Genomic DNA, 72,089 nt, shown 5'->3' with positions numbered 1-72,089 from the left:
TACCCGAAGGAGATCCGGGTGGCTCCTCCGTCGCGACGTTACCTGAACGCCCATCTGCGGCCTGCTAACCGTTAGCTGTCTTACCGGCTGCTATCTGAATAGACAATCGGACAATTTATTTATTTTTATTATTATTATGTTTTCTTCTTGGGCCTCTATAACTATATCTATTGTTTTTATTTTTGTTGTTGTTGTGTGATTTGGATTAATCCCCTCTACCACACGGAACCCCACTAATCTACTGACGGAACGCAAGAGGTGGCTAACAACAGACCTCCATCCTATGCTAGCTTGCTACCGATGGCCTGGCTAGCTGTCTAAATTGCCGTGACACCCAACCAACCTCTCCACTCACTGGACCCTTTTGATCACTCGACTAAGCATGCCTCTCCTTAATGTCAATATGTCTTGTCCATTGCTGTTCTGGTTAGTGTTTATTGGCTTATTTCACTGTAGAGCCTCTAGTCCTGCTCACTATACCTTATCCAACCTATTAGTTCCACCACCCACACATGCAATGACATCTCCTGGTTTCAATGATGTTTCTAGAGACAATATCTCTCTCTTCATCACTCAATACCTAGGTTTACCTCCACTGTATTCACATACTACCATACCTTTGTCTGTACATTATACCTTGATGCTATTTTACCGCCCCCAGAAACCTCCTTTTACTCTATGTTCCAGACGTTCTAGACCAATTCTCATAGCTTTTAGCCGTACCCTTATTCTACTCCTCCTATGTTCCTCTGGCGATGTAGAGGTGAATCCAGGCCCTGCAGTGCCTAGCTCCACTCCTATTCCCCAGGCGCTCTCTTTTGACGACTTCTGTAACCGTAATAGCCTTGGTTTCATGCATGTTAACATTAGAAGCCTCCTCCCTAAGTTTGTTCTATTCAGTGCTTTAGCACACTCTGCCAACCCGGATGTTCTAGCTGTGTCTGAATCCTGGCTTAGGAAGACCACCAAAATTCAGAAATTTTAATTCCAAACTACAACATTTTCAGACAAGATAGAACTGCCAAAGGGGGCGGTGTTGCAATCTACTGCAAATATAGCCTGCAGAGTTCTGTCCTACTATCCAGGTCTGTACCCAAACAATTTGAACTTCTACTTGCCCCCCATCTATCTTCAGAGTTTGTGCTGCTAGGCGACCTAAACTGGAACATGCTTAACACCCCAGCCATCCTACAATCTAAACTTGATGCCCTCAATCTCACACAAATTATCAATGAACCTACCAGGTACCTCCCCAAAGCCTTAAACACGGGCACTCTCATAGATATCATCCTAACCAACTTCCCCTCTAAATACACCTCTGCTGTCTTCAACCAAGATCTCAGCGATCACTGCCTCATTGCCTGCATCTGTAATGGGTCAGCGGTCAAACGACCTCCACTCATCACTGTAAAACGCTCCCTGAAACACTTCTGCGAGCAGGCCTTTCTAATCGACCTGGCCGGGGTATCCTGGAAGGATATTGATCTCATCCCGTCAGTAGAGGATGCCTGGATATTTTTTTTTTTAAATGCCTTCCTAACCATCTTAAATAAACATACCCCATTCAAGAAATTTAGAACCAGGAACAGATATAGCCCTTGGTTCTCCCCAGACCTGACTGCCCTTAACCAACACAAAAACATCCTATGGCGTTCTGCATTAGCATCGAACAGCTCCCGTGATATGCAGCTGTTCAGGGAAGCTAGAAACCATTATACACAGGCAGTCAGAAAAGCCAAGGCTAGCTTTTTCAAGCAGAAATTTGCTTCCTGCAACACTAACTCAAAAAGTTCAAGGACACTGTAAAGTCCATGGACAATAAGAACACCTCCTCCCAGCTGCCCACTGCACTGAAGATAGGAAACACTGTCACCACTGATAAATCCACCATAATTGAGAATTTCAATAAGCATTTTTCTACGGCTGGCCATGCTTTCCACCTGGCTACTCCTACCCCGGTCAACAGCACTGCACCCCCAACAGCAACTCGCCCAAGCCTTCCCCATTTCTCCTTCTCCCAAATCCATTCAGCTGATGTTCTGAAAGAGCTGCAAAATCTGGACCCCTACAAATCAGCCGGGCTAGACAATCTAGACCCTTTCTTTCTAAAATTATCTGCGGAAATTGTTGCCACCCCTATTACTAGCCTGTTCAACCTCTCTTTCGTGTCGTCTGAGATTCCCAAAGATTGGAAAGCAGCTGCGGTCATCCCCCTCTTCAAAGGGGGGGACACTCTTGACCCAAACTGCTACAGACCTATATCTATCCTACCGTGCCTTTCTACGGTCTTCGAAAGCCAAGTCAACAAACAGATTACCGACCATTTCGAATCTCACCATACCTTCTCTGCTATGCAATCTGGTTTCAGAGCTGGTCATGGGTGCACCTCAGCCACGCTCAAGGTCCTAAACGATATCTTAACCGCCATCGATAAGAAACATTACTGTGCAGCCGTATTCATTGATCTGGCCAAGGCTTTCGACTCTGTCAATCACCACATCCTCATCGGCAGACTCGACAGCCTTGGTTTCTCAAATGATTGCCTCGCCTGGTTCACCAACTACTTCTCTGATAGAGTTCAGTGTGTCAAATCGGAGGGTCTGCTGTCCGGACCTCTGGCAGTCTCTATGGGGGTGCCACAGGGTTCAATTCTTGGATCGACTCTCTTCTCTGTATACATCAATGAGGTCGCCCTTGCTGCTGGTGAGTCTCTGATCCACCTCTACGCAGACGACACCATTCTGTATACTTCTGGCCCTTCTTTGGACACTGTGTTAACAACCCTCCAGGCAAGCTTCAATGCCATACAACTCTCCTTCCGTGGCCTCCAATTGCTCTTAAATACAAGTAAAACTAAATGCATGCTCTTCAACCGATCGCTAGCTGCACCTACCCGCCTGTCCAACAGCAACTCGCCCAAGCCTTCCCCATTTCTCCTTCTCCCAAATCCATTCAGCTGATGTTCTGAAAGAGCTGCAAAATCTGGACCCCTACAAATCAGCCGGGCTAGACAATCTAGACCCTTTCTTTCTAAAATTATCTGCGGAAATTGTTGCCACCCCTATTACTAGCCTGTTCAACCTCTCTTTCGTGTCGTCTGAGATTCCCAAAGATTGGAAAGCAGCTGCGGTCATCCCCCTCTTCAAAGGGGGACACTCTTGACCCAAACTGCTACAGAACTATATCTATCCTACCGTGCCTTTCTACGGTCTTCGAAAGCCAAGTCAACAAACAGATTACCGACCATTTCGAATCTCACCATACCTTCTCTGCTATGCAATCTGGTTTCAGAGCTGGTCATGGGTGCACCTCAGCCACGCTCAAGGTCCTAAACGATATCTTAACCGCCATCGATAAGAAACATTACTGTGCAGCCGTATTCATTGATCTGGCCAAGGCTTTCGACTCTGTCAATCACCACATCCTCATCGGCAGACTCGACAGCCTTGGTTTCTCAAATGATTGCCTCGCCTGGTTCACCAACTACTTCTCTGATAGAGTTCAGTGTGTCAAATCGGAGGGTCTGCTGTCCGGACCTCTGGCAGTCTCTATGGGGGTGCCACAGGGTTCAATTCTTGGATCGACTCTCTTCTCTGTATACATCAATGAGGTCGCCCTTGCTGCTGGTGAGTCTCTGATCCACCTCTACGCAGACGACACCATTCTGTATACTTCTGGCCCTTCTTTGGACACTGTGTTAACAACCCTCCAGGCAAGCTTCAATGCCATACAACTCTCCTTCCGTGGCCTCCAATTGCTCTTAAATACAAGTAAAACTAAATGCATGCTCTTCAACCGATCGCTAGCTGCACCTACCCGCCTGTCCAACATCACTACTCTGGACGGCTCTGACTTAGAATACGTGGACAACTACAAATACTTAGGTGTCTGGTTAGACTGTAAACTCTCCTTCCTGACCCATATCAAACATCTCCAATCCAAAGTTAAATCTAGAATTGGCTTCCTATTTCGCAACAAAGCATCCTTCACTCATGCTGCCAAACATACCCTTGTAAAACTGACCATCCTACCAATCCTCGACTTTGGCGATGTCATTTACAAAATAGCCTCCAATACCCTACTCAACAAATTGGATGCAGTCTATCACAGTGCAATCCGTTTTGTCACCAAAGCCCCATATCCTACCCACCATTGCGACCTGTACGCTCTCGTTGGCTGGCCCTCGCTTCATACTCGTCGCCAAACCCGCTGGCTCCATGTCATCTACAAGACCCTGCTAGGTAAAGTCCCCCCTTATCTCAGCTCGCTGGTCACCATAGCATCCCCCACTTGTAGCACACGCTCCAGCAGGTATATCTCTCTAGTCACCCCCAAAACCAATTCTTTCTTTGGCCGCCTCTCCTTCCAGTTCTCTGCTGCCAATGACTGGAACGAACTACAAAAATCTCTGAAACTGGAAACACTTATCTCCCTCACTAGCTTTAAGCACCAAATGTCAGAGCATTACTGCACCTGTACATAGCCCACCTATAATTTAGCCCAAACAACTACCTCTTTCCCAACTGTATTTAATTTTTATTTATTTATTTATTTTGCTCCTTTGCACCCCATTATTTTTATTTCTACTTTGCACATTCTTCCATTGCAAAACTACCATTCCAGTGTTTTAGTTGCTATATTGTATTTACTTTGCCACCATGGCCTTTTTTTGCCTTTACCTCCCTTCTCACCTCATTTGCTCACATTGTATATAGACTTGTTTATACTGTATTATTGACTGTATGTTTGTTTTACTCCATGTGTAACTCTGTGTCGTTGTATCTGTCGAACTGCTTTGCTTTATCTTGGCCAGGTCGCAATTGTAAATGAGAACTTGTTCTCAACTTGCCTACCTGGTTAAATAAAGGTAATTTTTTTTTTTTTTAAACAACAACAAAAAACATGTAGGATTTGCAATTTCACATGTGAAAATAATACTTTCACATGCAAAATTGCTTTTTTAACATGAGAAATGGCTGTTTTCACATGTTAAGCTGAAATTTCATATTTGAAACCATATTTTCACATGTATTACATTTTGAGTTAACATCTTAACACCACCTTTTCACATGTGAGGAGAATAACATGTTTCCAACTCACATGTGAATTGCAGTTTCACATGTGAAATTTGCGGTTTCACATGTTAAAAAAGGTTCACATGTGAGAATCGTATCGAGTTCACATGTTAAGGGCTCTATTCAATGAGATCCGCGTTAGCCGACATCTACATAGCAGTTGTTTTGACGGTGTCGGAGGTGGAACTGCGTTATAGCTGTCAAATCCACGAGTGGCTCCTGGCATTATACCTGAAGCGGACATTGTCATTAACAGAAATTCTATGCAGCCTTGTTTACAAGTTCGAACCCTGGAATGTGAGACCTCGATTAGGATTATTATTTTGTTGAATGATTTTTCAATTTGAGCATAACTATTTCTACACAGCCCACACTTTCTCGTTCTGAACTTCTAACGCGAGTGCGGTGGATGTGGCTTCATGACATCGATTGCAAGAGAAGCTGCTCACTGATATGAAGGCTCCAACACAATTCCACATCCAACACCTGCAAAACATCTGCTATGCTGCTTGATGCTATCGCCAGTTAACGCCTCATCTGATTGAATCTAGGCCTAAAACTAAATCACACCAGATTGTTTTTCACTGCAAATCTAATTGGCCGTTTCGCATGATAGAAAACTCCACATTTACTCCAATGTTTGTAGGCAAACTAAATGTAAACAAACACTGTAATGTCTAAACACAGGGTTAAAACTATAAATGTGATATCATGGATGGTCAGTCCATGATGCATTATATGGATTCCAGCAGCAAGTATGGGCACACTCAATCCAGAAACACAGCACCCTGCATCCCACTACTGGTTTGCCTCTGAAGCTAAGTAGGGTTGGTCCCTGGATGGCAGACCAGAAGCAGCTGGAAATTGTGAAAAATGTCACGTGAAAAAAGTGTCATGTGGGGATTTTATTTTATATGTGAAACTTCACACATGTTTCCAAAAACCACGTCTGACTCGTGTGAAAATATCATTATGTGGAATATCTAGATTATTTTTTTTAAATCACATTGTTCAACAATTTTTTGGTTGTAAGGGTTGGTATTCTGATGACGGTCCAGGTACCGTCGAGTAAGACAGCTGAGGTGAAACACATATCTCTCTGTGTGCTGTTCGAAATCCTGCTGCTAATACCAGTGTTTGGGATAACAGCACATTTTGTTCTCTTATTCATTGTGAGCATGTTTGAATGTTATGTGTTTGTGAGGCAGGAGAGATTCTCTCTCTGTGTGTGCGCGCATGTATGGGTGTGTGTTTGGTTTCACTATCCTTGTGGGGTTCTGAAGTCCTCACGAGGATTGTAAAATAAGGACCATTTGGACAAGTGGGGACATTTTGCCAGTCCCCACAAGGAAAAAAGGCAATTTTATGCTTAAGGGTTATGTTTAGGGCAGTGGAGGCTCCTCAGAGCAGGAAGGTAGGACTATCCTCCTCAGTGAATTTCAAGCTTTAAAAATCTACTTTCTCTCCACCTCTGGGTACATTGTCTTGAAAACCAAACCTAGGAGGCTTGTGGCTCTCATCCGCTTCCATAGACTTACACAGTAATTATGACAACTTGAATGGGAATAGTTTGGTCCCCACAAGGATAGTGTGTGTTTGGTTTTACTATCATTGTTGGGACCAAACAATTCCATTTCAAGTTGTCAAGGAAAATGTCACTGTTCCCACAAGGAAAAACACAATTTTAGGCTTAGGGGTTAGGTTTAGGGTTAGGGAGACAATTAGGGTTAGGTTAGAATTAAGGTTAAGGTTAAGGGTTAGGGGTTAGGGTTAGGAGGTAGGGTTAGGTTCAGGTTTAGTTTTGGGGTTAGGTTAAGGGTTAGAGTTAGGCTTAGGGTTAAAGGTTACGGAAAATAGGATTTTGAATGGGAATCAATTGTTTGGTCCCAACAAGGATAGTAAAATAGTGGGATAGGATAGTGGATAGGATAGTGCGCGTGCATGTGTGCATATGTGTGTGTGAGGCAGGAAGGATTGTGAGTGTGTGTGAGGCAGGAAGGATTGTGTGCGTGAGTGTGTGTGAGGCAGGAAGGATTGTGTGCGTGAGTGTGTGTGAGGCAGGAAGGATTGTGAGTGTGTGTGAGGCAGGAAGGATTGTGTGCGTGAGTGTGTGTGAGGCAGGAAGGATTGTGTGCGTGAGTGTGTGTGAGGCAGGAAGGATTGTGTGCGTGAGTGTGAGTCATGTCATCTCTGTTCTATCCCTGGTGTTGTTTTCCTTTTCCTTAACACATCCCCAGTCAGCCACACGTCCGTGTTGTTACGGAAAATGAGTGAAGAGGTGTGGAGTCAGGCGCAGAGAGCAAAAGATGTGGGAAAAACACACTTTAATGTCCAGGAAAAATAACATGAACAAAAGTAGGAAAACAAATGATCAGAAATAATAACGGACAGCGCGAAACCCGGAAATGCAAACAAAATACACTCAAACACAGAACAGACGAAACAAGCCCGCACCAAACAGAGGCAGGCTGAACAAACTTATATAACCCCACCCTAACAACCAAACAAGAAACAGGTGATACCAATCAGACAAAACCAAAGGAACACAGAACAACGGATCGGTGATAGCTAGTAGACCGGCGACGACGACCGCCGAGCGCCACCCGAACAAGAAGGGGAGTCACCTTCGGTAATATTCGTGACAGTACCCCCCCGACGCCGGCCTCGGGGACGACCCGGGGGCCGAGGCGCCGGGCGATCCGGACGGAGGCGATGGAACTCTCTCAACATAGATGGATCTAGAATATCCCTCACCGGAACCCAGCACCTCTCCTCCGGACCGTACCCCTCCCAGTCAACGAGGTACTGCAAGCCCCTCACCCGGCGTCTCGAGTCCAGAATAGCTCGTATCGTGTACGCCGGGGACCCCTCGATGTCCAGAGGGGGCGGAGGAACCTCCGGAACCCCACCTTCCTGCATGGGACCAGCTACCACCGGCCTGAGAAGAGACACATGAAACGAGGGGTTAATACGATAATACGAAGGAAGTAATAATCGATAACAAACCTTGTTTATTCTCCTCAGGACTTTAAATGGCCCTATACACTGCGGACCCAGCTTCCAGCAGGGCAAGCGGAGGGGCAGGTTTCGGGTCGAGAGCCAGACCCTGTCCCCAGGTGCAAACACGGGGGCCTCACTGCGGTGACAGTCAGCGCTCTTCTTCTGCCTTACACTCGCTTGGCGTAATGACTCTTGGACAGCCCTCCAGGTCTCCTTAGAGCGCTGCACCCACTCCTCCACCGCAGGAGCCTCAGTCTGGCTCTGATGCCACGGTGCCAGGACTGGCTGGTACCCCAACACGCACTCAAATGGTGACATGTTGGTAGAGGAGTGGCTTAGTGAGTTCTGGGCCATTTCTGCCCAGGGAATATATCTCGCCCACTCCCCTGGCCGGTCCTGGCAATACGACCGCAGAAACCTACCCACCTCCTGGTTCACTCTCTCCACCTGCCCATTACTCTCCGGGTGATACCCTGAGGTCAGGCTGACCGAGACCCCCAGACGTTCCATAAATGCCCTCCATACACGGGAGATAAACTGGGGGCCCCGATCAGAAACTATATCCTCGGGCACCCCGTAGTGCCAGAAGACGTGGGTGAAAAGAGCTTCCGCGGTCTGCAGGGCCGTAGGGAGACCGGGCAATGGGATAAGACGGCAGGACTTAGAGAACCGATCCACAACGACCAGGATCGTTGTGTTACCCTGAGAGGGGGGAAGGTCAGTAAGAAAATCCACCGATAGATGGGTCCACGGCCGTTGTGGAACGGGAAGAGGTTGTAATTTACCTCGTGGCAGGTGTCTAGGAGCCTTACTCTGGGCACACACCGAGCAGGAGGAGACATAGAATCGCACATCCCTCCCCAAAGTGGGCCACCAGTACTTCCTATGAAGACCTCGCACTGTCCTAAAAATACCTGGGTGACCCGACGAGGGTAGACAATGAGCCCATCGAATCAATTGATCACGAACAGCGAGCGGCACGTACCTACGACCCTCCGGACACTGTGGAGGCGCAGGATCCCCCCTTAGCGCCCGCTCGATGTCCGCGTCCACATCCCATACTACTGGTGCCACCAGCTTAGCTGTCGGAATGATGGGAGTAGGATCGATGGACCTGTCCTCAGTGTCATAGAGTCTTGACAGCGCGTCGGCCTTAGTGTTGAGGGAACCTGGTCTATACGAGATAGTAAAACGAAATCTGGTGAAATACATGGCCCACCTTGCCTGACGAGGATTCAGTCTCCTAGCTGATCGGATATACTCCAGGTTACGGTGGTCAGTCCAGATAAGGAAAGGGTGCTTAGCCCCCTCAAGCCAGTGTCTCCACACCTTCAGGGCCCTAACCATAGCCAACAACTCCCTATCCCCCACATCATAATTCCGCTCCGCTGGCCCGAGTTTTGCTGAAAAAAAGGCACAGGGGCGGAGCTTCGGTGGCGCACCCGAACGCTGTGAGAGCACCGCTCCAACCCCAGGCTCGGATGCGTCCACCTCTACTATAAACGCCAAAGAAGGGTCCGGATGCGCCAACACCGGCGCCTCAGTGAACATCGCCTTCAACCTACGAAAAGCTCTGTCCGCCTCTGCTGACCACTGCAAACGCACCGGCCCCCCCTTCAGCAGTGAGGTAATAGGGGCAGCTACCTGACCAAAACCCCGGATAAACCTCCGGTAGTAATTGGCAAACCCTAAGAACCGCTGCACCTCCTTTACCGTGGTCGGAGTCGGCCAATTACGCACGGCCTTTACGCAGTCACCTTCCATTACCAACCCAGAGCTGGAAATGCGATAACCCAGGAAGGAAACTGATCGTTTAGAAAACTCACATTTCTCAGCCTTCACATACAGGTCATGCTCCAGCAGTCGTCTAAGAACCTTGCGCACCAGAGACACATGCGCAATGCGTGTAGCGGAGTAGATCAAAATATCGTCAATATACACCACTACACCCTGTCCGTGCAGGTCTCTGAGAATCTCATCCACGAAGGATTGAAATATAGCTGGAGCATTCTTTAAACCGTATGGCATGACGAGGTACTCATAATGGCCAGAAGTAGTGCTAAATGCAGTTTTCCACTCATCTCCATCCCGAATACGCACCAGATTATAAGCACTCCTGAGATCCAGTTTAGTGAAGAACTGCGCTCCGTGAAATGATTCCACTGCCGTAGCAATGAGAGGTAGTGGGTAACTAAAACCCACCGTGATGGAATTTAGACCTCTATAATCAATACACGGACGCAAACCACCATCCTTTTTCTTCGAAGAGACAGGTGACATGGAGGGCCGAATGTACCCCTGTCCCAGAGCCTCGGTGATATATGTTTCCATAGCCACCGTCTCCTCCTGGGACAAAGGATACACATGACTCCTGGGGAGTGCAGCGTTACCCTGGAGGTTTATCACGCAATCCCCCTGCCTATGGGGTGGTAATTGGGTCGCCTTCTTTTTACTGAAAGCGATAGCCAAATCGTCATACTCAGCTGGAATGCGCACGGTGGAAACCTGGTCTGGACTCTCCACCGTTGTCGCACCGATGGAAACCCCTACACACCAGCCTGAACACTCATCAGACCACCCCTGGAGAGTTCCCTGTTTCCACGAAATCGTAGGATTATGAATAGCTAGCCAGGGAATCCCCAGCACCACTGGAAACGCAGGTGAATCGATAAGGAACAAACTAATTCGCTCCTTGTGATTCCCCTGCGTAATCATCTCCAACGAAATTGTGGCTTTCCTCAACAGCCCTGACCCTAATGGTCGACTATCTAAAGTAGAACTGACAGGACCCTTTCAGAACGTCTGCGAGCAGCTAGCAGATGGTCCAACCGGATCGACAGGTCTATCAGTCCATCCAGGCTAAGTGTAGTGTCCCGACAGGCCAGCTCCCTGCGGACGTCCTCTCTCAGGCTACACCTGTAATGGTCTATCAGGGCCCTGTCGTTCCACCCTGCTCCAGCGGCCAAGGTCCGGAACTCCAGCGCGAAGTCCTGCGCACTCCTCGTCCCCTGTCTGAGATGGAACAATCTCTCACCCGCCGCTCGACCCTCTGGAGGGTGTTCGAACACGGCCCTGAAACGGCGGGTGAACTCCGGGTAATTGTCCTTCGCTGAGTCGGGCCCGTTCCAGACCGCATTAGCCCATTCCAGGGCTCTACCCGTAAGGCATGTGATGAGGACACACACTCTCCTCGTCCGAGGGAGCCGGCCAAACGGTGGCCAGGTAGAGGTCTAGCTGAAGCAGGAATCCCTGGCACCCCGTCGCTGCTCCATCGTACTCCCTCGGAGGCGTAATGCGCAGAGCACTGGAACCGGATCCAGATGGGGAAGATGGTAGAGTTGCTGGTGGGAGGGTCGGTGGGGTAGTAGGTAGACCATTCCTCTCCCAATGCTCCATCGTCTCCATCATTTGATCCATCGCTGATCCTAGGCGATGGAGGATGGACGTGTGATGAAGGACTCTCCTCCATCGTGGGAAGAGGAGTGGTCGCTGCTCCTGCTGACTCCATATCGTGGTGCGGGCTTCTGTTACAGAAAATGAGTGAAGAGGTGTGGAGTCAGGCGCAGAGAGCAAAAGATGTGGGAAAAACACGCTTTAATGTCCAGGAAAAATAACATGAACAAAAGTAGGAAAACAAATGATCAGAAATAATAACAGACAGCGCGAAACCCGGAAATGCAAACAAAATACACTCAAACACAGAACAGACGAAACAAGCCCACACGAAACAGAAGCGGGCTGAACAAACTTATATAACCCCACCCTAACAACCACACAAGAAACAGGTGATACCAATCAGACAAAACCAAAGGAACACAGAACAACGGATCGGTGATAGCTAGTAGACCGGCGACGATGACCGCCGAGCGCCACCCGAACAAGAAGGGGAGTCACCTTCGGTAATATTCGTGACACGTGTGGAAATTTCAAGTGGGGCTACCTGCAGGCTTGTTGAATTTCCTGTAATTTCATTGGCCACAGAGTCCGTCCACAGCATTGGTCGAGGATGCTCTGCAGGATGTTATGTAACTCAGAAAAATAAATGAATATGCCCAGAGATCTCTCCAATAGATAACAGGTATAAGGCTGCTGTGATTTGAGATAGCAGTTTTATTGGTCTGTAGGATTTTGAGACTAATTTGTACCGTATTGGGACTAGAGTTCAATTTGTCAAAAGTCAAATGTAACATTTGTCTTGCTGGGAGTCTGTTGTGATGTGTTTATGTGTTGTGTTTATCTGTGTGTCTGTGTGTGTGTGGTTGTGTGTGTGTGCATGCGTGTGCATGTGCATGTGCGTGTGCGTGTGCTTATGCATGTGTAATAATCAAAGACAGTGTGCCCTGCAATCGATGTGAGGTGATCTGAGGCCATGGTCAACTCTACCTGACTCACATAAAAATTCTGCCAGAATCACATACACCCCTACCCTTCTCCGGTGGTGTTTCGTGCCGGTCAGGGTTTGAGGTGCGTCAGTAAGACAGGTATTGATTGGCCAGTTCGATCTGTGGTCTGGTTACACTGAGTGGATCTGTACATCCCCGGAGACCTGTGTGATATACACAGATTGCATCCCAAATGGCACCCTATTCCCTATATAGTGCACTACTTTTGACCAGATATATCAGTCTGGACTCAGGAGTAAATCCGGGACACTCACGTTAGTGATATATATCATGTTTGGTATGGTATGTATTGTATTGTATAATTTGTGAATGTCCATCATCCATTTCGTATGATATGTTACGAATTACAATTCACATGTTATTTTACAAATTGTAATAAGTACAATTTTGTTACGATTTTGCAATATGAATTATATGTTACGGACTACGATCTGTTGCGGCTAACGTTGGCTAAGTGGCAAACACTAACGTTAGCTAAGTGGCTAGCATTAGCTAGGCTAGGGGTTAAGGTTAGGGTTAAGGTTAGGGTTAGGAGTTAGGTTAAAGGGTTAAAGTTAGGGTTAGGGGAAGGGATAGCTAACATGCTAAGTAGTTGCAAAGTAGCTAAAAGTAATAAGTAGAACAGTTGCTAATTGCTAAAATCCCAAAGTTGTTCGTGGTAAGACTCAAACACGCAACCTTTGAGTTTCTAGACGTTAGCGTTTCTAGACGTTAGCGTTAAACAGCTACCCATTCACCTCGATCAACCTCCCTCCTTTCATTTTTGCCTTAAGTAACCTTCTGTCTTATGTAACCATACCAAACGTAACATATCAAACTAATTAGAGTCTCCCAGATTTTCATTGACTATGTTACGTCTAATCAATGAGACCAGTAATGCAGTACTACTTTGTCTGTAAGAGTAGATTTGCATTGATCTGCTTTATATGTTTTTTTTTTACTGATCATTTCTTGGCCGTTTCCATTGGGTTTGTTTTAGCTTTAGGTTCTTCATCCTGCACTAATCAGAGATGTATGGAAGGTTCAGTCAAGTTCAAGCTCCAATTTAGAGGAGCAAGGGAAAGAAAGTGTATCTTTACAACCATTCAGTCAATATGTTTGACCATGACAGTTTGCAATCGAAGGTAATACCAAGTAATTTAGTCACCTCAACTTGTTCAACAGCCACACATTCATTACCGGATTCAGCTGAGGTCTAGAACTTAAGGAATTATTTGTACCAAATATGATGCTCTTAGTTTTAGAGATGTTCAGGGCCAGTTTATTACTGGCAACCCACTCTAAAACTGACTGCAAAATTAGGGATAAGCCTCCATCACAGATTGCCTTGGTGACTGTCGTGTTGTTGGAGGGAAGCTGTCGTTTCGTTTGTGTCCGCTTGAGGAATGTTGCAGCTAGAATTGTTGTGGTGAAGGTTGACATAATTGGCCCTATGTGTGCCTGTGTGTGTGCCTGTTTGTGTGTGTGTGAGAGAGAGAGAGAGAGAGAGAGAGCTCTCTTCCTTCCTCCCCCCATATGGTGTGTGTGAAGTACTGGAGGTCGGTGCCATTTATGTGGGAGGATGATACATCTTATTTCTATTACAGCGTGTTGGATGACTGCCATTCATATTCCATTGACCCAGCTCAATGTAACGTTGATAGGTTTAGGCTACTACATGATACTCACATTTTTGTGTATCCATCATGAGGTTACTACAACCTAGCCTATGAATGAGACTGACACATTCAATACCGCCTTGCACAGTCTTGCCTGCATCTAGCTGATCTAGTGTGTAATCATTAGTCCAATAGTTGCAAATGTGAGTTTCTATTGGACAAATTCAGGTATCTTTATCCCTGTTCCTTTACGTTTGCTTCAGTTTAAGAAACGTTTTTAACAGAATCGGAGGAATTAATACACCCCTCATAAAACACAAACACGGTTCTCTTTCAAAGCAGCCACATAAAAACAGCAGGATCACTTTCATCATTGTATATATAGTTCCTTCTTGCAACTATCTACCCGCTCTCCTCCCCTCACATTTTCCCTTCGCTGGTGGACTTCAGTGCACAACACATCAGCTGTCTGTGACCAAACCTTCATATCATGACCACTAACCGCTACACACAGCCTATATCGTTGTCATGCCAACATAGCTAGTAGAGCTAATGCGTTAGTAAACCCACTACAATCATGTAGTACAGTGTACAATCAGCAAGCAGTTTAGCAGTTGGCCCAGGTGGCAATAAATGAATAAAGCCTTGACATGGAAGAGTCCCAGTGTTGGATAGCCAAAGCCAGCTAACTAACATTGCATCCCTCTCAGTTTGAGCCGAGTGTTTGAGTAGGCGAAACTAGCGAGCTACATTCATTAGCTAAGTGAAAATGTAAAGTTGAATCAAATTACAACCAACTATAGCTATCTCTCTCCTTCTTCTCCTTCATTTTGGATTGAATGAATTTGTTTAAAAAAGGTTTCAACTATTGTCTTTGTCTCTCTTTGAGTCAACTACTCGCCACATGTTATGCACTGCAGTGGTAGAGAGCTGTAGCTTATGCTTTCAGTACTAGATTCATTCTCTGAATGGGTGAACTCTGATCATTTGGAGTATGTCCTCTGGAAGTCTATGGAAGGGGGAGAACCATTTTTGTATTGAAGTCAATGTACCCAGAAGAAGACAGAAGCTAGCTGTACTCTGGCTACACTATGGTGCTACCCAACCGAGTGCAAGCTGAGGCTACTGCAGACCTTCATAGCAAAACAGTGTGTTTTTAATCAATGATTTGGTGACATTAATATATTTAGTATAGTTGTATCTTAGTATAGTTTTATCAGAACTTTACACCGAGGAGGATGGTCCTCCCCTTCTTTCTCTGAGGAGCCTCCACTAGTGTGAAGTGCATGTTTATGAGTGACATCTCTCCCTTCCTCCCACTTCTTTACACTCGTGATTCATTCAGACTCACACTGACAGGCTGTACACTTCAGCAAGCAATTGTTTAAAAAGGAACTAAACCGGAAAACCAAAAACCTGGATGAAAACAGCCTTTGTGGCATTGGTAGAAGTCAATTCTATTCTAGTCCCAAAATTGACTGAAGTGAAAATAGGATAACTTTGGTCATAAAGTCAGTATTTTACAATACGAGAATGTCTGAGATTTAGGGGATCGATGATGTCTCTGCTTTCCATGGCATATTTGAGGGTTGGGTTTGATTTCAAGTAATTCCCACTAACACGTGGGTGTTAGTTCATAAATTCTCTCTCGGAACGCACACTGACCGTGGTAAAGGTAGTTCGATGTTGGATATCTCTATGTGGCTAATTAGTGACCATCAATAAATTATACAATGTACATACAGTACCAGTCAGAAGTTTGGACACACCTATTCATTCATTTTACTATTTCCTACATTCTAGAATAATAGTGAAGACATCAAAACTATGAAATAACACATGTGTTATAATAATGCAGTAACCAAAAAGTGTTGAACAAAATATTCTATATTTGAGATTCTTGCATCCACCAAGTATTAACTCTGGGGTGTGAAGATATTCGCATCCAATACGTCATCATTTTATATTTCTTAGTATTTTGGAACATTTTCTAGAATTTCTCTTTCCCTGAAAATGTGGAGTAGGTTGTGGAAATCAGTAGGAAATAAATCAAATGTCATCTCTTTTTAGAATACATTTTAAGGCAGCAAAATGTGAAGACTGTTCAAGGGGTGTGTAGACTTTCACTAGGCACTGTATTCTCTCCATGATCAAAGCCAAGGACTGAAGCTGTGGGAGGAAGACGGTGATATCGACAGTGAGCCAGACAAACAGACTCGGGGCAGAACAGAACAGACAATCTAAAGGGAGACTGTTCTTTAATCTCACTGTGCTGTACTTCACCATGCCAAATAAGTGTCCCAAATGGCACCCTATACTACTTTTGACCAGGGCCCATAGGGAATAGGGTGCCATTTGGTACGCAAACCAATTATTCATGCTCCTGGTATTTTTACCCAGTGGAGATGTTATCTCTGAGATAGATCTTTACCTAAATAACCTCTGACACTCCTGAATAAGACATCAAAATATGGAGCAGGTGTCACGCCCTGGTCAAAGTATTTTGTGTTTATCTTTATGTATTTGGTCAGGCCAGGGTGTGGCATGGGGTTTTTGTAATTGTGGTGTGTTTGTCTTGGGGTATTGGTATTGGTATTGGGATTGTAGCTTAGTGGGTTGTCTAGCAAGGTCTATGGCTGTCTGCAGTGGTTCTCAATCAGAGGCAGGTGCTTATCGTTGTCTCTGATTGGGAACCATATTTAGGCAGCCATATTCTTTGAGTTTGTCGTGGGTGATTGTCCTTAGTGTCCTATGTGTACTCTCGGTTAGTTTGCACTAGATAGGCTGTTTCGGTTTCGATTACGTTTATTGTTTTGTGTAGTGTTCGTGTTTCTTTATTTGATTAAACATGAATCTCAATCGACACGCTGCAGTTTGGTCCGACTCTCCTTCATCACCACTAGAAAACCGTTACAGAATCACCCACCACCAACGGACCAAGCGGCGTGTAAACAGGCAGGAGAAGCCGAAAAAGGAGATGCTAAATAAGGATTTCTGGACATGGGAGGAAATCCTCGATGGGAGACGACCCTGGGCTAAACCAGGGGAGTGTAGCCGCCCAAAGGTGCAACAGGAGAATAGGCAACAGAGGCAGCAGCAGCAGGAGCAGCAGCAGCTACAGTGGGAGAGGTTGCACCACCTGGAGAAATGGACATGGGAGGAGGAATTGGACGGTAAAGGACCCTGGAATCAGCCTGGAGATTATTGTTGCCCCAAAGCCGAGCTGGAGGCAGCAAAAGCAGAGAGGCGGCATTATGAGGAGCTAGCACGGCAGAGCGGATGGAAGCCCGAGAGTCAGCCCCAAACATTTCTTGGGGAGGGCTTACAGGGAGTATGGCTATGCCAGGTAGGAGACCTGCGCAAACTCCCTGTGCTTACCGGGGGCTGGAGAGACCGGGCAGGCACCGTGTTATGCTGTGGAGCGCACGGTGTCTCCAGTGCGGGTGCACAGCCCGGTTCGGTATATTCCAGCTCCGCGTATCGGCCGGGCTAGATTGAGCGTCGAGCCAAATGCCATGAAGCCGGCTCTACGCATCTGGTCCCCAGTGCGTCTCCTTGGGCCGGCTTACATGGCACCAGCCTTGCGCTCGGTGTCTCCGGTTCGTCTGCATAGCCCAGTGCGGGCTATTCCACCTCGCCGCACTGGCAGGGCAACCGAGAGCATTCAACCAGGTAAGGTTGGGCAGGCTCGGTGCTCAAGAGCTCCAGTGCGCCTGCACGGTCCGGTCTATCCAGTACCACCTCCACAACCCAGCCCTCCGGTAGCAGCTCCCCGCACCAGGCTTCCTGTGCGTGTCCTCGGTCCAGTACCACCAGTACCAGCACCACGCATCAGGCCTACAGTGCGCCTCGCCTCTCTAGCGCTGTTAGAGCTTTCCTCATCTCCAGCGCTGCCGGAGTCTCCCGCCTGTTCAGCGCAGCCAGAGCCTTCCTCCGACACAGCGCTGCAGGAGTCTCCCGCCTGTTCAGCGCAGCCAGAGCTGCCAGTCTGCATGAAGCAGCCAGAGCTGTCAGTCTGCATGAAGCAGCCAGTCTACATGAAGCAGCCCGAGCTGCCAGTCTGCATGAAGCAGCCAGTCTACATGGAGCAGCCAGAGCTGTCAGTCTGCATGAAGCAGCCAGAGATGTCAGTCTGCATAGAGCAGCCAGTCTGCATGGAGCTGCCAGTCTGCATGGAGCTGCCAGTCTGCATGGAGCTGCCAGTCTGCATGGAGCTGCCAGTCTGCAAGGAGCTGCCAGTCTGCAAGGAGCTGTCAGTCTGCACGGAGCTGTCAGTCTGCACGGAGCTGTCAGTCTGCAAGGAGCTGTCAGTCTGTAAGGAGCTGCCAGTCTGCAAGGAGCTGACAGTCAGCACGGAGCCGCCAGAGCGGTCAGTCTGTAAGAAGCCGCCAGAGCTGTCAGCCTATATGGAGCAGCTAGTGCCGCCAGTCTGCCCAGCGCCGCCAGTGCCCCCAGTCTGCCCAGCGTCGCCAGTCTGCCCAGCGCCGTCAGTCTGCCCAGCGCCGTCAGTCTGCCCAGCATCGCCAGTCTGCCCAGCACCGCCAGTCTGCCCAGCACCACCAGTCTGCCCAGCGTCGTCAGTCTGCCCAGCGTCGTCAGTCTGCCCAGCGTCGTCAGTCTGCCCAGCGTCGTCAGTCTGCCCAGCGTCGCCAGTCTGCCCAGCGCCGCCAGTCTGCCCAGCGCCGCCAGTCTGCCCAGCGCCGCCAGTCTGCCCAGCGCCGCCAGATCTGCCAGTCAGCCAGACTCTTCCAGATCTGCCAGTCAACCAGACTCTTCCAGATCTGCCAGTCAACCAGACTCTTCCAGATCTGCCAGTCAACCAGACTCTTCCAGATCTGCCAGTCAACCAGACTCGTCCAGATCTGCCAGTCAACCAGACTCGTCCAGATCTGCCAGTCAACCAGACTCGTCCAGATCTGCCAGTCAACCAGACTCGTCCAGATCTGCCAGTCAACCAGGATCTGCCAGTCAGCCAGGATCTGCCAGTCAGCCAGGATCTGCCAGTCAGCCAGGATCTGCTGAAACCACCAGCCAGCCAGGAGCTGGTAGATCTATCTACCTGCCTGAGCTTCCTCTCACTCCTGAGCTTCCTCTCACTCCTGAGCTTCCTCTCACTCCTGAGCTTTCTCTCACTCCCGAGCTTCCCCTCAGTCCCGAGCTGTCCTTCAGTCCCGATCTGCTCCTCAGTCCAGTGGGGTTCTGGGTGAGGACTACTAGGCCATGGTCGGCGGCGAGGGTGGACTATCCAGGGACGAAGGGAGAGGGGACTAAGACATTAAATGAGTGGGGTCCACGTCCCGCGCCGGAGCCGCCACCATGGACAGACGCCCACCCGGACCCTCCCTATTGTTTTGAGGTGCGTCGGGAGTCCGCACCTTAGGGGGGTTCTGTCACGCCCTGGTCAAAGTATTTTGTGTTTATCTTTATGTATTTGGTCAGGCCAGGGTGTGGCATGGGGTTTTTGTAATTGTGGTGTGTTTGTCTTGGGGTATTGGTATTGGTATTGGGATTGTAGCTTAGTGGGTTGTCTAGCAAGGTCTATGGCTGTCTGCAGTGGTTCTCAATCAGAGGCAGGTGCTTATCGTTGTCTCTGATTGGGAACCATATTTAGGCAGCCATATTCTTTGAGTTTGTCGTGGGTGATTGTCCTTAGTGTCCTATGTGTACTCTCGGTTAGTTTGCACTAGATAGGCTGTTTCGGTTTCGATTACGTTTATTGTTTTGTGTAGTGTTCGTGTTTCTTTATTTGATTAAACATGAATCTCAATCGACACGCTGCAGTTTGGTCCGACTCTCCTTCATCACCACTAGAAAACCGTTACAGCAGGAAATGATGGAGCACAGGAAAGGTCTTCAATATCCTTATTTTTAGCATGTAGCGAGTTCCCGACGGACCTTTAAATCGGTATTTTGAGAACTGATAAGAAGGAGTAATGTCCATAGGTTCAGCGTATCTTCTAGCCTGATTTCCAGTCTGCTCACGCTATCACTGCCAACTCATTGTCATGCCAACCATGTATCTTCAGCCAGAGCGTTTACATCAGTCTCTAATAGTGACATTGACTAAGTGATGTACAGATGAAGGATCTTAATTTGAGCCAGTTGTCTACATCAACAGGAAATGTGAATCACAGTATTATGTGGATTATAATTAATCAACATTTTTGTCGGGGTTGATCATTTTTTTCATAATGGAAAATTAAGTCTGAAACTTCAAAGTGAGAATTATTTCAGAATCCTTTTAAATCTCAAATACACTACAAGTTAAATGTTTTCTTCATTGCAGGAAAGTTCTCCTGCAACAAATGAAGAGACTGCATCTGTATATGACAGTAATATGCTCTTATGTGGTGCATCTATTCGTTCACACAGTATGACATCTTTGTTAAGAGCATACGGTCTGTGACCATGATATTAGTGTATTGTAATCATCTTCTGAAGAGGTGCAGATTGAGCTCAGTCCCGGTCAGTCACTCGTCCCTTTCCTCTTATTGTAATGAGGCTATTTATATTCATTGTTGTAGTGTGATTGGGTGGCTTATCCTCTGCTGAGCCAGTGGAAGGAGTGTAGTGTGTAATACACACACACACGCACACACACACACACTTACGGACTCTTTATGCTGCTAAATGAAAAGGTTGGAGTGTTTGGATCAGGTTAGGCTCTATCCTAAACTCTGAGTGTGCGAACGCAGTGAGGAATTCATTACCAGAGGCTAGAGATCGCTCCACGCAGGTCGGCGTGCACCTCAAGTAGGGAAAATCCAATTCCCCAGATCGATTCTCCTCCCTTTGTGGCATTGGTGCAGAAATTAGAGCTTGGTGGGTGGGTGGGTGTAACTATGATACATCCGTTGGTTCTGAACCCTCTACTCATAGGAGTGCTAAATCCCACTGAGGCCTGTGTTGGCTGCGTGCCAAATAGCACCCCATTCCACTTTATGGTGCAATGTTTTTAAACATAGCCCTATGGTCCATTTGGGATGCTCTCTGTCCCTGAGCTCAGGTGACCCTCTCCACTCTTTCTTTTCTCTCAGTCCTCCATTGCTCTCTCCCCCTCCACATTTTCCTCTCCATTTGTTCGGGTGAGTAAAAGGTTGCGTCCATTTCAAAGCTTCTGTCCTTAAAGTCTGCCGTTGGACCTTTATCATGGAGACTTCATTGTGAGAGTAAAGTCTTGTGACTAATGTGTGTCCTATTCTATATAATAATCATAATCCATTTCAGCTGCAATGGGCTACAAGTCAATTGAAAGAGTGTGTGTGTTTGTGTGTCTGTATGTCTGTTTGTCTGTTTAGCCATGCTGCTGGTCTCTGCCCATCTGAAGGGGGTGGACACTTCCTCCATTGTGTCACTCCCTATCCTCCTCTCCCAAACACCAGCCAATCACCACCAAGGACAAGCCTCTGTCGGGGTCTCAAATGAGAGCCTGTTCCTTACAGGCCCTGGTAAGAAAGTAGTGCACTCCACTATCGAGGGAATAGGGTGCCATTTGGGACGAAGACTGTTTTCTCTCTGGTATCAGCAGAGTCCATTATCCACTCATTCTGTTCAAAGGAGTAATGGAACTGTTATGGAAAGTGTTCCTCGCCAGCAGCTAAGATTAGGCCATCAACAGCCCGTTGAACGTAAAAACCAAAGGTATTATGTAAACTAATGAGTAACAGATTACTATAACATACTGCCCCAATTATGAATAATAACAAAATAGTGTGATTGCATTTGAACTGTATTCTTAGCTAAGTAGATGCTCCCTTTGATGGAAACTAGAATATAGACAAAGGAAGTTGCAGGTACACCACATATTATCATCTTAAATATATTTTATTTGTTTAAAACTAAGAGAGGGGGTATGTAGTGCATTCAGATGGATCGATTGTATACATGCACAATTCTTTAGAGAGTGTGTGTGATGAGGGAAAGATGAAGAACGTGTATGTGTTTGACCAGTATGAACACTGTTGCTATAAAACACCCAAAAATCACAGTAATTCCAGTAAAGATTGTGTTTGAAAAAACAGAGATAGTGACACACCATCCATCATAGTTTTTTCCCCTTCCATATCATTGTCTTTCAGTATATTCAGTTACATTTCATTTTCTGTCTCCATAGTTTGATGTGTGGTCAAAAGAAGTTAGACTCTGGGGATGCGTCCCAAATGATACCCTCTTCCCTACATAGTGCATTACTTTTGACCAGAGCCCCCTGGGCCCTGGTCTATTGTGGTTCACTATATAGGGAATAGGGTTCCATTGGGATGCATGCAAAGTCTGGTCATGATGACCTCAGCGGTCAGCATTCATCCTGCGTAATTTGGCTGGCAGGTTGTCCTCTGGTCGGCCCCCTCCTGAGGGCAGAGGGGTGTGGATGCGTGCGGGGACGGGGGCTGGGGTGGGGGGCAGCTGCAGGTCTCCAGTGGACTGGGTCATGGGTTCAAAGCCCACCTTCAAGGCCTTGAGCTGCAGCCGATCTGCAGCCTCTGGGTCGGGGGAGGAGCTGAGACGCTGCAACTTGAGAGGCAGGTCTCCAGTACTGCAGGCCTTCTCAGAGTGCTGGGAGCTCAGCATCAGAACCTTCCTCTGTAGGTCCTCCTTCCCAGACGAACTCATCCTCTGAAGCTTACTGGGCAGCCTGGACTGCCCCGCCCGCTCTTCCCGGTCCGTAGTGTTAATGCAGTCCACAGAGAAGACCCGGGCACGTCGGGCGGCACCGTGGCTCTCGCCCAGCGTGGGGGTGGAGAGGGGTGAAGGCAGGGAGGACTTCTCATCGTGCTCCTTGACACTATACGGTGGGGTGTTGACCTCGAAAGTGCTGTGGAACTGAGAGTAGTCCACCCTGAAGAATCCCTCCTCCAGAGACATGACAGGCAGGAAGCGGTGGCCCCACAACACCTCGTCCTCCGTGTACGACGTCCGCGCCTGACACGTCATACCTGAGAGAGCGGTAGAAAGAGAGAGAGAAATAAAAAGTCAAACTCAGCCTCTAGCATTGACTAGGTAGCACAAACACACGTGTTCAATAGCCCTGTAATAACTGTCATTTCTGATAAATATGCTGAAAATACTGTGGAGTTCAGTTACCATCAAACAATAAGACAAAAACAAAAGTAAGTAGCAAACAATCGATCCCCTGCTTATCTAATCCTCTGCTTCCATCCCACTTGTTCTTTCTCTTCCGCTCTCATCATGTGTGGAAACAATTCAGTCTTTGAATTGTTGTCTGACAGCATGAGAAAAGAGCAATTGTCCTGACACAGACCTGCTTTGGCACAGACCTCCCTCACTCCGGCCATATGGGGGAGATTTAAATACTGATGCGCCCGTAAATCTAGCCGGAAGACCTTTGCCGTTCCTCTGACGGCGTGTAGAAATGGCCACGGCACTGTTACTCATCGAACCATTTCCACTAATAGGTTTGGCTGAGGCTGTCCCTGAGACAAAACAGCAGAGATATTTCATTCACTGTTCACCTCCCTCTGCCTCTGCAGAGTGTGGGGCCATTGGCTCAAATAAGCTTGATGGAAACAGCTGACTAAAGGACATATTGGCTGCAAGTCTTTCTAGGCTTAGAGTCATAGCTAGATACTTTTCTTTTCTATTTTTATATCTAGCTCTGTCGCAATGAAATCTCATCCTACCAGATTCTACAGCTGTTATTTTGTATCCATGGCAATCACTAGAGGCCAAAGGTGACTCATCCCTTTGATCAGTGTTGTAAGGCATTTAATGATAATTACCTGTTGTTTATTTCTGTTCAGGCTAATAAGGAATCTCCTAACATCACCTTTACCAGATCCTGCAGGTGCTTTACCAGATGCTGCAGGAGCCTTGGGTCCTCGCCTAACATCACTCCTATCAATGGTACTAATAGCCTTATTCATATCAATTAGTTGAATCTAATCTACCATAAACAAAACATGATAATCCTAAGTAAAGAGCAGTAACATTGCAGCAGAAACTGCAGCATCCATGCAACAATAAAAATAAAACATGTAGCACCTGTAGCTGAGGAAAGGTTAGTCTGGTATTTCTGTTTGCATGATGTCCTATATGAAAAGGTCCCTATACCAGTGGTTGGTTACATTACATCCTGGTCCTATTTAAAAAGGTCTCTAGGAGTCAGATAATGACCGGAGCATCATCCTGAGCACAGCCTTCTCTGGGTGCCTCATTAATAATTGTATTGGCGACGTCGTCCCAAAAGTGACCGTGCGTACATATCCCAACCAGAAGCCATGGATTACAGGCAACATTCGCACTGAGCTAAAGGATAGAGCTTCCGCATTCAAGGAGCAGGACATTAACCCAGACTCTAATAACAAAATCCCATTACGCCCTCCGACAAACCATTTAACAGGCAAATTGTCAATACAAGACTAAAATCGCATCCTAATACATAGCAAACTATCACAGATTATGAAGGGAAACTCAGCCACGAGCTGCCCAGAGACACGAGCCTACCAGACGCGCTAAATGTCTTCTATGCTCGCTTCGAGGCAAGCAACACTGAACCATGCATGAGAGAACCAGCTGTTCTGGTGGACTGTGTAATCAAACTCTCCTTAGCCGATGTGAGAAAGACCTTTAAAGAGGTTAACATTGACAGGGCCAGATGAATTACCAGGAGGCATAATCCGAGAATGCGCTGACCAGCTGGCAAGTGTCTTCACTGACATTTTCAACCACTCCCTGACTCAGTCTGGAATAGCTACATGTTTCAAGTAGATAACCATAGTCCCTGTGCCCAAAAATACCCAGGTAAACTTTAGAAATGACTATCGCCCCGTAGCACTCACATCTGTAGCCATGAAATGCTTTTAAAGGCTGGTCATCATCCCAGACACCCTGAAACCCCTCCAATTCACATACTGTCCCAACAGATCCCTATTAAATCCCAATCTCTATTAACCTCCACACTGCCCTTTCCCACTTGGACAAAAGGAACACCTACAGTTGAAGTTTACATAAATTAAGGTTGGAGTCATTAAAACTCATTTTTCAACCACTCCACAAATTTCTTGTAAACAAACTATAGTTGTGGCAAGTCGGTTAGGACATCTACTGTGTGCATGACACAAGTAATTTTCCTACAATTGTTTACAGACAGATTATTACACTAAGTTGACTGTGCCTTTAAACAGCTTGGCAAATTCCAGAAAATTATGTCATGGCTTTAGAAGCTTCTGATAGACTAATTGACATTATTTGAGTCAATTGAAGGTGTACCTGTGGATGTATTTCAAGGCCTACCTTCAAACTCAGTGCCTCTTTGCTTGACATCATGGGAAAATCAAAAAAATCAGCCAAGACCTCAGAAATTAAATTGTAGACCTCCACAAGTCTAGTTCATTCTTGGGAGTAATTTCTAAACACCTGAAGGTACCACGTTCATCTGTACAAACAATAGTATGCAAGTATAAACACCATGGGACCAAGCAGCCTTCATACCGCTCAGGAATGAGATGCGTTCTGTCTCCTAGAGATGAATGTACTTTGGTGCGAAAAGTGCAAATCAATCACAGAACAACAGCAAAGGACCTTGTGAAGATGCTTGAGGAAACATGTACAAAAGTATCTATATCCACAGTAAAAACAAGTCCTATAACAACATAACCTGAAAGGTCACTCAGCAAGGAATATGCCAATGCTCCAAAACCAGCATAAAAAAGCCAGACCACGATTTGCAACTGCACATGGGGACAAAGATCGTACTTTTTGGAGAAATGTCCTCTGGTCTGATGAAATAAAAATAGAACTGTTTGGCCATAATGACAATCGTTATGTATGGAGGAAAACGGGGGAGGCCTGCAAGCCAAAGAACACAATCCCAACTGTGAAGCATGGGGGTGGCAGCATCATGTTGTGGGGGTGCTTTGCTGCAGGAGGGGCTGGTGCACTTCACAAAATAGATGGCATCATAAGGGAGGGAAATTATGTGGATATATTGAAGCAAAATCTCAACACATCAGTCAGGAAGTTAAAGCTTGGTCGCAAATGGGTCTTCCAATTGGACAATGACCCCAAGCATACTTCTAAAGTTGTGATATTGGAGTGGCCATCACAAAGCCCTGACCTCAATCCTATAGAAAATGTGTGGGCAGAACTGAAAAAGTGTGTGCGAGCAAGGAGGCCTACAAACCTGACTCTGTCAGGAGGAATGGGCCAAAATTCACCCAACTTAACGTGGGAAGCTTGTGGAGGGCTACACGAAACATTTGGCCCAAGTTAAATAATTGAAAGGCAATGCTACCAAATACTAATTGAATATATGTAAACTTCTGACCCACTGGGAATGTGATGAAAGAAAGAAATAGGAGAAACTCCCCAAATTCAGGCTTGCTTCAACAAAGTGCTGAGTAAAGTGTCTGAATACTTATGTAAATGTGATATTAATAAATTAGAAAACATTTCTCCCTGTATATAGCCATGTTATTTTCTACTCCCTGTATATAGCCATGTTATTTTCTACTCCCTATATATTGCCATGTCATTTCTACTCTTTTTTTCCCCGTTATCCACTGTGTATTATTTTGATCTTATCTTTAACTCTGCATTGTTGGAAAAGGACCCATAAGTAAGCATTTCACTGTTAGTCTACACCTGTTATCTGCGAAGCATGTGACAAATACAATTGAATTCCATTTTTTTATTTGATTTGACAGGTCAGGTTTGTATTTGACCTCAGCTCTTGTAAAATGATTTCCTTGACAATTATATCTGTATCGAGGGCCCTCACTTATCAATAAGCACTTATGAGCCCTGTATTACTCTATTAAACAGAGCTGGCTGACTGCAGAAAGAGAAACTGATCCTTTCCCTGACATTTGACTGACACTGTCACGCCCTGACCATAGAGAGCCCTCGGTTCTCTATGGTGTTTAGGTCAGAGCGTGACTAGGGGGGTTATCTAGTTTCTAGGTTTCTAGATTGGTGGTTTGTGTGGTTCCCAATTAGAAGCAGCTGGTAATCGTTGCCTCTGATTGGGGATCATATTTAGGTAGGCTTTTTCCCTACCTGTGTTTGTGGGATATTGTTTTGTGTTTGTGCATGTGCACTACGTAGTCACGTTTAGTTGTTTGTTTATTGATATATTTTGTTTTGTTTGTTTCTCTTTGAATGAAATATGTGGAACTCAACATCCGCTGAGATCGTGACAGACACAGTAATATCACTACCAAGGGGTTATCACAACCTAAGCCTAAGCTTATACCCAAACCCTTGACCCAAACCCAAACCCTTATCCTCAACCCAAAGCTGAAATGAATTAAAGTTTTTTTTATATTCCTGCATATAGAATTTGGTAATAATTCGCTCTAATTTGCCCATTGATGGCGTTGCAACAGGAAATGATGTGGCGTCAGGGCCCAGCGTTCCTGCTAGTTCGCCCCATCATCATCGAAGTGTCCTGCGTTACACTGACAGTCAGTTTTGTGGGTCTTGAATGAAAATCAAAGCGGCTGAGCAAGTGAGCAAACAGCTGGTGGACAGAGAGACGTGTCCCTGGAGAGAGCTTTATGTAAAGCCTCCACTGGCACTCCTCAAGTGGAGCATTTCCATAATACAATGCCTCTTCTTCTCCTAGCCTCTTTTTAATCCTACTACTGGCTCTCTTCATCTAACACACACACACACACACGCACACACACGCACACACACACACCTGTCAGAAAGCTGTGACAACTAGGCCTACGTAACATACATCTCTATTGGAACAGGAGCTGATGCACAATCGTAGTGGTAGTAGAGAGACCTCATAACCATCCAGTCAAACACCAGAAGGATGCAAAGGCTGTCCGTTGTTGACAGAAGGTTTCTCAAATGGCAGGACAATGCGCTGTCTGTCTCGTAGTGGATGATATGGATTTATTTCTCTGGGGAGTAAGGGATGTACACTGTGCACGGAACCACACAGGTGACTCCAAGGCCAACTCATTCATACAGAACAGACCCCCCCCACTCATCTGCCCCCTGCTTTGCTCCTCAGCTCAGAGAACCACAGTCCTGCTGAGAGAGAGAGAGAATGAGAGAGAATGAGAGAGAGAGAATGAGAGAGAGAGAATGAGAGAGAGAGAATGAGAGAGAGAATGAGAGAGAGAGAGAGAATGAGAGAGAAAGAGAGAATGAGAGAGAGAATGAGAGAGAGAGAATGAGAGAGAGAGAGAAGAGAGAGAGAGAGAGAGAGAGAGAATGATGAGAGAGAGAGAGAGAATGAGAGAGAGAGAATATGAGAGAGAGAATGAGAGAGAGAATATGAGAGAGAGAGAGAATATGAGAGAGAGAATGAGAGAGAGAGAATATGAGAGAGAGAATGAGAGAGAGAGAGAGAGAGAGAGAGAGAATGAGTGAGAATGAGAGAGAGAGAATGAGAGAGAGAATGAGAGAGAGAGAGGGAGAGTGAGAAGGGGCTAAAAGGGGCTAAACGGTTGGCTGCAGCCTGCCTTAATGACATTATCAACAGAGCACAGACCGTGCTCCCTGCCTGCTCATCCCACCCTCCTCCTCTAAGCCCAGGACAATGAGAAGGGAGGAGGGGAGAAGAACAGAGGAGAGATGAAAGGAAAAAGAAAAGGGAGCAGAGAAATAAATAAATGATGCCAGAGAAGACAGACTTTGTTATTTATGTATGAGTATTAGGATGAGGCATCATATTGTTCGATGTAGAAGACAGAAAAACACTTTTGTTGCCGTAGGCGACCCAGCACACCTGCAGCCTGCCTGTAGTTCAGTACAGCTGTTGTGTTCAACGTCTCTTACTGTTTCAGAATGATCCCAGAATTAACCCTGCATTCTGCCCAGTGAGAAATATAGTAAAGCTTCAGCTGAACCCCCCATCTTATTTATCTAAGTGACATTCGCATCTATGACCCTATCTATTATACATGGGGTAGGGATAAAAACCATCCCGCATGTAAAAAAAAAACGTCCTTCATAATTAAATCAAGGAAGCCATTCCCTGGTGCTGTCCTCAATACCCAATATACAATCTCAATACCTCTCCACTGCTCACTCTGTTTACCACTGAACGCCTCCTGATATCTGCTACATTCTTACAGGGCTTTGGAGATTCAGAGAGATGTGTCAATCTGACTATCTCCAGAATCTGGATGGAGATATTGCATGATGGGGGTATGTGGCAGGTTGACATGAAGAGGTAAGACTGATTAGCATATAAGAATACAGTTTAATTCGAGTTCAAATAATGGAGGAGAGAGAGAGGAATAACAGAATTGCAAGCTAAAGGGTGGAGATAGGGAAAGAGCAACCCACCGAATGGAAAGAGATTACAGTCGGGGTGAAGGAAGAAAATGACTAATTAAAGGACCAGTGTCGTCAAAATTCTGTTTTTTCCATGTGTTTTGTATCATATTGTACATCAGCTGATGAAACTACCACTGTAAATACGTGACATTTTTTTTATCAGTGTTATTTCCTGATAGTTGTTGTTTAACCCTCCTGTTGTGTTTGTTTCATGTTAATTCATTCTGTGTTCCCGGTCCAAAATGACCGCCATTATAGCTGATTATAAATCCATAATAATACATATATTATCACCTAATGTTGTGTTAGATCTTTTTATCAACTTAAGTTCTTGTGAACATTATACGTTTGAACTTCTATTTGCTATTTATGGCCTGTAGGCCTCATTGACCTGAACTCATACAACTATTTATGGCCTGTAGGCCTCATTAACCTGAGCTCATACAACTATTTATGACCTGTAGGCCTCATTAACCTGAGCTCATACAACTATTTATGGCCTGTAGGCCTCATTAACCTGAGCTCATACAACTATTTATGGCCTGTAGGCCTCATTAACCTGAGCTCATACAACTATTTATGGCCTGTAGGCCTCATTAACCTGAGCTCGTACAACTCGTTTTTGAGTTAAAAAAAAGCATAATGTATCAATTATTTTGACTATAACAAATACTCAGATTAAATATATTGTGCTATTTATCACAGACTACTTTGTGTCAAAGTTTAACAGACTCTCTCCTCCTCACCAGTGTCATGATCAAAGATATGATCAAGAGCCTCACATACAGTATATCGTTTGGTCATTGTGCTGCCACACAACGAATGGTGAGCAATCAATTAATAACGAGGAGAGAAGGGTAGGAAGAAGAGAGTAAAGGGTTAACAGGAGGAGAGAGGGTCGTGGTTCTTCACCTGTGGTCTCCACAATGCCCTCCAGGATGACAACAATCTCAAACTGCTCGTTCATGAGGGAGCGCTGGGACAGGTCAAAGAAAGGACTCTTAGGATTGATCTCGTGGCAGATGGTGAGAGGTGACACTAGGAAGAGCTGGTCCGCACCCGTCCCAAAACCCACATCCAGCTCACACTGGTCCAGGGGTAGGAACTCTCCCTCCGGGGTCTGACGAGACTGGGAGAGAGGGAGGGCGAGAGAGGGAGGGGGAGGAGAGAAAGGAGAAATAGGGGGGAGGGAGAGAGAGAGAGAGAGAAATATATATTTTTAATTACTTTAAACTGTAGACTTGCATTTTTCCACTCTACCATGGCTTCTGTTGGAGTCACTTTGCAGTGCTACCAAGATGATTGTAGATAACAGTGTGACTGGAGCAGAGAAGCCTGGAGCCTATCAATCTTCTCTACACCACCACATGCTGTTTGTCTTGTTGTTAATTTCCTATTTTCTTCCCTTCCGGAGGTGGGTGAGTGGACAGCACATAAAGCAGAACAAAGTAGGCAGGCAAAAGTAATATAGGAACATTTCAGGACATGGGGGTCCATATATCGATATATATGATAGAACCTTCATGTTTCAGGTGCCATGGCCTTCAGCACGATGTACCTATTTTCTCTTATCGCCCAGCACACCATCTCATCCCCCTCGCATTATCTACAACCCAGGGAAGCACTACACATCTGTGCAAGGAAACAACCACCAAACTCTGCTAGTTTCACCGCTCTCCAAGGTGAGACACACACACACATAAATGCACACTCTGTCTTTCTCTCCTTCCCCGTACCACGTGGGAGCGCCCGACGGCATTCCTTCCTCTGAATATTCAAGGCTGAAGGTCGAGTCATGCATCCTCCGAAACATGACCCGCCAAACTCTGCTTCTTAACACCCGCCCACTTAACCCGCAGGCCAGCTGCACCAATGTGTCAGAGGAAACACCGTTCAACTGACAACCATCCTCAGCCTGCAGGCGCCCAGCCCGCCACAAGGAGTTGCTAGAGCACGATGAGACAAGTAAACCCCCCCGGCCAAACCCTCACCCAACCCGGACGACGCTTGGCCAGTTGTGCATCGCCCTATGGGACTCCCAGTCACAGCTGGTTGTGACACAGCCTGAGATAGAACCCGGGTCGGTAGCAAGCCTAGCCCTTCATATTCATTTGCAGTGGGCCTGTCGAGGATTAGATGAGGAGGTGGTGAGAAAACCCTGTTTAGACAGACCCAACCTATGGCTTGCTAACTGGTGCGGAAGCATTTCATTGCCCAGCTGGGCTCTCAGCTGTCTGAGCTAAGCTGAACTGGGCTCTTCTCTTTAACTCTCTGTCTCTTTCGTTCTCTCTCACTCGTTCTGAAGCCCTCTCTAATAGTTCTCTCTCTGTGTCTCCCTCCGCTCCCCTCTCTTTTCCTTACACCACTCTCTGTATCTCGCTGTAAGTCTGTGCACAATGCACCTGCTGGGATTTTCCGTGAGGCAAATAAGAGGGTTAATGAACGTGAATGGGCCAATCAGCAGAAACAATAACAAAGCCGGCTCCACACCACTGTTTATGTAAAAACTGAGGGATTGGGCTGGATTCACTTTCAAATTCATAGACAGAGCAATTGATGCAGGGACTGGCCATCCATGATATTAAAATTATAGTTTTAACCCATTTTTGAGGCTATACAGTGTTCGTTTACATTTATTTGGTTGGCAAACATTGGAGTAAAACAAGCTTATATTTTAGGTTCTGATGGTGTACGGCAGTTAAACTAAGCTCATAAGTTATATTCTTCAAGAATCAAGGGGAATATATCATTAATTTACAGTATGTCCACAAATGGATGTAGCAATGGCTGATTGGCCATTTGAGACATGCTTTTTGTCAGATATAGAGGTTTTGTGGCTCAAATTGAAGGACAACTGAGTGTGGAGAGTCGCAGAATTGTTTCTATTCCCACTGTTTTGGAGTGTTGTTATTCACATTGAAGAACACAATCTTAATTTTCTTTTATGTTTTTTCATTTTTCTTAAACTTTCTTTCTCTCTCTGTACAGTAAGTCTCCAAAATGGAGGGAATGACTCTTACTGCAGTTTTCTCATCTCTGTTTCTTATCTCAGCCTTCCTGATAATTGGGATGATGTGTCAGCCTCACCGCCTACACACACCTCACCTCTAACTCTTTTCTACCGCACGCACGCACACACGCACACACACACACACACACACACACACACACACACACACACACACACACACACACACACAGTCCCACTCCTCCACTCAACACATCAACACACTGCTGTTGCTGTTTTAGGATCCTCTTATCCTGCCTCCAACCCCTGCTATATGAATCTCATGAGCATTTCCAGTACTTCCAGACCAAACCATAGAACCTGTAATGGGCAGTAATATTTGACGTGTATGTACAGTATATTATATATACCTCACTTCTAGTCCTTGGGCCAATGACATCAGGAGTTTCTTACATGGGAGCATTGTCAATGTGCTTTTGACATGCCAATGTCCCTAAGTACAAATTCCTTCAACTAAGTTCAATAAAACATCCTTTTTTGTTAACGGCAGAAAGATTACATCAGTTATCTTTTTATTTAACCTTTATTTAACTAGGCAAGTTAGTTAAGAACAAATTCTTATTTACAATGACAGCCTACCCCGGCCAAACCCTAACCCGGACGACGCTGGACCAATTGTGCGCCTGTCTATGGGACTCCCAATCACGGCCGGTTGTGACACAGCCTGGAAACAAACCAGGATCTGAAGTGACGCCTCTAGCACTGAGATGCAGTGCCTTAGACCGCTGTGTCACTCGGGAGCCCCAATCAGTTCTCAACATTTGATGAAGCATTAATACAGTCAAGAGTTACTGTTTGACTTTGCATGTTGTCAGATTGGTTGGTCTGGTCAATGGTATCCTTAAAGTTTATCAAGAATGAATCAGATGGATATAAAAGGAAATGAAAGGCCATTAAATGCATACAGTGCATTCGGAAAGTATTCAGACCCCTTGACCTTTTCCCCTTATTTTAAAATGCATTAAATAACATTTTTCCTCATGAATGCCCAACAATAACCCACAATGACAGAGCAAAAACTGTTTTTTAGAATTCCCCAAGAACAGTGGCCTCCATCATTCTTAAATGGAAGAAGTTTGGAACCACCAAGCCTTTTTATAGAACTGGCCACCCATCCAAACTGAGTAATCGGGGGAGAAGGGCCTTGATCAGGGAGGTGACCAAGAGACAGATGGTTACACTAACAGAGCTCCAGAGTACCTCTATGAAGATGGGAGACACTTCCAGAAGGACATCCATCTCTGCAGCATTCCAACAATCAGGCCTTTATGCTAGAGTGGCCAGATGGAAGCCACTCCTCAGTAAAAGGCACATGACAGCCCACTTGGAGTTTGCCAAAGGGCACCTAAAGAACTCTCAGACCATGAGAAACAAGATTCTCTGATCTGATGAAACCAAGATTGAACTTTTTGGCCTGAATGCCAAGTGTCACGTCTGGAGGAAACCTGGCACCATCCCTACGGTGGAGCATGGTGGTGGCAGCATCATGCTGTGGGGATGTTTTTTAGCGGCAGGGACAGGGAGACTAGTCAGGATCGAGGGAAAGATGAATGGAGCGAAGTACAGAGAGATCCTTGATGAGAACCTTCTCTAGAGCGCTCAGGACCTCAAATTTGGGATAAGGTTTACCTTCCAACAGGGCAACGACCCTAAGCACACAGCCAAGACAACGCAGGAGTGGCTTCAGGACAAGTCTCTGAATGTCCTTGAGTGGCCAAGCCAGAGCCCGGACTTGAACCCGATCCAGACGTGACTCTCAGTGTTTTATTTTTTATACATTTGCAACATTTCTAAAAACCTGTTTTTGCTTTGTCATTATGGGGTATTGTGTGTAGATTGATGAATGGGGAAAGTATTTAATCCTTTAGAATATGGCTGTAGCGTAACAAAATGTGGAAAAGGTCAAGGGGTCTGAATACTTTCCGAATGCACTGTAATTAAAGTTACACTATTACAAGTTTCAAATTGTACTTTTCTTTGAGAAAGACAGAACAATCAATTGAAAAAGCCTCTCCCCCAGGCCTCCCGAGTGGTGCTGCAGTCTTGAGGCGTCACTACCGACCCGGGTTCTATCCCATGCTGTGACACAAAACGGCCGTAACTGGGAGTCCCATAGGGCGGAGCATAATTGGCCCAGTGTCATCCGGGTTAGGGGAGGGTTTGGTAGGGGGGGCTTTACTTGGCTCATCGCGCTCTAGCGACTCCTTGTGGCGGGCTGGGCGCCTGCAGGCTGACTTCAGTTGTCAGTTGAATGGTGTTTCCTCCGACATGTTGGTGAAGCTGGCTTGTGGGTTAAGTGGGCGGGTGTTAAGAAGCAGAGTTTGGTGGGTCATGTTTCGGAGGACGCATGACTCGACCTTTGCCTCTCCCGAGCCCGTTGGGGGATTGCAGCGATGAGACAAGATCGTAATTGGAACGCAATTGGATATCATGAAATTGGGGAGAAAAGGGGGGTTAAAATAAATTTAAAACTCTCCCCTCTGGGAGGAAGTTTGCCTTAAAAATATTTAAAATCACATTAATGAAAACAAATCACCCCAAGATCAATAAAGAAGCATGTCAAAAACAAAAAGCAATAAAATATTCTGTAAAACAGTTGGATAACAACAAAGGTATTAACACAAGCCTATATCTAGTAAGATTTGGCATGAATCAATATTCAAATTTAAAAAACAAATGTATTTGGTTGCTGAATTATCTCAATGTTCTCTGCCGACAGGTCATAAAAGCAGTCTCTGGAGACAGTGCTATCGTATATAACAAAATGTATTTCCAACCTGACAAAATCACATTCAAATATGAATTTTAAAACTATGCAAGTCACCTATCAAATTTCAAAATACAACTTGGGTGTGCAAATCAAAATACAACTTGCTTGTGCAAATCAAATATGAATAATTTGATTTGTAAACCCAATCTGCGCCCCCTCTTTAAAACACACACATCCATAGAGGTGGGTGTGGTCAACAGGAAGATTTGACCATGCGCCTACATTAACATTAATCTGATCCCTTGCACAACCACATAAGCCATTTAGTCTTTTACCTTTATTTAACTAGGCAAGTCAGTTAAGAACAAATTCTTATTTTCAATGACGGCCTAGGAACAGCGGGTTAACTTCCTGTTCAGGGGCAGAACGACAGATTTGTACCTTGTCAGCTCGGGGATTTGAACTTGCAACCTTTCGGGTACTAGTCCAACACTCTAGGCTACCCTGCCGCCCCATTGTGTGTGACAACAAAGGGAGAACAGTTAAATGTAATGTGGTCACCACACAAGGTTCAAATTGTTTCGGGATAACCTAAAACAAGACAAGTTAGCTGTGTGTTAGAAGCCTGTCAGTATAATTGTTGAGCAAAACATTGGGTTATTCTCCAGACAGGACAGAAACAGTAAGACATGGAACATACAGTTGAAGTCAGAGGTTTACATACACTAAGTTGACTGTGCCTTTAAACAGCTTGGAAAATTCCAGAAAATGATGTCATGGCTTTAGAAGATTCTGATAGGCTAATTGACATTGTTTGAGTCAATTGGAGGTGTACCTATGGATGTATTTCAAGGCCTACCTTCAAACTCAGTGCCTCTTCACTTGACATACTGGGAAACTCCAAAGAAATCAGCCAAGACCTCATAAAAAAATGTTTAGACCTCCACAAGTCTGGTTCATCCTTGGGAGAAATTTCCAAACGCCTGAAGGTACCATGTTCATCTGTACAAACAATAGTACACAAGTATAAACATCATGGGACCACACCGCCGTCATACCGCTCAGGAAGGAGACGTGTTCTGTCTCCTAGAGATGAACGTACTTGGGTGAGAAAAGTGCAAATCAATCCCAGAACAGCAGCAAAGGACCTTGGGAAGATGCTGGAGGAAACATGTACAAAGTATCTATATCCACAGTAAAATGAGTCCTATATCGACATAACCTGGATGGCCGCTCAGCAAGGAAGAAGCCACTGCTCCAAAACCACCATAAAAAAGCCAGACTACGGTTTGCAACTGCACATGGGGACAAAGATCATACTTTTTGAGAAATGTCCACTGGTCTGATGAAACAAAAATAGAACTGTTTGGCCATAATGACCATCGTTATGTTTGGAGGAAAAAGGGGGAGGACTGCAAGCCAAAGAACACCATCCCAACTGTGAAGCACAAGGGTGGCAGCATCATGTTGTGAGGGTGCTTTGCTGCAGGAGGGATTGGTGCACTTCACAAAATAGATGGCATCATGAGGGAGGAAAATTAAGTGGATATATTGAAGCAAAACCTCAAGACATCAGTCTGGAAGTTAAAGCTAGGTCACCTAAATAGGTCTTCCAAATGGACAATGACCCCAAGCATACTTCCAAAGTTGGGGGAAAATGGCTTAAGGACAACAAAGTCAAGGTAGTGGAGTGGCCATCACCCATCCGTAGCACGCGCTCCAGCAGGTGTATCTCACTGATCATCCCTAAAGCCAACACCTCATTTGGCCGCCTTTCGTTCCAGTTCTCTGCTGCCTGTGACTGGAACGAATTGCAAAAATCGCTGAAGTTGGAGACTTTTATCTCCCTCACCAACTTCAAACATCTGCTATCTGAGCAGCTAACCGATCGCTGCAGCTGTACATAGTCTATGGGTAAATAGCCCACCCATTTTTACCTACCTCATCCCCATACTGTTTTTATTTATTTACTTTTCTGCTCTTTTGCACACCAATATCTCTACCTGTACATGACCATCTGATCATTTATCACTCCAGTGTTAACCTGCTAAATTGTAATTATTCGCCTACCTCCTCATGCCTTTTGCACACAATGTATATAGACTCCCCTTTTTTCTACTGTGTTATTGACTTGTTAATTGTTTACTCCATGTGTAACTCTGTGTTGTCTGTTCACACTGCTATGATTTATCTTGGCCAGGTCGCAGTTGCAAATGAGAACTTGTTCTCAACTAGCCTACCTGGTTAAATAAAGGTGAAATAAATCAAAAATATTTTAAAAATCACAAAGCCCTGACCTCAATCATATAGAACATTTGTGGGCAGAACTGAAAAAGCGAGTGCGAGCAAGGAGGCCTACAAACCTGACTCAGTTACATCAGCTCTGTCAGGAGTAATGGGCCAAAATTCACCCAACTTATTGTGGAAAGCTTGTGGAAGTCTACCCGAATCGTTTGACCCAAGTTAAACAATTTAAAGGCAATGCTACCAAATACTAATTGAGTGTATGTAAACATCTCACCCACTGGGAACATGATGAAAGAAATAAAAGCTGAAAGAAATCATTCTCTCTACTATTATTCTGACATTTCACATTCTTAAAATAAAGTGATGATCCTAACTGACCCAAGACATTAGGATTAAATGTCAGGAATTGTGAAAAACTGAGTTTGAATGTATTTGGCTAAGGTGTATGTAAACTTCCGACTTCAACTGTATAATGTAGACAAACGTATGCCTATATGGAACAAAGTGAACGAGTTGCCTGAGCCAAGGACTTTATCAGAGTCCGTTCAAAAGTGGGATATTCATAATCTGCCATTAAAAATGCAATAAAATCCACTGTTTCACATTGAGAGCTGAGTATGTTATGGAAAACCAACCAGCCGAATGCGATTCCCTTTTATCGTGCACATAAAAGGGACGTTGAGCCGAAGCTAAGAAATTCATCCTAGTAATCAGCTTTCCATTGTGTCAGTGATTAGCTAAAATGATAGAAAAAGAACCTACATTGAGAGAATGTCTATACCTTGTAATTGACTAAAGTTGAAACCTGTCCTATGCGCAACCAAGACAAACGTACCATAATAAACTCCCGAGTATTCCAAAAAAAACACTGCGGTCTGTCCAATGATCACGTTGTTGGTTAAAACGTACTATTCATGTTCAAAAACAAGGAACGCTTAACGAATTAGAGTTTCAATGAATAGGAAAAATGTCTGAGCTCTGTAGCTTGACCTGTCTGGTTGATGAGGAGAGGACAGGATTTGGGCAACACCAGGGAGGCTACAGACAAGTGCTATTCAAGTCTGAAACATTTGCTCTGTGTCTAGTTTAAGACGCATAAAGAAAGGGGGATTCCCAATTCCAAGGTTCCAACACTTCGATGCTAGTTGACCCATCCTATACCTTGGTTGAAATGCCTGGGGGGGATCCCTCCCCAGATCCCAACAAATGTTCACTACATGTCCTGTTTGTTTGCAGTGAGTACATGCCTGGTTAGGACATGCTGTCCTAGATTAAATATTAGTGGTCCATATAATAATTCCTTGGAATCTACAGGACCCCCCACCCCCAATCTAATGCTTTACTCAGGTGAGTTGCATGTTAGCATTGTCCGTAGTGTGCAATTTCACATGAGGGGGTTTCATGGCCAGAATATTTTTTTAAATTTTTTAATTTCACCTTTATTTAACCAGGTAGGCTAGTTGAGAAAAAGTTTTCATTTGCAATTGCGACCTGGCCAAGATAAAGCAAAGCAGTTCGACACATACAACAACACAGAGTTGCACATGGAATAAACAAACATACAATCAACAATACAGTAGAAGAATCTATATACAGCATGTGCAAATGAGGTAGGATAAGAGAGTAAGGCAATAAATAGGCCGTGGTGGCGAAGTAATTACAATATTGCAATTAAACACTGGAATGGAAGAATGTGCAGAAGATGAATGTGCAAGTAGAGATACTGGGGTGCAAAGGAGCAAGATAAATAAATAAATACAGTATGGGGATGAGGTAGATTGGATGGGCTATTTACAGATGAGCTATGTACAGGTGCAGTGATCTGTGAGATGCTCTGACAGCTGGTGCTTAAAGCTAGTGAGGGAGGTAAGAGTTTCCAGCTTTAGTGATTTTTGCAGTTTGTTCCAGTCATTGGCAGCAGAGAACTGGAAGGAGAGGCGGCCGAAGGAAGAATTGGCTTTGGGGGTGACCAGAGAGATATACCTGCTGGAGCGCGTGCTATGGGTGGGTGCTGCTATGGTGACCAGTGAGCTGAGATAAGGCGGGGCTTTACCTAGCAGAGACTTGTAGATGATCTGGTGCCAGTGGGTTTGGCGACGAGTATGACGCAAGGGCCAGCCAACGAGAGCATACAGGTCGCAGTGGTGGGTAGTATATGGGGCTTTGGTGACAAAACGGATGGCACTGTGGTAGACTGCATCCAATTTGTTGAGTAGAGTGTTGGAGGCTATTTTGTCAATGACATCGCCGAAGTCGAGGATCGGTAGGATAGTCCGTTTTACGAGGGTATGTTTGGCAGCATGAGTGAAAGGATGCTTTGTTGCGGAATAGGAAGCCGATTCTAGATTTAACTTTGGATTGGAGATGTTTTATGTCTAGAAGGAGAGTTTACAGTCTAACCAGACACCTAGGTATTTGTAGTGTAGTCCACATATTCTAAGTCAGAACCGTCCAGAGTAGTGATGCTGGACGGGTGGGCAGGTGCGGGCAGCAATCGGTTGAAGAGCATGCATTTAGTTTTACTTGCATTTAAGAGCAGTTGGAGACCACAGAAGGAGAGTTGTATGGCATTGAAGCTCATCTGGAGGTTAGTTAACACAGTGTCCAAGGAAGGGCCAGAGGTACACAGAATGGTGTCTATATGAATAGAAAAGTTTCCCCAGTCGTGCTGCATGCCGTTCAAAAGGTTATGTTGTTTCCTGCCTACAAGCCATGAACCTAGTCCAGTTTGCAAGAGATGGACCCCGAAGAGCGAGCAAGGTTGCTTTTCACTTGGAGTTGAGAGCAAAAGTAATTGCCATACATCTCGCATTTCAAGAATATACGTGTTTTACTGAGTCTTCACCCGTTCTCGCCATGGTGGGAATGGTCAAATAACGTTTAAGTGAGAGATGGCCTCACTGCATGTTAACCTGAGCAAAATGAGACTATGCATCTGCATTATTTGTAAATGTCCCAATGACTGAAATATGAGCTGCTTACTGCCTTAAATGGACTTGCACGTCTATGAGGAGTGCGACATCAGCTAGGAGTTTGAATATGCCGGCAGTATAACATGCTTTTTGGAGTGTGGCTGCACTCTTAGCAGCCGTCTATAAAGCCAACACCACTATCGGTATCTGAAACGTCACAGGTGCCTGAATGCTCCAGTGTCTTGACACTCTTTTTCTAGCACTTTACATTGCGGCTTCAAATGCGTCAGCTCTCACTCTAAGTAGTTTTTTACGCATCTCGTCGAAAAATAACTCAAATGCCTATATTTCACTTCAATTTCCTATTTTGGAGTTTGCTAAGCAAATGCTCACTAGCGTCTAGAATTAGGCTGCTTTTTTATGCATGACAATTGCTTGCCAGTAATCAAGTATTTAGTCGCTTGTCAAAATAATATTAAGATGATTCTTATCTTTCTTGATCAGCTTTCGAGCCAACTCATGAACATGAGATTCCCTTAACTCAAAAAGGTCTATAGCTTGCACCTTATCCACTGCGTAGGCTACGTTTTCATAATATACTGAACAAAAATATAAACTCAACATGTAAAGGGTTGGTCCCATGCTGAAATAAAAGATGTAATAAAATGTTCCGGTGTCTCATGTCTCATGTTTTGAGGGAGATTCCAATTGTCATGCTGACTGCAGGAATGTCCAACAGAGCTGTTGTCAGAGAATTCAATGTTAATTGCTCTACTATAAGCAACATCGTTTTAGAGAATTTGGCAGTACATCCAACCGGCCTCACAACCACAAACCACATGTAACCACGCCATGTCACGCCATGACCTTAGAGATAATTTTATTCTCTATTTGGTAGGTCAGGGTGTGACTAGGGTGGGAAATCTATGCTTATTTCTTTGTTGGCCGAGTATGGTTCCCAATAAGAGGCAGCTGTCTATCGTTGTCTCTGATTGGGGATCATACTTAGGCAGCCCTTTTTCCCACCTTCAGTTGTGAGATCTTGTTGTTTGTGTTGCACTCCTAGCTTTACGTTCATTGAGTTGTTTATTGTTTATGGTGGAACATTTAAAAAATTAAAGAAAATGTACGCCTACCACGCTGCACATTGGTCTTCATTTAACGACGGGCGTAACAAAGGTCCCAACTCCAACGGACCAAGCAGCGTGGTCAGGAGGACTGGACCTGGGAGGAAATCCTGGAGGGAGCAGGACCCTGGATAAGGGCCGGGAAGTATCACCGTCCGAAGGAGGAGACCGAGGCAGCGAAAGAGGAACGGCAATGATACGAGGAGATAGCTCAACGAAGCAAGCTCGAGAGGCAGGGGGGGTGCACACAGGGAGATTGGCGGAATTAGGGTTCAGACCGCAGTCCGGAGTCTCCAGCAACGATCCGCAGTCCAGAGCCTCCAGCGACGATCTGCAGTCCAGAGCCTCCAGCAACAATCTGCAGTCCAGAGCCTCCAGCGACAGTCTTCAGTCCAGAGCCTCCAGCGACGATCTGCAGTCCGGAGCCTCCAGCGACGATCTGCAGTCCAGAGCCTCCAGCCGTGGTTCCCAGTTCAGAGACTCCGGCGATGATCCACGGTCCGGTTCCTCTAGCAACGATTCACGGTCCGGAGTCTCTGGCGACGATCCACAGTCCGGTTCCACAGAAGCGGAGGTATCAGCGTAGGGAGCGGGGGCTACGTCCCCAAACCAGAGCCGCCACCGACGGTAGATGCCCACCCGGACCCTCCCCTATAGGTTCAGGTTTGCGGCCGGGAGTCCGCACCTTGGGGGGGATACTGTCACGCCCTGACCTTAGAGATCATTTTATTCTCTATTTGGTAGGTCAGGGTGTGACTAGGGTGGGAAATCTATGTTTATATTTCTTTGTTGGCCGAGTATGGTTCCCAATCAGAGGCAGCTGTCTATTGTTGTCTCTGATTGGGGATCATACTTAGGCAGCCCTTTTTCCCACCTTCAGTTGTGGGATCTTGTATTTTGTGTTGCATGTGTCGCACTCCTAGCTTTCGTTGAGTTGTTTCGCCATTTACCGTAGTTCCAAAGTTATGAATATAATCCACAAGTTGGGACAAACCTACTCATTCAAGGGTTTTTCTTTATTTTTACTATTTTCTACATTGTAGCATAATAGTGAAGACATCAGAACTATAACGTAACACATATGGACTCATGCTGTAACCAAAAAAGTATTAAACAAATCAAAATATATATACAACTTTGCACACTCTAGCCATTCTCTCAACCAGCTTCAAGACGTAGTCATCTGGAATGCATTTGAATTAACAGGTGTTAAAAGTACATTTGTGGAATTTCTTTCCTTCTTAATGCGTTTGAGACAATCAGTTGTGTTGTGACAAGGTAGGGGTGGTATACAGAAGACAGCCCTATTTGGTAAAAGAGCAAGTCCATCTTATGGCAAGAACAGCTCAAATAAATCAAGAGTAATGACAGTCCATCATTACTTTCTATCATTACAGTCCATCATTACTTTAAGACAAGTGCTCAGTCAATCTGGGAAAACTTTGAAAGTTTCTTCAAGTGCTGTTGCAAAAATCATCAAGCGCTATGATGAAACTGACTCTCATGAGGACCGCCACAGGAAAGGAAGACCCAGAGTGACATCTGCTGCAGATGATAAGTTCATTAGAGTTACCATCCTCAGAAATTGCAGCCCAAATAAATGCTTCAGAGTTCAAGTAACAGACACATCTCAACATCAACTGTTCAGAGGAGACTGTGTGAATCAGGCCTTCGTGGTCAAATTTCTGCAAAGAAACCACTACTAAAGGACAGCAATAAGAAGAAGAGACTTTCTTTGGCCAAGAAACACGAGCAATGGTAATTAGACTGGTGGAAATCTGTCCCTTCGTCTGATGAGTGCAAATTTGTGATTTTTGGTTCCAACCGCTTTGTCTTTGTGAGACGCAGAGTAGGTGAACGGATCTCTGCATGTGTGAGAGGCACACTTAACCAGCATGGCTACCACAGCATTCTGCAGCGATACGCCATCCCATCTGACTTGAGCTTAGTGGGACTATCATTTGTTTTTCAACAGGACAATGACCCAACACACCTCCAGACTGTGTAAGGGCTATTTGACCAAGAATGAGAGTGATGGAGGGCTGCATCAGATGATCTGGCACCCACATCATCCGACCTCAACTGAATTGAAATGGTTTGGGATGAGTTGGACCGCAGAGTGAAGGAAAAGCAGCCAACAAGTCCTCAGCATATGTGGGAACTCCTGCAAGACTGTTAGAAAATCATTCCAGGTGAAGCTGGTTGAGAGAATGCCAAGAGTGTTCAAAGCTGTCATCAAGGCAAAGGGTGGCTACTTTGAAGAATCTCAAATATGAAATATATTTTAGATTTGTTTAACCATTTTTGGGTTATTACATGATGTGTTATTTCTTTATTTTGATGTCTTCACTATTATTCTACAATGTAGAATAATAGTAAAAATAAAGAAAAACCCTTGAATGAGTAGGTGTGTACAAACTTTTGACTGGTACTGCATGAACAAAGAGATGCCCATTAGGCAAGATACCTAAAAATCTAGGGAATGAGAATTGATCATACAATCCTTCCTCCATGGACGGGATAGAGGATAAGAGAGGGAAGAAAGGCATTTAATTCCATTTATAACATCTGAAGATGTAACCTTCTCAACCCAAAACCAAGCACCATTGGCCAATGAAACGATACCAAGTTAACCATGTAATCTGACCACTAAATCCCAATCTCCACAGGATGTCACAGCATCAAAGAGCTTGTGTGTGGGATGAGACCAATGTAAGTAAATTCCCTTTGCATACGAGTAATTCAGAGTTCACCTTGTACAGATACAAGGATCCACAAAGATCATACATCCATATAGATAGAGGAGGCTTCTCAATCCTGTGTGTGTAAAGGTAGCCTAGCGATTAAGGGTGTTGGACCAGTAACCAAGAGGTCGTTGGCTCGAAACCCAGAGCCGATTAGATAAAAAATCAGTTGATGTGCCCTTTAGCAAGGCACTTAACCCTAATTTCTCCTGTAAGTTGCTCTGTGTAAGACCGTCTGCTAAATGACAAAAATGTAAAGTCTGGTCTGATACTGACCTCCCCATGACATTGGCCTGTGGTCTAGTCGTCTGAGGTGCCAAACAGGGAATGATGCATCAGTAAACATCCTCTGGGATGCCAGGAAATATCACCACTGTCTTACCACACACTGAATCTCAATGAGCGGCACGGTGGGGTTTGTGTTATGATAAACTCATCTCTCTCTGTGTTCAGAGGGGATATTGTTCATGTCTACTATCAGGTGTTTACAGCCCAGTGAATACTGGACATGTGTTGGCTATTGTTCTTCTGTGTGTGGTTTAGCACCAAATTGGTTCTGGGCACTACTGCTTTTTACTGTCTGTGTCGGTTAAGATTAAAAAGACGGATGACTGTATCGTAAACGCTGACAAGCAAATCTTCCTGTGCCTGTGGCACTCTCCTCCACTCTCTTAGTGAAACGGAAGAATCAGAGAAAGACTGTGCACCAACAGCTTTCTCTCTACATCTCTGTCTCTGTTCAAACAAACACGCTAACCTTCCCACTGACATAACCAGACAGACAGGACATTTTAACTTATCAATTCTAGATGCTTTTGGGAAGGCAGCACCAAACTGCTGGTATGATACATAACGTTCTGAGAACCAGATGTTTCTTAGAGCTTGGTGAGGGCCTGGTTGTCCTACAGTGTATGGTTATTTTGCATACAACCTTCCCACAACTTTCTGGGAATGGTGCACGATAGTTGTTTGGCTTGGAACATTTATAGAACATTTATCAAACATTATTTTCTTGGCATTTCATTACTTTAATAGAACGTTTCCTAAAAAGTTCAAACATGGTTACATTTCATTTCAATTTTGAAATGTTATAGCAATGTTCTTTAACTGGTTTAACATTGGCAATGTACTCAAATAGTTCAGATAACGTTAAGGAAAAACTTTTTTTTTTGTGGTAATTTCCGTACTTCAGTTTCCTACATGTTTTCTCGTTGTTCTATTTAAAGTCATGTTCTCAAATTGTTCCGAGAATGTTAAGGAAAATTCCCATAAAAACCACAAGAAAACTTTAGTAACATTCAGAGAATGTTCTAAGAATGTTATTGAAAAACATATACATTCCGTTCTCAGCATCAACAAAACTCTCTTATGTCCTCTACCTTGTTAAGTGTTTACAGGTGTGTTGGCCGTGCCTGCTAATTGGCCACACCTGATCTCAATGAGTGCTTGTTTCCTTTGAAATGTGGTCTGTTTGAATAGACTAAAAATAACAGCTTTTATGAGTAAAAGAACATGGCATGCTAGCGCCATCCCGGTGGTGCAGTGGACTAATTCCATGGATGGAAAAAATAAGATTATAGGTTTGAATCTCACCCATTCTGAGTCACAATAAAAAAACATGTTTGCATGATTAATGCCTAAAGAAAATAATTTACATGTGTCCTATCTGTGCTTTGAGTTTAAAACAGTGAAACAAAAATAAACTAGCAGTCTTATTACAAGTCTTATTGAAACATTCAGTGAAAGTTTTAAGGAAGTTATTCAAAAAGCTCCCAATAACCTAGAATTTCCATCGTAGGAATCGTATGGCTTTATTCCTAGAACCAATGGGAAACCAAAAATGTTTGTTCCTACAACTTCTGAGGAACCAAATGTGCTAACTGGGATGTGTATGTGTCTGGCAGGTTAACATTTATTGTCTTGAGGCTTGTCCTGGAGGCAGAACAGAGCTATTTCCCCTTAGATAGGCCAGCTGCAAAGACAAAACTGGCTATATTGTAAAAATGAATGAAAACAAACATTTGCTTTTTGGTCATAATTTAAGGTTAGGAATAAGGGTAAACAATGTGGTTAATGTTAGATTTACGGTTAGGTTTAAAATATGATGTTATGACTTATGTTGTTATGACTCCAGAACAAGATTCATGATGAAAAAGACGCTAACTTGTGTGTTTTTTGTGTGTCTGTTTTTTTCTGTGTGTGTGTCTGTTTTTTGTTTTACTATCCTTGTGGGGACCAGAAGTCCTCTCAAAGATAGTAAAACAAGGAAAATTGGGCACATTTGTGTAGTAATGGTGCCGGAGAGGATGGCTGCCGTTTTATCTCTCTTAACCAACCGTGCTATTTTGTTTGTTTTTTTCGCATAGTTTGTAACTTGTTTTGTACATAATGTTGCTGCTACCGTCTCTTATGACCGAAAAGAGTTTCTGGACATCAGAACAGCGATTACTCACCTTGAATTGAATAAATCATCTTTCTTTAATGAGTCAGACGAGAGGGATTTACTCCAGACACGTGAACAGGCCCTCATCCCCGTCATTTGTAGGAGAAAAAGACAGAGATTTCGAGGAAGGTGATCGGGGTGCCTTGTGAGGATCAGGTGGTACTGTTTGCCAATGTACAATGTACAAAAAAATGTACAATGTACAAAAAATAAATGGGATGAACTAAAAGCACGTATATCCTACCAGCGGGACATTAAAAACGAATATCTTATGTTTCACTGAGTCGTGGCTGAACGACGACATTAATAACATACAGCTGCCGGGTTATACACTCTATCGGCAGTATAAGATAAGATAAGGGGTGGTGGTCTATGTATATTTGTAAACAACAGCTGGTGCACGATATCTAAGGAAGTCTTGAGGTTTTGCTAGAGAATCTCATGATAAGCTGTAGACCACACTATCTACCTAGAGTCCTCAAGTCCTTTTGTTCACCTGACCTAGAATTCCTCAAGTCCTTTTGTTTACCTGACCTAGAATTCCTTACAATCAAATGCCAACCGCATTATCTACCAAGAGAATTCTCTTCGATTATAATCACAGCCGTCTATACCCCCCCAGAGCAGACACCTCGAAGGCCATGAAAGAACCTCATTGCACTCCATGTAAACTGGAAACCATATATCCTGAGGCTGCATTTATTGTAGCTGGGGATTTAAACAAAGCTAATCTGAAAACAAGGCTCCCTAAATTTTATCAGCATATCAAATGCACGACCCGGGCTGGAAGCATTTTGGATCATTGCTACTCTAACTTCCGCGACGCATACAAAGCCCTCCCTCGCCCTCCTTTTGGCAAATCTCACCACGACTCCATTTTGTTGCTCCCAGCCTATAGACAGAAACTAAAAAAGGAAACGCCCGTGCTCAGGTCTATCAACCCTGGTCTGACCAATCGGATTCCACGCTTCAAGATTGCTTCGATCACGTGGACTGGGATATGTTCCGGGTAGCATCAGACAATAACATTGATGTATACGCTGACTCGGTGAGCGAGTTTATTAGCAAGTGCATCGGTGATGTTGTACCCACGGTGACTATTAAAACCTTCCCCAACCAGAAACCGTGGATTGATGGCAGCATTCGCGCAAAACTGAAAGCGCGAACCACTGCTTTAAATCATGGCAAGGTGACCGGAAACATGACCGAATACAAACAGTGTAGCTATTCCCTCCGCAAGGCAATCAAACAGGCTAAGCGTCAGTATAGAAACAAAGTAGAGTACCAATTCAACGGCTCAGATACGAGACGTATGTGGCAGGGTCTACAGTCAATCACAGATTATAAAAAGAAAACCAGCCCTGTCGCGGACACCGACGTCTTGCTCCCAGACAAACTAAACAACTTCTTTGCTCACTTTGTGGAAAATACAGTGCCACTGACACGGCCCTCTACCAAAACCTGTGGGCACTCCTTCACCGCAGCCAACGTGAGGAAAACATTTAAACGTGTTAACCCTCGCAAGGCTGCCAGCCCAGACGGCATCCCTAGCCGCATCCTCAGAGCATGCGCAGACCAGCTGCCTGGTGTGTTTAGGGACATATTCAATCCATCCCTATCCCAGTCTGCTGTTACCACATGCTTCAAGAGAGCCACCATTGTTACTGTTCCCAAGAAAGCTAAGGTAACTGAGCTAAACTACTATCGCCATAGCCCCGTAGCACTCACTTCCGTCATCATGAAGTGCTTTGAGAGACTATTCAAGGATCATATCACCTCCACCCTTCCTGACAACCTATACCCACTCCAAGTTGCTTACCGCCACAATAGGTCCACAGACGACGCAATCACACTGCACACTGCCCTAACCCATCTGGACAAGGGGAATACCTATATAAGAAGGCTGTTCATTGACTAGAGCTCAGCATTCAACACCATAGTACCCTCCAAACTCGTCATTAAGTTCAAGACCATGGGTCTCGACCCCGCCCTGTGCAACTGGGTCCTGGACTTTCTGATGGGCCGGTCCCCGGTGGTGAGGGTAGGAAACTACATCTCCACCCCGCTGATCCTCAACACTGGAGCCCCACAAGGGTGCATTCTCAGCCCTCTCCTGTACTCCCTGTTCACCAATGACTGTGTGGCCATGCACGCCTCCAAATCAATCGTCAAGTTTGCAGATGACACTACAGTGGTAGGCTTGATTACCAACAATGATGAGACGGCCTACAGGGAGGAGGTGAGGGCCCTCGGAGTGTGGTGTCAGGAAAATAACCTCACACTCAACGTCAACAAAACAAAAGGAGATGATTGTGGACTTCAGGAAACAGCAGAGGGAGCACCCCCCTATCCACATCGACGAAACAGTAGTGGAGAATGTGGAAAGTTTTAAGTTCCTCTGCGTACACATCATGGACAAACTGAAATGGTCCACCCACACAGACAGCGTGGTGAAGAATGCGCAACAGTGCCTCTTCAACCTCAGGAGGCTGAAGAAATTTGGCATTTCACCGGAAACACTCACAAACCTTTACAGATACACAATCGAGAGCATCCTGTCGGGCTGTATCACCGCCTGGTACGGCAACTGCTCCGCCCACAACTGTTAGGCTCTCCAGAGGGTAGTGTGGTCTGCACAATGCATCACTGGGGGCAAACTACCTGCCCTCCAGGACAGCTACAACACCCGATGTCACAGGAAGGCCAAATTGATCATCAAGGACAACAACCACCTGAGCCACTGCCTGTTCACCCCGTTATCGTCTAGAAGGCGAGGTCGGTACAGGTACATCAAAGCTGAGACCGAGAGACTGAAAAACAGCTTCTATCTCTTGGCCATCAGACTGTTAAACAGCCACCACTAACATTGAGTGGCTGCTGCCAACATACTGACTCAAATTTCTAGCCACTTTAATCATTTAAAAAAGTATTATTATGGAGGTAATAAATGTATCACTAGTCACTTTAAACAATGCCACTTTATATAATGTTTACATACCCTACATTACTCTTCTCACATGTATATACTGTACTCTATACCATCTACTGCATCTTGCCTATGCCGCACGGCCATCGCTCATCCATATATTTATGTGTACATATTCTTATTGATTCCTTTACACTTGTATGTATAAGCTAGTTCTTGGGAAATTGTTTGATTACTTGTTAGATATTACTGCACGGTCGGAACTAGAATCGCAAGCATTTCGCTACACTCGCATTAGCATCTGCTAACCATGTGTATGTGACCAATACAATTTGATTTGATTTAGAGAGTTTTCATCTGTATTTTTCGTAGCTGTCTTACATACCACCACAGACTGATTCTGGCACTAAGACAGCACTCAATGAGCTGTATAAAGCCATAAGCAAACAGCAAAACGCTCATCCAGAGGCTATGTACCCCCTGTATATAGCCTCGCTATTGTTATTTTACTGCTGCTCTTTCATTATTTGTTACTTTTATTTCTCACTTTTTTAGGTATTTTCTTAAAACTGCATTGTTGGTTAAGGGCTGGTAAGTAAGCATTTCACTGTACCTGTTGTATTCGGCACATGTGACAAATACAATTTAGTTTAGTTTGATTTGAACAAGGCTATTTTAGGCGTAGTGTTTAGGTTTAGGGTTTGGGTAACAATTAGGCTTACAATTAGGGTTAGAGGTTAGGTTTAGCATTGGGGTTAGGAGTTGGGGTTAGGTTAAGGGGTTAAGGTTAGTGTCAGGTTAAGAGTAAGAGTTCGGGAAAATTGGATTTTGAATGGGAATCAATTGTTTGGTTCCGAAAAAGAAACATGTGTGTGTGTGCGTGTGCGTATGTGTGTTTTTCCAGTAACTACTCTTAAACAATCACCTGTTTCTAAACATTTCAAACAGCCTTTCAGTCCTTTTTTTGTCCACCCAGAGAATTTTCCTCTTTGGAGCCATATCTTTTGAGTCGTATCTCTGCAGTGAGTGACTCATGGCTGAGGACAGGCACTACATGACATTTATTGGGCCTAAAGAGGCCTGGTCATCCGAGTCATCGCCACACTCCATGCCTGGGTCTCTCCAAAGCTCTCATTAATCAGGGGGCAGGCCGAGCGGCAGGCAGGCGACGGTGCATGTGTTGATTAGGTACTGGAGTGGTCTCTAGTTCACTGGCTGCTGGGGAAATTAAAGAGGCTGGTTGGAAGCGATTCACACAAGGAGGAGACGCAGGGGAAACGGAAATCACTGTTTTCTTGGAAATAATATAATCCACTCTGAAATTCAAATAGGCTGTTCTGTCATGCTAAACTGGAGGTTTAGTTAGCTCTCTCTGTCTCTTGTCTTGAACCAGTGTTTTAATGTGCAGTGTAATGCTCATAGACTGTCACAGGAGCGGTTGAAAACGACTCCGGTTCCAACTGCCATGGCCAAAATAGGGCGTAATGTGACAGTGCTGCCAGTGCCCACCCATAAATTCAATTTAAAACCTGAGAGGGATTCATATTGGAGCACTGGGAATAAGAGTCTAATGTGGCTCTGTGAATACACTGTACTGTAACCGACAGTTGTTGAGTAACATCATGGTTTACGGTCATAATGCTCTTGCTTTATTTTTGTCTCCGTTGTATCTCCGCCGACACACCATGTCCATCTGCGTTCCGCTTTCCACATTCCACTTCTATATCACTCACGGGTCACATGGTCTCTGGCAGTGATATAAGGAATAAAACATACTCCGCCACACACCTCAAACATACACTTCACGCGAGGCTTCCTTTATTGCCTTGGATAACAATGTGGGATGAGAGGCCAGGTGATAGTGTTAACCCTTCCACTGCCTTGGATCGGATGATATAGTTGTGTGTATCTGTGTGTGTGTCTGTGTGTGTGTGTGTGCGCGCACCCACATAAATATGTACTCTTCAGAGCCCCAGCAACCCTGAAGAATCTAACAAGTATTATTAGATGGCGCTGGAGAAGAAGGCTGACTTTTTAGTGTTCCTATCCAATTGTGTTTTTTTGTTCATTTCTTTGCATTATTTGTAACTTATTTTGGTACTTATTTTGTACATATGTTGCTGCTACCGTCTCTTCTGACCAAAAATAACTTCTGGACATCAGAACTGCGATTACTCACCACGAACTGGCAGAATCCTTTTTTGCTTTAACGAGTCCGACGAGCCCGTCGTGAAAGACAAACTGCTTTCCCGGGAACAGGCCCATATCCCCGTCATTTACGTCATTTGCATGAAGAGAAGGCAGAGAAAAAGGGTCTGGAGGGTGGGCTGCCTTCTGAGAATTAGTAGGCAATCGAATAAACCCCCACTGCCTTCCATTCTGCTAGCAAACATACAATCTTTGGAAAATAAAATTGATGACCTACACGGAAAAATAAACTACCAACGGGACATTCAAAACTGTAATATCCTATGCTTCAAGGAGTCATGGCTGAACGACAACATTACCTACCAACATACAGCTGGCTGGTTATACGCTTTATCGCCAGGATAGAACAGCGGCGTCTGGTAAGACAAGGGGAGGCGGACTATGTATTTTTGTAAATAACAGCTGGTGCACGATATCTAAGGAAGTCTCAAGGTTTTGCTCACCTGAGGTAGAGTATCTCATGATAAGCTGTAGACCACACTATCTACCTAGAGAGTTTTCATCTGTATTTTTTGTAGCTGTCTACATACCACCACAGACTCGTCCCCACAGTGACTGTACATACATGTACATACATACCCCAACCAGAAGCTATGGATTACAGGCAACATCCGCACTTAGCTAAAGGCTAGAGCTGCCGCTTTCAAGGAGCGGGACTCTAACTCGGACGCTTATAAGAAATCCCGCTATGCTTTCCGACGAACCGTCAAACAGGCAAAGTGCCAATACAGGACTAAGATTGAATCATACTACACCGGCTCTGATGCTCGTCAGATGTGGCAGGGCTTGCAAACCATTACAGACTACAAAGGGAAGCACAGCCGAGAGCTGCCCAGTGACACAAGCCTACCAGTCGATCTAAACTACTTCTATGCTCGCTTTGAGGTAAATAACACTGAAACATGCATGAGAGCACCAGCTGTTCCAGAAGACTGTCTGATCACGCTCTCCACAGCCGATGTGAGTAAGACCTTTAAACAGGTCAACATTCACAAAGCCACAGGGCCAGACGGTTTACCAGAACGTGTACTGGAAGCAAGCTCTATTGCACTCCACAATACCCTTTCCCACCTGGACAAAAGTAACACCTATGTGAGAATGTTATTAATTGACTACAGCTCAGCGTTCAACACCATAGTGCCCTCAAAGCTCAACACTAGGCTAAGGACCCTGGGACTAAATACATGCCTTTGCAACTGGATCCTGGACTTCCTGACGGCCGCCCCCAGGTGGTAAAGGTAGGTAACAACACATCTGCCACCTGATCCTGAACACAGGGACCCCTCAGGGGTGCGTGCTCAGTCCCCTCCTGTACCCCCTGTTCACTCATGACTGCACGGCCAGGCACGACTCCAACACCATCATTATGTTTGCCGATGAAACAACAGTGGTAGGCCTGATCACCTACAACGACGAGGCAGCCTATAGGGAGGAGGTCAGAGACCTGGCCATGTGGTGCCAGGACAATAACCTTTCCCTCAACGTGATCAAGACAAAAGAGATGATTGCGGACTACAGGAAAAAGAAGACCGAGGACGTCCCCATTCTCATCGACGGGCCTGTAGTGGAGCAGGTTGAGAGCTTCAAGTTCCTTGGTGTCCACATCACCAACAAACTAACATGGTCCAAGCACACCAAGACAGTTGTGAAGAGGGTGCGACGAAACCTATTCCCCCTCAGGAGACAGGAGAAAACATTTGGCATGAGCCCTCAGATCCTTAAAAGGTTCTACAGCTGCACCATCGAGCGAATCCTGACTGGTTGCAACACTGCCTGGTATGGCAATTTCTCAGCCTCCGACCACAAGGCACTACAGTTTGTAGTGAGTACGGCCCAGTACACCACTGGGGCAAAGCTTCCTGCCATCCAGGACCTCTATACTAGGCGGTGTCAGAGGAAGGCCTTAAAAATTGTCAAAGACTCCACTCACCCTAATCATAGACTGTTCTCTCTGCTACCGCGGCAAGTGGTACCGGAGCGCCAAGTGTTGGTCCAAGAGGCTTCTGAACAGCTTCTACCCCCAAGCCATAAGACTCCTGAACATCTAATCAAATGGCTACCCAGACTATTTGCATTGCACCCCCCTCCCCCCTCTTTTTCACCACTTTTACTCTCTGTTGTTATCATCTGGGCATAGTCACTTTAATAACTCTACCTACATGCACATATTACCTCGACTAACCGGTGCCCCAGCATATTAACTCTGTACCGGTACCCCATTGTATGTAGTCTCGCTATTGTTATTTTACTGCTGCTCTTTAATTACTTGTTACTTTGTTTCTTATTCTGATTCTGTTTTTTGTTTTTTTTCACTGTGTTGTTGGTTAGGGGCTCGTAAGTCAAATGGAAATCAATCCCAGTGCTAGTAGCTGCCTGCCTGTCTAGCCTATACCACATCTCCCACCTTGAAACAGTTTGCTACAACAGAAACATTATGCTGCAGCAACAACAAAAATGTGGATTATAATTCATGGACATTTTTGTATGGGTTGATCATTTCTTTGTAAGGGAAAATAAATTCTGAAACATCAAAATGGAAATTTCAAATGCCTATTTAAACCTCAAATACACTACAAATGAAGATCCTTCATCTGTATACCTGTCACCCATTCTCTTTCTCTCTCTCTCGGTCTCTCTGTATTTTCTACTACAGCCTCTTCTCTTCTCTTTCTCCATTCAGCTGCGCCTCTCTCATATTTTGGTGTGAGAGTGAGGAGCGTTCCAGCAAGATGCACTCGGAGGCTTACTGAGTCTGCCTGGCCCTGCCAGCACCAGCTCTGGGTTTGGATGGCTGTCGGCTCTGATTAGTCTGTTTCTGTGCCCTGTGAGATGGAGCTGGGCCCTTCTGCTGTCTGCTCCCCTCTAGTAATCAGCCACGCCACATCAGCGGTGCTGCATTACGCGAGGCTACACCCAGCTAGCCAACACAACACTTCCCCCCCCCCAAACAACAAACAAGCAGCCTAGCTACCAGCAATCAGTCCGGAATTCGACAAGGACTGGACTGTCGCTCGGCTCAGCCAGCTCACAGTGCCAGTCAAATCATCCAGCAAATGTCTTATGAAGGAAATCTTTGCATAGGCCTATATTCACGGTTACTGCCTGCAGAATTGGCGCCGCTGCTTTTTGGATGTGGGTTCTGTGGTTGGCTGTGCGATTGGTGGGTTTGATTGAAGTGAGCCGTCCTGGCTAGAATGAGATGTGGACTGTGACTGACAGACATGGTCACAAGGAGCAGATGCCTTAACTACACCATGTTGTAAACCCAAACAGGTGTCATGCCAATACTGCCTGCCCATCCTCTCCTCTGTCTTTTATGAGCCTCTGAATGAGCAGCTGTCACTGCCACACACACACACACCTATGTACACACATTCTGTACAGTCATACAGTATGTATGTATGTATGAATGATGGGACTTAACTGAAGAATGACTACAGGAGTTCATCAGGACTTTGCTTTTCTCCAACCGATATGTGCTCTATTTGTTTGATTGGTGTTAAGTGGTTCTAACACATGCCAGGTCATGTTACAGTGTATATTTATGAACATATGGCAAGTCAATACCTAAATGGAAGGTGGAGAGGACTATTGAAAAACCTGTACAGATTTGTGAGTAACAGTGTGGATTGGGGGAACAGGTGGAAGAGGGGCATGATTCAACAGCACCACCATCATCCCTCTACTAGTACTGCACTGACAAAATACAAACATTCATTTACAAAATGGCATGATTCCTGTGAAGTAATGATTTATTTTGCATGACTATAATTCATGTTAACTTTTACAACTGTTTTAACACGATTCATCTCGGAGTAATTTGATTTCAGATGTGTTTTCCCAAAACTAGGAGGCTTATTTGTACATTTTCTGTGCTGGCCAAAGGGTCTTTGAAGTGAAAGTAGCACAGGGCTGTGCTGTGAAGCTTGACAGCAGAGCAACAATTACTAAAGACCCCAGAGCACAGTGTGGGTTGTATGGATGGTACCTCAAAGAGAGAAAGAGAGAGCAGGAGAGGAGGAGGGGGATGATATTTATTCTTTCATCCCCCCCCCTCCTTTTGTAGTCAGAGAGAAAAGGTGAGTGTGAGTTTCTTACTTGTGCTCAAAGTGCCTACCTGCGCTTCACATATTTCATGACGCAATCTCTGTGAGTGCCACTTGTAGCCTACCCACTGGGCACAAACTAGGCACACACTGGTTGAATCACAGTTGTTTCCACGTCACTCCACTGGGCACAGACGCTGAATGGACGTCTGTGCCCAGTGGGTATACTTTCTTTCTCTCCCGTCCTCCTTTTTCCTCTCAAAATACACCCACTGTAGGGGAGCTTTATATTGTGAAGGCGCCTGGGTCTGTGCTTGAGCCTTATTCAATTATTGCACAGGATAAATCAATCAACAGACTAGCCCTCTAGTACATGACCAGCCATTTGGAGCACCGGGCACCCTGTCAACTGTGTGATGCAACCCTCCAGCTGCTGTAAATGGTCTGCCTGGGAGGCTGAGCGAGAGGATGGGGTTCATCCCAGAGAAACACCCTGCTTGGGGCTATCGATTGTGGCTGTTCTGACTGCGTGCCTAGGAGGCTGTTCTCTTTGGGGACTGCCTGGCTATGACTGAGGGGTGGGGTTCTCCCTTCCTCTCTCTCTCTCTCAGCCACACTGGATGTACAGTATGTGTTGTTAAGTTGACCCACACTATGTTCAATGTGCTGTGCCGATGTGTTCACGGTGGTGGAACACATACTTAAACAAGCTCAAAGCGCCTCACTGGGTGTGTGTGTGTGTGTATGTGTGCATGTGTGAGTGTGTGTATTCTCAGAAACCAATGTTTTTGCCTCTCTTTGGTTTCATATCGGAGTGTCTCTGACAAAAGTCCTACTCAAACATCACATTGTGATGTGAACCAGACCTTACAACATGAGAGTGAAGATGAAAAATGTATCCACGTGCACTATAAATATGATTTATTCCATTACTCCAGGGTCTTAAGTCCAGGGCCACTTCTGACCTGACGTCATGCTTGATCGGAGGGAGCAGCATGTATACTGCTCCATGGCTGATGATGATTTGATTCTTTGTGTTTCATTGCTGGAGTTGTAACTGTCAAACCCCAGCCTGAGAGCCCAGGTCTCTGTCAGAGCAGCTCACTGATACACTACCGTGCCCCGCGGTGACTGATTTTGGACACGCTGTGGCTGCACCACCAAAGAACTCTCTCTCTCTCTCAGCTCCCCCTCTCTCTCTCTCTCTTTCTCGGGCCCCTCTGTCTCGCTCTCTCTCTCTCTCTCTCAACCCCTCTCTGTCTCTCTCTCTCAACTCCTCTCTGTTGCTCTCTGCTCCTCCCAGCTACACTCTATCTCAGCCCCCCTCTGTCTTTCTCTCTCAGCCCCTCAGTCTCTCTCTCTCTCTCTCAAGCCCTCTCTGTCTCTCTCTCAACTCCTCTCTGTTGCTCTCTGCTCCTCCCAGCTACACTCTCTCAGCCCCCCTCTGTCTTTCTCTCTCAGCCCCTCAGTCTCTCTCTCTCTCTCTCAAGCCCTCTCTCTCTCTCTCTCTCTCTCTCTCTCTCTCTCCCTTTCTCTCTCTTATCAGACCCTGTCTTGGAAACATCTGCCACTCAGCCAAAATACAATCTCACTACTAAGGATTATGCTAATACAATTTTAAGCCTTTTTTGTTGAACAAGGCACACACTGTGGACTAAGAGCTGCTTATAATTAAGCTTAGAAAAAAAAATATATATCTCTGATATGCAACTGCTATCATAGTGCAGCTAGACTCCTATAGGTTTATTCTATTCAATTTGATTACATTTATTACATTTTCTTGTGTTGTCTGTTCGCCACTTTCAGGTTTAATTGATTGTTTGCCACAGCATTTTAGGACCCCAAATGCAGACAGGGTGACGGAGAAGCACATACTTTATGTGAAATAATGAATGCGAATATAATACATGACAATTAGTTACGCACATGAAATATGACATTAGCACACAACATCTTGGCATTTTATGCTCGAGAGTTTAATTTTCCACTATCCCTGAAGGCTTTTAGTAGAGAATTATCACCGTGGGTCCTTTTATGATTAGTTGCCTAAATACCCCTGTGGTGCAGAGCGCATCTGATGCTTGTTTACCTTACCTTTATGAGTTTGCACCTGATCTGCGCGGACACCATATGGCTGTTTCGCAGGTTGCCCACGCGGAACATGAGGCACAGTTTGCCGTCGCGCTGTGAGATCACCGAGTCCTGGCTAAACATAAGCGTCTCTGCGCGCTTCTTAGGCTGGGACATTTTAATGAACATGCAGCCGATCAGAAAGGCGTCCACGATTGACCCCAGCAGCGACTGGAACAAGAAGAGAATAATGCCCTCTGGACATTTCTCCGTTATGTAGCGGTAGCCGTAGCCGATGGTGGCCTCGGTCTCTATGAAGAATAGGAAAGCAGAGGGGAAGTTGTAAACGTTGGCAACGCAGGGGGTGTAGGACGAGTCGTGACCATGATTTATGTCCCCTCTGATGTAGGCGATGATCCACCACATAGAAGCCATGACCAGCCATGCTACTGTATAGGTCAGAACAAAGATAAGTAAGTTCCATCGCCACTTGAGGTCCACCAAGGTGGTGAAGAGGTCGGAGATGTATCGGCTGGTCTCCCCGCCGAGATTCCCGTGCTGCACGTTGCAACGACCGTTCTTCTCCACGAACCGCTGGCGTTTCTTTTTAACAGGTGCTGAAAAGGCGGTGTTGTCACGGTTTGTATTCACTACCTGATAGTCCTCCCCAAATTTCCTCCGTAGCGCGGCCATAACTTTAGCAGAGTGTGAAAAAAAATCACTTGCAGTTTTGATCCATTACTTTGTTTTCTTTGTTTCACAAAGACTTGTTATCTGCAGTGCGTAAAGGACTCCATGGCCAATAACGGGCTGCGCAAGGATCTGTGTATACTCCCCAAAACAGTGCACTCTTTACAAAAAGCTTTTATACTACTCACACCGGCTTTAGTTGAACATTTTCCACACAAACAAATATATGATGGGTTGATGTGCCATAAGGAGGTGATGGTTGTTCGCTCGCTGTCCCTCCGCTCAAGTGAGAGTGCGCTCGGAGTAGACAGTCTCCTGAAGAGACATGCCCACACTGAGAGACTGCGTGTGTGTGTGTGTGTATGCAAGAGAGATAGGTGGGGTTATTCAATATAATTTATCAGCAGATTTTTTTAAAATATTAAAATAAATACAAAATATATATGTCATTCAAAAACAGTATTCCTTGAGGAGAGGTAGGCCTGCGGATAGGATCATTACAAAAAACAACCACTTGACAAGGCTACTGTCGCCTAATGAAACTCGGGACGGTTGTACCCGGTGCAGCCCTCCGCTAACCACTCTCAACCGTCAGACAATGCCACCTTGCGGACAGAAAACGCACGTACAGTCGTATGAGAGTAGAGCAGCTGTCAGTGATTTAGTGAGCCTATACTTTTCTTTGATGTCCTCTATTAAAACAGTCAAATAAAAACAGTGTTTATTAATTTACTCCAATTTGCTTTGCAGCAACTTTCCGGTCATTCTATTTCTACACAGCTCCAAATCCGACCCCCTTGCTAATGGAGTAGCTCTCCTCCAGTTTCCTGTCGAGAGGCTGTTATTGATTCAAACATACTCCACGCCGTTTTCAGATCTGTCCCAGAGGACATCTTCAAAACGGTGGGTAGGTTCAACCTTGGCACTTGCTGCTAATCAGCCCAGCACAAAATAGTGTATTGTTGCTGTAGAAGATGGCTGAATCACCTGCATATGCTATAATGTTAATTCCTGTTAGTCCGTTTCTGCATTGATTGAACTTCATAACCATCTGTCGGACATGGTTATGTCATTTTATCTACACTGAGTGTACAAAACACCCATGACATAAACCAGGTATTCACAAACTGGGGTACGCAATGCCGTCAGGCTACACCAGATTCAAATGTGATTCACATGTTTGTTTGTTTTTATTCATAAAAAACGCAGACATTTAGAAACAAAAACATGCCAATTTTTCAAATATGCCGCAGGAGTTTTTTGAGCAACAATTAAGACAACTGTCAAGTAGTAAGACATGTATAAGATCAACAGATACCATTAATAAGAAGGGTCTAGTGGAGTCTTATATGGTGAGCTACCGAGTGGCTAGGACAGGCAAGCCCCATACTATTGTGGAGGACTTAATTCTTCCTGCTGCCGCAGATGTGGCTGGGACAATGCTGGGGGAAAGGTCCAAAAAACTATACAGACCATATCTTCATCAAACAACACTGTTTCACGACACATCAGCGACATGGCAAGAGATGTTTCAAAACAATTACTGTTTCGCATACTAGCCAGTGAATTCTATGCGTTACAGCTGGATGAGTCAACAGATGTGGCAGGCCTAGCACAGCTCCTGGTATATGTCTGTTACAGCTGGATGAGTCAACAGACGTGGCGGGCCTGGCACAGCTCCTGGTATATGTCCGTTACGTTTATGGGGGGTCAATGAAGGAAGACATCCTCTTCTGCAAACCGCTGGAAACCAGGACAACAGGAGAGGATATTTTTAAAGTACTGGGCAGCTTTGTGACATTAAATGGACTTTGGTGGTCAAGATGTGTTGGTATCTGTACTGATGGCACAAAAGCCATGACAGGGAGACATAGTGGAATGGTAACGTGCGTGCAGGCAGTTGCTCCCAACGCCACCTGGGTACACTGCAGCATCCACCTAGAGGCTCTTGCTGCCAAGGGAATGCCTGAGAGCTTGAAATATGTTTTGGACACTACAGTGAAAACTTTGTTAAGGCAAAGCCCCCTGAACTCTTGTGTATTTTCTGCACTATGCAATGATATGGGCAGTGACCATGCTTTTACAACATACAGAAGTGTGCTGGTCATCAATGGGGTAAAGTATTGACATGTTTTTTTTAATTGACTGACCTTTACTGACCATCATTTTCACGAGTCTGACCGCTTGCATGACGAGTTTCTCACACGACTGGCCTATCTGGGTGATGTTTTTTCTCGCCTGAATGATCTGAATCTAGGGACTCTCCGCGACTATGTTCAATGTGTGGGACAAAATTGAGGAGATGATTAAGAAGTTGGAGATCTTCTCTCTCTGCATTAACAAGGACAACACACAGGTCTTTCCATCATTGTATGATTGTTTTGTGTGTAAATGAACGAAGCACCTGAGTGAGTTGGTTGCGCAATTACACAGGTACTTTCCAGAAATGGATGACACAAACAACTGGATTCGTTACCCCTTTCATGCCCTGCCTCCAGTCCGCTTACCGGTATCTGAACAAGAGAGCCTCATTGAAATTGCAACAAGCGGTTCTGTGAAAATTGAATTTAATCCATTTTCTGGATTGAGCTGCGCTCAGAGTATCCTGCTTTGGCAAATTGCGCTGTTAAGACACTTTGCTGTTAAGACACTAATGCCCTTTGCAACCACGTACCTATGTGAGAGTGGATTCTCGGCCCTCACTAGCATGAAAATTAAATACAGGCACAGACTGCGTGTGGAAAATTATTTAAGACTGAGACTCTCTCCAATACAACCCAACATTGCAGAGTTATGTGCATCCTTTCAAGTACACCCTTCTCATTAACCTGTGGTGAGTTATTCACCATTTTCGATGAACAAATAAAGTTAAATATGTAAGACGGCTAAATAAAGAGCTAAATGATTGATTATTATTATTTGTTCCCTGGTCCTATAAGAGTTCTTTGTCACTTCCCACGAGCTTTGTCACTCATTCCTATGTTTAATAAATGTATCGTATAGTGTGTGTGCGGCAGGCTTACAAGGATGGCAAAAAAACAACATTTGACAGAACACTGCCCCTGGTGCTAGAGGGGGTACGCAGCTGGAGGTTGAAAGTTTGAAGGGGTACAGGACTACAAAAAGATTTGGAACCACTGACATAGACTGACCAGGTGAATCCAGGTGAAAGATCTCTTAAATCCACTTCAGTCAGTGTAGATGAACTGCAACGCTACCGGGTTATTCACACTCAACTATTTCCCCTGTATATCAAAAATGGTCCACGACCCAAAGGACATTCAGCCAATTTGCTTTCGACAGCCTGTAGCGTCCATGCCTTGACAAATTAAAGCTGTTCTGAGGGGCAAAAGGGTGGGAGGGGTCTTAATGTTTTGTACAATCAGTGTGTATCAACACAATTCTTCACTGTATCACACATGGGGTTTGTCATAGTTGTGGTTAGGCTAATTCTAGGCGCAACTTATTCTGGCAGTACCTTGTGTTTATAGAGAGAGAAAGAGACTAGTGTGGCGTGGCTGATGACATACAGTAGGTCCGTTCAGCAGAGCAGTCGTGATCAAATACATTTTCTGTTGCAATAGTACAATTGTCTGTTACTGCCATTAACAGGCCCACAAGGAGATAACCAGCTGTTTCACTGTGATTAGTCATTTAGGGATAGATAGATTCCCAGTAATCTAACAGACAGACAATGAATGGGTGTGCTGTTGTGTTCAAATGAAATGAGAATGGGTCCCCAGAGGTTAGACACTCAACTGTCACGACTTCCGCCGAAGTCGGTCCCTCTCCTTGTTCGGGTGGCGTTCGGCGGTCGGGTTAATGGTGTTGATGTGAGCCATTACCAACCTTTCAAAGCACTTCATGGCTACAGACGTGAGTGCTACGGGTCTGTTAGTCATTTAGGCAGGGTGCCTTTCTGTTCTTGGGCACAGGGACTATGGTGGTCTGCTTGAAGCATGTCGGTATTACAGACTCAATCAGGGACATGTTGAAAATGTCAGTGAAGTCAACCGCCAGTTGGTCAGCACGTGCCCGGAGCACACGTCCTGGTAATCCGTCTGGCCCTCTGGCCTTGTGAATGTTGACCTGTTTAAAGGTCTTACTCACGTCGGCTATGGAGAGCGTGATCACACAGTTGTCTGGAACAGCTGATGCTCTCATGCATGCCTCAGTGTTGCTTGACTCGAAGCGAGCATAGAAGTGATTTAGCTCGTCTGGTAGGCTCGTGTCACTGGGCAGCTCTCTTTTCAGCTTCCCTTTGTAGTCTGTTTGCAAGCCCTGCCACATAAGACGAGCGTCAGAGCCAGTGTAGTATGATTCAATCTTAGCCCTGTATTGACGCTTTGCCTGTTTGATGGTTCGTCCCAGGCATAGCAGGATTTCTTGTAAGCTTCCGGATAGAGTCCCGCACCTTGAAAGCGGGAGCTCTACCCTTTAGCTCAGTGCAAATGTTGCGTGTAATCCAAGGCTTCTGGTTGGGGTATGTACGTACAGTCACGTTGGGGACGACGTCCTCGATACACTTATTGATAAAGCCAGTGACTGATGTGGTGTACTCCGAAAATGCCATCGGAAGAATCGCGGAACATGTTCCAGTCAGTGATAGCAAAACAGTCCTGTAGTTTTAGCATTTGCTTCATCTGATCACTTTTTTATAGATCGAGTCACTGGTGCTTCCTGCTTTAATTTTTGCTTGTAAGCAGGAATCAGGAGGATAGAGTTGTGGTCAGATTTACCAAATGGAGGGCAAGGGAGAGCTTTGTACACATCTCTGTGTGTGGAGTACAGGTGATCTAGAATTGTTTTCCCTTTGGTTGCACCTGACCAGGCATCCGGCTCGTTGTCCTCTGTACCTGCGTCGCCTCCTCTTGCAAATAACGGGGATGATGGCCCTCTCAGGTGTTTGGAGAATGTCTTGTGCGTCTTGCTTGTTGAAGAATAAATCCTTGTCTAATCCGAGGTGAGTGATCGTTGTCCTGATATCCAGGAGCTATTTTTTTCCCTGTAAGATACGGTTGCAGAAACATTATGTACCAAATAAGTTACAAATAAAGCGAAAAAACCCACATAATAGCACAATTGGTTGAGCGCCTGTAAAACTGCTGCCATTTCTTCCGCCGCCATTTTTAAGTCCAGGTGACTACCTCATGATGCTGGTTGAGAGAATGCCAAGAGTTTGCAAAGCTGTAATCAAGGCAAAGGGTGGCTTCTTTGAAGAATCTAAAATATATTTTGATTTGTTCACCACTTTTTTGGTTACTACATGATTCCATGTGTGATTTCATAGTTTCGATCTTTTCACTATTATTCTACATTGTAGAAAATAGTAAAACAAAGAAAAAACCTTGAATGAGTAGCTGTGTCCAAACTTTTGACTGGTACTGTATGTTGAAATAAGAGTATTGAGTCATTGTCAAATATACTGTATCAGCAACTGGCAGGAAATACAGTTTAAAATGAACGAGTTGGACCTTATTAGATTCAATGTTTATTACTTTCCTCTGGAACAGAGTATCACAAGATTGACTGGTGTAATTTTCTCTCTTGCTCTAAATTATAGTGAGGGAGGTATCAAATAAAGAAATTATATGGATTCTTTGCAGATGTATTGTTTTCATTGATAGGCCTGTTGAAAACTGTATTAAAAGCATCCATCAGAAATTATATAGCAGATGAATATAATGGGAAGTTTTGCTTCCACCAGCTCCGTGTGTGTGTCATGAATATTGAACTGAACTGAACCAGCCTTTATAGCCCCCTAGAGTGACGTCATTTTGAATATTGTATACCGTGTCAAGACAAAGTATGTGAACCCTTTGGAATTACCTGGAGTTCTGCATAAATTGGTCATAAAATTTGATCTGATCTTCATCTAAGTCACAACAATAGACAAACACAGTCTGCTTAAACTAATAACACACAAACGATTATACATTTTCATGTCTCTTGAACACACTGTGTAAACATTCACAGTGTAGGGTGGGAAAAGTATGTGAACCCTTGGATTTAATAACTGGTTGACCCTCCTTTGGCAGCAATAACCTCAACCAAACACTTTCTGTAGTTGCGGATCAGACCTGCACAACTATCAGGAAGAATTTTGGACCATTCCTCTTTACAAAACTGTTTCAGTTCAGCAATATTCTTGGGATGTCTGGTGTGAACCGCTCTCTTGAGGTCATGCCACAGCAGCATCTCAATTGGGTTGAGGTCAGGTCTCTGACTGGGCCACTCCAGAAGGTGTATTTACCTCTGTTGAAGGCATTCTGTTGTTGATTTACTTGTGTGTTTTGGGTCGTTGTCCTGTTGCATCACCCAACTTCTGTTGAGCTTCAATTGGCAGACAGATAGCCTTACATTCTCCTGAAAAATGTATTGATAAACTTGGGAATTCGTTTTTCTGTCGATGATAGCAAGCTGTCCTGGTCCTGAGGCAGCAAAGCACCCCAAAACCATGATGCTCCCTCCACCATACTTTACAGTTGGCATAAGTTTTTGGTGTTGGTGTGCTGTGCCTTTTTTTCTCCACACATAGTGTTGTGTGTTCCTTGCAAACAACTCAACTGTAGTTGTGTCCACAGAATAAATCCAGGTGCACTTTTGCAAACTTCAGACGTGCAACAATGTTTTTTTAGGACAACAGTGGCTTCTTCGGTGGTGTCCTCCCATGAACACCATTTTTGTTTAGTGTTTTATGTGTAGTTTGCGCCCATTCCATAACATGGGGCTTGTGAAAGCAGCCTTTTTTTTTTTTACACATGAAAGGATCCGGACAAGAAAATCATAATGAAATCGACTGTAAAACCCAAACCGTGAGAGCTACAAATCAATATTTCGAAGAGGTCTTCTCACAAAACAGATTGTCCAGACCAAACTTTTGGAGCTACAAACATATGTCACCAATATCAAAAGGAGACTCTCGCGAACACGAAGGTGTCAGTTGTTTTGCTCTACTACACACACAATCTTCAGGGGAGTCATCTGAAGTTAACCCAGTACTGGGCTGTAGAAATGACAAAAAGTGCATAGGGGGTCAAATGTGCCAAAAATAACGTGACCAAACATTCATTTTTTTTCTTATATCTCTCAGATATAGGACAGACACTTCAAAACCTTGTTGCTTATTATTTTATTTTATTTTTTTTGGCCTTTTATGAATGTGTTATTCAATGTGTTTATATGGGAGAGAGAGAGAGTCATAGAGCCCAGTCATAGAGCCCCCCGCTCACCAACCAAGACTTCACAAAATGGGACAAACACCAAACTGAGACAAAGCACGCAGAATTCTGCAAAAATATCCTCTGTGTACAACGTAGAACACCAAATAATGCATGCAGAGCAGAATTAGGCCGATACCCACTAATTATCAAAATCCAGAAAAGAGCCGTTAAATTCTATAACCACCTGAAAGGAAGCGATTCCCAAACCTTCCATAACAAAGCCATCACCTACAGAGAGATGAACCTGGAGAAGAGTCCCCTAAGCAAGCTGGTCCTGGGGCTCTGTTCACAAACACAAACACGCCCTACATAGCCCCAGGACAGCAGCACAATTAGACCCAACCAAATCATGAGAAAACAAAAAGATAATTACTTGACACATTGGAAAAAATGAACAAAGAAACAGAGCAAACTAGAATGCTATTTGGCCCTAAACAGAGAGTACACAGCGGCAGAATACCTGACCACTGTGACTGACCCAAAATTAAGGAAAGCTTTGACTATGTACAGACTCAGTGAGGATAGCCTTGCTATTGAGAAAGGCCGCCATAGGCAGACATGGCCCTCAAGAGAAGACAGGCTATGTGCTCACTGCCCACAAAATGAGGTGGAAACTGAGCTGCACTTCCTAACCTCCTGCCCAATGTATGACCATATTAGAGAGACATATTTCCCTCAGATTACAGATCCACAAAGAATTCGAAAACAAATCCAATTTTGATAAACTCACATATCTACTGGGTGAAATTCCACAGTGTGCCATCACAGCAGCAAGATTTGTGACCTGTTGCCACGAGAAAAGGACAACCAGTGAAGAACAAACACCATTGTAAATACAACCCATATTTATGCTTATTTATTTTATATTGTGTCCTTCAACCATTTGTACATTGTTAAAACACTGTATATATATAATATGACATTTGTAATGTCTTTATTGTTTTGAAACTTCTGTATGTGTAATGTTTACTGTTAATTTTGACTGTTTATTTCACTTTATATATTATCTACCTCACTTGCTTTGGCAATGTTAACACATGTTTCCCATGCCAATAAAGCCCTTGAATTGAATTGAAATGAGAGAGAGAGAGAGAGAGAGAGAGAGAGAGAGAGAGAGAGAGAGAGACAGAGATAAAAACATTAGCCAGAAGTAGTCGGCCAGAGAGCAGGAGACAGTCCAACGGGCTGCCAGCCAAGATCTTCTGTCTGGAGGGAGAGAGGCTAAATTCAATACAATATAATTAGAATCAAGTAGAACAAAATGCACCAACAAAGAGATGGAATTAGTGGACACATTTGGAATATTTGAAATGGTGTATAGGTGTCCAAGTAACATCCTCCTCTCAGAGATTTAGTGTTAAAATATTAGGTGGGTGAAATCTGAAAAGTAAAGCTTCCTATATCGTTCAATGCATTCTTCCGCAAAGGTTGGGTAAACTGTAGAGCATAAAAAAGGTGGGTAAACTGCATTTACATGTGGTTATCCTCCACTAGACCACTGGTCTTAATCCCAATATAATACTATATTGTAGAAGAAGAGCTACCGCAGTAATGTAGACACACAACTAAAATGGTTCATGATGAAATACTTGAACATATAATTTTTTTAAGCGTCAACGCAATCATAATTTCTGAAATATCAAGACAAAAATATCAAAGCCTTTCAAAATGTCTTAACAGCCATGTTGAGATTTCCTATCTTGTTGTTTGACTGGCAGGGGTTTCCCTCAATGAGGAGCTTAGTTTTGCAAATCAAGGCCAGCCACTCAGCCTGGCCTGTCAATCATCCCTCTCTCCTTGGCTTCCAATAATAGACAAAGAATGTAATGTGATATTCAGAAATTCTATTTTGTGCGGATCGTCTCTCGTGTTGGGTGGATCTGGGGGAGGATAGACAAAGGAACAGAGGAAGGGAGACAGAGGAAAGACATAGTAATGCAATGTCCTGAATTATAGATGAGTAAAGAGAATTGATAACCATCTATGAGCACTTTGTCAAGTGACCCAGCAAGTTGCCTTAAATACCAGTTGAGGTAATGATGTCTGAGTCCCAAAATGGCACCCTATTCCATATTTAGTGCACTAGTGCTCTGGTCAGAAGTAATGTACTATAAAGGGAATAGGGTGTCATTTGGGACTTAGATTATGTGAGATTTGTTTTCCTGCTGTCCTAGTCGAAGCTATAGTGGGGTAATACTTATCATATGATATTACAGTTGAAGTCGGAAGTTTACATACACTTAGGTTGGAGTCATTAAAACTCTTTTCAACCACCCCACAAATTTATTGTTAATTAACAAACTATAGTTTTGGCAAGTTGGTTAGGACATCTACTTTGTGCGTAACACAAGTAATTTTTCCAACAATTGTTTACAGACAGATTATTTCACTTATAATTCAGTGTATCACAATTCCAGTGGGTCAGAAGTTTACATACACTAAGTTGACTATGCCTTTAAACAGCTTGGAAAATTGGAAAATTCCAGAAAATTATGTCATGGCTTTAGAAGCTTCTGATAGGCTAATTGTCATCATTTGAGTCAATTGGAGGTGTACCTGTGGATGTATTTCAAGGCCTACCTTCAAACTCAGTGCCTCTTTGCTTGACATCATGGGAAAATTAAAAGAAATCATTCAAGATCTCAGAAAAAAAATTGTAGACCTCCACAAGTCTGGTTCATCCTTGGGAGCAAATTCCAAACACCTGAAGGTACCACATTCATCTGTACAAACAATAGTACGCAAGTATAAATACCATGGGACCACGCAGCCGTCATACCGCTCAGGAAGGAGACGCGTTCTGTCTCCTAGAGATGAACGTACTCTGGTGCGAAAAGTGCAAATCAATCCCAGAACAACAGCAAAGGACCTTGTGAAGATGCTGGAGGAAACAGGTTCAAAAGTATCTATATCCACAGTAAAACGAGTCCTATATCGACATAACCTGAAAGGCCGCTCAGCAAAGAAGAAGCCACTGCTCCAAAACCGCTATAAAAAAGCCAGACTACACTTTGCAACTGCACATGGGGACAAAGATCATACTTTTTGGAGAAATGTCCTCTGGTCTGATGAAACAAAAATAGAACTGTTTGGCCATAATGACCATTGTTATGTTTGGAGGAAAAAGGGGGTTGCCTGCAAGCCAAAGAACACCATCCCAAACTTGAAGCACGGAGGTGGCAGCATCACATTGTGGGGGTGCTTTGCTGCAGGTGGAACTGGTGCACTTCACAAAATAGATGGCATCATGAAGGAGGAAAATTATGTGGATATATTGAAGTAACATCTCAAGACATCAGTCAGGAAGTTAAAGCTTGGTCGCAAATGAGTCTTCCAAATGGACAATACCAAGCATACTTCCAAAGTTGTGGGGAAATGGCTTAAGGACAACAAAGTCAAGGTATTGGGGTGGCCATCACAAAGCCCTTGTAACGTCCGAGGTGTAGTGGGGAAGAAGTCAGGCGCAGGAAGCAGAGAGTTCAGGGTAGCGCTACTTTTTAATGCACCACAACGGTGAACAGACGCCAACCCAAACAAATGCCCCAAACACGGGGGACTTAAACAGTCCAGCAAAAATCCAAACAGCCGTGTACACTGAAATAATCCCGCACAATAAAGCCCAACCAATTAGCCTAAACTAAACACAGGTGCAACCAAAAAACAGAAAAGGGGAAAAAGGGATCAGTGGCAGCTAGTAGGCCAGTGACGACGACCGCCGAACGCCACCCAAACAGGAAGGGGAGCCACCTCCGATAGGAGTCGTGACAGCCCTGAACTCAATCCTATAGAAAATGTGTGGGCAGAACTGAAAAAGCGCGTGAGAGCAAGGAGGCCTTGCAAACCTGACTCAGTTACACCAGCTCTGTCAGGTGGAATGGGCCAAAATTGACCCAACTTATTGTGGGAAGATTGTGGAAGGCTACCCGAAACATTTGACCCAAGTTAAACAATTCAAAGGCAATGCTACCAAATACTAAAATTGAGTGTATGTACATTTCTGACCCACTGGGAATGTGATGAAAGAAATAAAAGCTGAAATAAATCCTTCCCTCTACTATTATTCTGACATTTCACATTCTTAAAATGAAGTGGTGATCCTAACTGCCGTAAGACAGGGATTTTTTTTTAGAATGAAATGTCCCGAGCTGACAAGGTACAAATCAGTCGTTCTGCCTCTGAACAAGGCAGTTAAGCCACTGTTCCTAGGCCGTCATTGAAAATAAGAATTTGTTCTTAACTGACTTGCCTAGTTAAATAAAGGAAACATCTTTTTTTAAATTTAAAAAATAAATAATTGTCAGGAATTGTGAAAAACTGAGTTTAAATGTATTTGGCTAAGGTGTATGTAAACTTCCGACTTCAACTGTGTATATATAAGTGATAGAACTACGTTATTTGTATGTTAACAAAGTCTATTAAACTGAATATCTGACTCCATTAAGATGATTTAGCAATGTGCAAGAGACTATTGATGAGTTACAGTAATAGAAAGGTCAAGAAAGGTCTGAGAATATAATTCTAAAGGCAAATAGATTTAATATCATTGTAAAATGAACGATACATTTTACAATGCATAAAGCTTAATTAAGTTACAAAGCATTAACAACCATTACAAGGCATTATTCTAGGCATGATCAGAGAGGGGGAGAGAGCGAGAGAGAGAGAGAAGTCATTGCCTGAAAGGCCATGCCCCCAAGAGTCCTTGGGAAGGAAAGAGAGAAGAGTGCATCTCAAAAGTGCAGATCAGTAACAAAGAAAAGGAGACAATGAATCCAAGACCCCTTTATAACATCTGAGTTGTTTGGATTCAAAATCGGAGTTGTTGACCAATAGTATTACTGTAAAGTTAACCTCCAATCAGCTATTAGATCTACAGAATGTAAAGACAACTGAACCTCTGCTTCATAGAGGTGTGACAGAATGGGGGATGTCAAGAGCAACACAAAGAAGGAAATCTAAGACAACACAAAGGAAATCCTTGCATACAGTGTAAAGAGTCACTTGGGGGGACTAGGCCACCCTACAGACCTGTTCATCCTTGGTAGTCAAGAACAGCTTGTACAGACGAGCTCTCTCCTCAGTCTCCTCTGCACAGAGAGAGGATTGGTTTACCTGGGGGTGCAGTGGTGCTGAAGCCTCTGATGCCTTTCTGTCCCATCCACAACCTTAACTTAACCGCTGGGCTGGAAGGAGACAGTGATGGAAAGCTGATCTTTATCTACACTCGAACTGACAATACAATGATAAAATCCCTGCAACTAAACTATTCGAAAAGAAGGTGCTAGAACCTGAAAGGGCTCTTTGCCTGTCCCCAAAAAAGAACCCTTTGAAGAACCCTTTTTGGTTCCAGGTATGACCTTCAGTGGTGGAAAAAGTACAGAATTGTCATACTTGAGTAAAAGAAAAGCTACCTCATTAGAACATTTAAAAAATTATACCTGAGTTTAAGTCTAAAGTATTTGGTTTAAAATATACTTTAGAATCAAAAGTAAATGTAATTACTAAAAATATCAAAAGTAAAAGTATAAATAATTTCAAATTCCTTATATTAAGCAAACCAGACAGCAAAGTGTTCTTGTTTTTTAAATGTAAGGATAGCCAGAGTAACACTCCAACATTCAGACATCTTTTATAAATGAAATGTGTGTTTAGTGAGCCCACCAGATCAGAGGCAGTAGGGATGACCAGGGATGTTCTGTTGATAAGTGCGTGAAATGGACCATATTTCTGTCCTGCTAAGCATTCAAAATGTAATGAGTACTTTTGGGTGTAAAGGAAAATGTATGGAGTACAAGATAAAAGTAAAAGTAGTCAAAAACATGAATAGTAAGGTATAGTAAGGTAAGGAACACCCAAAATAGTAAGGTATACCCAAAAAAAGACTTACAGTATGTAGTAGTTTAAAGTGTTTTCACTTAAATACTTTACACCACTGATAACCCTTTTGGGTTCCATGTAGGACCCTCTCCACAGAGGGTTCTACCTTGAGCCAAAAAGGGTTCCCATATGGTGACAGCCAAAGGACCCTTTTGGAACCCTTTTTTCAAAGATTGTGGTCCTGTGTGTGTGTGTGTGTGTGTGTGTGTGTGTGTGTGTGTGTGTGTGTGTGTGTGTGTGTGTGTGTGTGTGTGTGTGTGTGTGTGTGTGTGTGTGAGTGAGTGAGTGAGTGAGTGAGTGAGTGAGTGAGTGAGTGAGTGAGTGTGAGTGAGTGAGTGAGTGAGTGAGTGAGTGAGTGAGTGAGCGAGCGAGCGAGCGAGCGAGCGAGCGAGCGAGCGAGTGAGTGAGTGAGAGAGATAAAAACATTAGCCAGAAGTAGTCAGCCAGAGAGCAGGAGACAGTCCACCGGGCTGCCAGCCAAGATCTTCTGTCTGGAGGGAGAGA

General features: G+C 44.6%; 1 protein-coding gene across 1 annotated transcript; it reads right to left on the bottom strand.

The window, feature by feature from the left end:
• Nucleotides 1-21,881: 21,881 nt before the first annotated feature.
• On the bottom strand, nucleotides 21,882-59,007 carry kcnj19a (potassium inwardly rectifying channel subfamily J member 19a). The gene is made up of 3 exons (XM_024390107.2): nucleotides 57,820-59,007; nucleotides 30,247-30,463; nucleotides 21,882-23,009 (listed from the first exon to the last, which is right to left on the bottom strand). Exons 1-3 carry the CDS (start codon nucleotides 58,486-58,488, stop codon nucleotides 22,363-22,365), a joined length of 1,533 nt encoding a protein of 510 aa, XP_024245875.1. The 5' UTR covers nucleotides 58,489-59,007; the 3' UTR covers nucleotides 21,882-22,362.
• Between the last annotated feature and the right edge of the window lie 13,082 nt (nucleotides 59,008-72,089).

This window comes from Oncorhynchus tshawytscha, linkage group LG27 (assembly GCF_018296145.1).
Source record: "Oncorhynchus tshawytscha isolate Ot180627B linkage group LG27, Otsh_v2.0, whole genome shotgun sequence".
Taxonomy (NCBI): Eukaryota; Metazoa; Chordata; class Actinopteri; order Salmoniformes; family Salmonidae; genus Oncorhynchus; species Oncorhynchus tshawytscha.
The sequence above is the reverse complement of the archived record's forward strand: the minus strand, read 5'-3'. Positions and strand labels throughout refer to the sequence as shown.

Bases quoted from the DNA above. Each gene is read 5' to 3' on its own strand.
- kcnj19a (XM_024390107.2), bottom strand. From the start codon at position 58,488: ATGGCCGCGCTACGGAGGAAATTTGGGGAGGACTATCAGGTAGTGAAT. The intron at 30,464-57,819 runs GTAAGGTAAACA...CCTCTCTCCCAG, and splicing joins TCAGGTGCAAACTCATAAAG to TCTCGTCAGACCCCGGAGGG. The intron at 23,010-30,246 runs GTGAAGAACCAC...CCGCTCTCTCAG, and splicing joins GGGCATTGTGGAGACCACAG to GTATGACGTGTCAGGCGCGG.